This window comes from Protopterus annectens, chromosome 5.part0 (assembly GCF_019279795.1).
Source record: "Protopterus annectens isolate FY-2018-M chromosome 5.part0, PAN1.0, whole genome shotgun sequence".
NCBI classification, from domain to species: domain Eukaryota; kingdom Metazoa; phylum Chordata; order Ceratodontiformes; family Protopteridae; genus Protopterus; species Protopterus annectens.
This window is the reverse complement of record NC_056735.1, coordinates 1,340,301,059-1,340,373,147: the sequence shown is the minus strand read 5'-3', so window position 1 is coordinate 1,340,373,147 and position 72,089 is coordinate 1,340,301,059.

Below are 72,089 nucleotides of genomic sequence, written 5' to 3'. Positions count from 1 at the left end.
TATTCCTAGTATTTCCCAGCAGAAATATTGGGGTCTAACACTAGATCCCTCCCTTCCTTAGCTTTAATGCCCACAGATAAATGATCTCATCCATGGCACTCTCACAGTACAGATTATGTTATTGAATATCACACATCTTATCCCCCCACTGCTAGGACATTTATAGGCAAGACTGTCCTCTTACAAAAGATCCTGTCCACTCTCTACTGTGCCTCCACTCTATTTAAAACTTACAAACTGCAAACTGATGAAAGCAAGACTTGCAGATTTGTCCTACTTTATGACCTTCGACAACACCATTGTGTGTATTACAAGGTCTCATTTTGCTGACAGAACCATTTAAGGCCTTGTTTTACTAAGTACTTGGCTTCTGCTCTCCACCTCAGGAGGTTATTCTTCCTGAGAGAATAAACCTACTTTCTAAGGAACAGCCAGGAAGGTAACCTAATTTTAACCAGAAAACCATTCAAAATGGCAACTTGTGAAAGAGCCTTTTCAAGACTAGGTCCTGTAACTTTAAACACCAGCAAGTACAAGTTATAAGTCTCCAAGGAATACAAACATTTATAACTGCCATAAAAGAACATATTTAGGGTAAGGCTAAGTATGCTTGCTGCCAGGACAATGACTGTTTCTTTCAAACTGTAAATAATCCCTGAATTCAATATTTGATAAAATGTATAAACTGTATCTGTCATTGTATGTAATAGGGTCATAGGTTCATAAATAAAAAATAGGCTAGCTGTTTTCCTTTTTGTGCTAAAATTAACCTATCCCATTTGGTGACATGATTCACCTTGCCCTTCTCATAGTTGATAATCATATGTTAACCCTAGTGAGAATAATCAGGATTATTTGAAGGGACCCATGTATGGGATTAAGCATTTAGGAGCTGTCACTGTCCATTTGTACTACTTGGGGCAGTCCTGGGATAATTTTTTTATTGCCCATCCATAGATCCAAGCTGCACTTGAATATGGACAGAGATGAGCTTTGCTTTATGTGGATAGGGAATCTGTTCCAGAGCAGCAGTATCCTCTCTGAGATATACCTTTCCCTCTAAACCATTCTGCTGATGTTGCAGAAGAGGTTTGTATCACTAAACCAAATATTTATAATGCCATTTGACTTGCTCATGTGAAGTAAACCAATAACTATTGGGTTGTAGGATGCCTTGTATGCCACACACAGGTGACATCTTAGCCATCTGTAAGATACCGAGTATGGTGACAGGGCTTTGAGAAGGTCCATGTAGGACATATTGTTTAGATCCTGTATCTTTTCAGTAAGGCATTTCTGTAGATGTTTCAAATGTTGCATGTTTCTGGATTCATACATGCCAAAGGACTGGCCTAACAACAGCTGAGTAAACAGGGACAATTACATCCCTAAAACAAGACACAGTCCCTTTGTTTACTTTCTTATGACAACAGACATGTAAGGCACTGTAGTCATAAGTTCCAAAATACTGAACCTTTGGGCCAATTCTTAGGGGTGTATTGTCAGTGTGGCAGTTCCCTGGGGATAGATGACTTTTCAAAGGGTACAATAATGCATTTTTTTTTTCATTTAACTTCAGTCCATTATTTTGACACCAGTTATTTATTTGGGACTAGCCTTCCAATAGGATGGCCAAGTCATTTGGAGATTTAATGACTGCTCCTTACTTGCAGTCGTCTGCATACTTAGTCAGCTAGGGCCTTTAGGTATTGGCTTTTACTTCAGAGCAGTAGATGCCAAACAGGACAGATTCCTGCATAGAATCCTGGGGTACTCCACTGGTAACTGGTCTCTTTGTGCTGGTAACTACCCCTATTTTGATTTCCTACACCCTATCTATGAGCCAGTTGGCAATCCAGTGGGTGGTGTAGGAGTTTATTCCCATTTATTTAGCTTTTATACTATGCTTAAATGGGGGGACTGTGTCAAAAGCTTTGGCCAGGTCGAGGTATCATTTTACATTCATCCATTAATTTGGTTACCTTTTCAAAAAAGTCCAGCAGATTGATTTAGCATAATCTACACTTGATGAATCAAAACTGAAACACAACAAGTATTTGGAGGTTCCCTATATCCTTACTGATTAGTTTCATGATATGTCTTTCTGTGGCTTTGCATATGAGGCTGGTCAGACTTATGGATCTGTAATTGCCTGCTTCTGTGGAAGGTCCTCCCCTATTCAGGGAAATGACTGTAGCTTTTCTTAATTCACTTGTTACAAAATCTGTATGGTAGATAAGGTTGAACAATGCTGTAAGGGGATGGCTAAATCATGCTTCATTCTATTTAGCATACACCTAGGTATATTATCAGGAGCCATCAATGCAGTATTTTTAGCTTTAGATAGCACTTTTAAGACTTGGTCTTCTGTGATACAATTTCAGATATATCTTGAGGGACGGGGGTGGCTAAATTTATCAGGTAGTAGGCTCGCTCAATGTAGGTAAAATTGTTCATAATCAGCTCAAGGCATTGTTGCATTGTGCTTTTGAGATTATGACCATGACTTAAAAAGATTTTGTGATTGTCTTTGGCTTGGGTAGCTATTTTTAGCCTCAAACTTGGCTTTGGTGGATTTTATTAAGCTCCTGAATTGTTTGTTTATTTCATTGGTGAGAGCTCTATCATTCTATGAATTATTCTTCTTACGTTTGATCAAAATTACCTTCCTTTTATTGGAAATCTTAATGTGTTGCATGTATCTATTGTAATTATTTTCTTTATTTGCACAATTCGTATGATTTAAAATGCATTTCCTCATCTTGTATATAACACTTGAAATGCCCTGTTATATGCAACTTCCTTCTCTATATAACACTTTACATCGTACATTTTATACACATAGGTTCATAGGTTCATAGGTAGGTGCTAGGCTATCGGCCCTGGGGCCTATACAAGCCCAGCCAAAAAGGTACCCTGGCTTTTGCCACCCAACAAAATTGTTTTCCTGTGCCACTGTCGAGCAGAGCCACAGAGGTGATCCCTGGGGTGAATTGCCTATTTCCCATCCAATAATCAAAATTTTTCTTAGAGTGCTAATGAGGAGCTTTGTTTGATATAGATAGGTAGTATATTCCAGAGTATGGGAAGTCTCTGGGACAGGAATCTATCCCTCCGACATGTTCTGTTTATTGTGGTGACAAGGTTTAGGTCCCTAGAGCGTGTAGCTCAGAAGGATTGGGATTTCTTTAAGTGGAGCATGTCTAACAGCTCTGGGTTTGACATAGCTTTGTATGTTAGGCAAAGATCACCTCTGAGTAGGTGATATGCGACAGAGTAAAGCTGGAGTTTTTTGAGACGGTCTGCGTAGGGCATCTGTTTGAGGTTGGTAATCCTCTTTGTGAGGTATTTCTGCAGTCTTTCCAGTTGTTGTAGATGTCTTGTGAGGTACATACCAAAAGGCCGTTATACTCTATAATGGGTCTAATGAGTGATGAGTAGAGGGGAGCAGTGACCTCTTTTTTTCTCTATGAGAAACCTTTTGTGATGAGGTGTGCCACATAGAAGGATTTCCTGACTACTTTGGCGATGTGATTATCAAAGGAGAGACTACTGTCCACCTGTGTCCCAAGGTCTCTTATCACACTTTCGGTGTTAAGTATACTACCACCTATGTTGTAATTCATGGGTACAGAGTTTTTACCAAAGGGGATGACCATGCACTTTTTGGCATTGAGCTTGAGGCCATGGCTTTGACACCAGGCATCTGTCTTAATGAGGCCCTTTTGTAGGATATCCACATCGTTAGGAGTTTTGATTATGTCTCCTAGTTTGCTGTCATCTGCAAACTTTGTTATCCAAAGACCTTCGGTGTTAGCCTGTACTTCAGAGAAGTAGATACCAAACAGGAGAGGACCCAGGACTGAACCCTGTGGTACTCCACTTGTCACTGGTCTGAAGTCGGATTTGGAGTCTGCTACTTTCACAGTGTGGGTTCTGTCAGTGAGCCAGTTGGCAACCCATCTTGCGACATAGGAATTTATACCTAGTTTAGTGAGTTTATCTATAATTCCAGAGTGGGAGATGGTGTCAAAAGCCTTGGCAAGATCTAGATAGGCTGTGTGAACCACCTTACCCTTGTCTACGTCTTTGGTGACTGCTTCAAAAAAGTCTGTCAGGTTTAGGAGACATGATCTGCCTTTTACAAACCCGAACTGGGTGGGGTCCAGAGTTTGGAGATTACCAATGTCTTTGTTTATAAGTTCCATGATGATACGTTCCATGGCCTTGCAGACCAGGCTCATCAGGCTAATGGGGCGGAAGTTCCTGGGGTCTGTGGTGGCTGCCCTCTTGTGGAGTGGGATAGATAGATAGATAGATAGATAGATAGATAGATAGATAGATAGATAGATAGATAGATAGATAGATAGATAGACAAATATAGATGTATATTATATACAAAGGAATATACACAATAAAATATAAATGCATGTATAAATATATGTTGGGTATACATGTTTCATCCTTTTTAATGTTCTCATCAGAATAAGTGAATTGTTTGACTCTAGTTTAGAAACAAAGAGCTCAAAAACAAGGCTGATGTCCATAAACATTAAGGTGCCTGTAATCTATCCCAACTAACATCCAGGCAAATATGCATTTCCAGAGCTAGTGGGGTTTAGGTTTATTGGCCTGAATGTACCCATAAAGACTTAAAAAGTAAAAAGTCATGGGCATTCAGAAGACATTTAGTTGAAACACAGTGTGTGGTTTAAGGTATCATACAGAGAAAACTCTGGCTTGGCTTGACTTAGGTTTTTCTTGCAGTTTTTACTGAATGATTTGTCTATGTGACTTTTTTAACCTTTGGTTTGTATATATGTATATATGGCTCTACTTTTAAATGTTGAATATCCCGTTGATCGAACTACAGAATATCAAGACCACAAACATGAAAACTCAATTCCCTGAAACTTTACAAGATCGAATCCAATAATATCAAACATCGAAAACCAAACTGTACCTTCCTACTCTCCACTAATTCAAAACTACAACTATAGTTTCATTCCTACACTTTTGAAGGGGGGCTGTGCCCCCCTGCATGCCCAATGTGGGGAGTTTCACCCCCACACTCCACACAAATTAAGGACACCAACTCTGAAGTAACAGTACATTGAAGAAAAGGTTTAACTATAGATACACTCTACCCAGGATTCATGAAGCTTGCGCCAGGTGCACGCATAGAGTAGGTGTTATAACGCCAAATATGTCCGCCGAGCGATTCAGGTACGATCCAATTCCATGTGCACTACCGGCATACGCCAGATCTGCGCAGCCCCTGGCGTAGGTATGCAAATCACCCCATGTGCAGTGTTGCACCATGCAAATGAAGGCATATAGCGATTCATGAAGTGGTGCAGGCGTAGCGTAAGCCCACGGAAATGTAAACCAAAAAACACGGTTTACATTTTCCCAAACAGAACATCGGAGCTATAGAAGAGGGCCAGACCCAGGTATCACAACGTTAACATATGCCAATGGAAAAATACACAGCCAATGGCATAAGAATAGATGCACAACATGTAAATAACAACATTTAATGTCATGTCCACAGTAACACACAGCAGAACCGCAGAGCATGTGTGTGGAAGCTGTAACATAAAGAAATAATATAAAAATGTCATAAAATCGCAACATAATAGAAATCAGGTTTACAGCATAACACACAATGGTAGGCATGGAACACCACAACCAAGGTGCAAGGGTTGCTAAGGGCTTGCGATAGTGTTTGGCGCGGTAACTATGAATTAGTAGTCAATGCCATGCAAATGAGGTAGATAATACTGAATCGCAAATGTCCCGCCGGAGGAAGGTTGTACCATACGGAGCAGCGGTATAACACTGAGGAGTGGCTCAGAGGAGATACATGACATCAGCAGAGGGGTGTGCCACCGTAGCACTAAGCACATTGGATCATTGCAAATCTGGCCTGTCCGTTGCTAAGCAAAGCTGCAGGATAGGGGTGGGGAGGAATCATTTAGCTGAGAGCATACATGGTGGCCAAAAGTGCATGTGTACGAGGATGAAAACGTGCCCGAAACCCAGTAATCGGACGCACGCTCCGCAAACAATAGCAGAAACAGGAAGGTCAGGGGAAGAAAAGAAAGAAATGCGGAAGTAGGGTAATTGGAGTACTAATGAGCAATCAACACCAATCAACCCACGAAGGCCAATCGACGGCAACTGACAAGTCCGCTTGCAGAAACCTGAAAAACAGGATAGGGGAGGCATGTGAATGCAAAGAAAGGAAGGGAGGTATTGGATTGCAAAGATAAGAGACCTGACACAGCAGAGCAAAGCAAACTGACAGCAGACCGGCAGTAGCACACATAACGCAAGATACGCCAGGTCCAGGAAAGTACAAATGAAAGTAGGCTGCAGGATGCACACCAGAAAATGGTAGGTGCAACGCGCAGAAATGTAAAGGGAAGGTCAAGAGGTAATCCACGGCAGGCAAATGTAATTCAACACCAAAGGCACCACAATAGTAGTTCCAGCAGTAAAACACATAACATAACCTGTAGCTACGAACGTACATACACACCCTATGACATCATCGGTGTTCACAGCACAATAGTATAAAGTGTGAAAGCACCCAACACACACCCGTGTATTTCCAAACACCGCACCATAGGTGTAAACACACGGGGAACTTTTAAAATGTACATGTTGGGAGCTGCCATAGCTGTGATTCATCAGCATGTGTTAGAGACTGACGGTGTTGTGGAGGATGATGCCGACAACCACCGCAGGCCTCGGAGGAGAAGGAGAGTGTTCAGACCAAGGGTAACCTACCAGGGGCTACATGACCTGGAGATAGTAGAGCATTACAGGGTGGACAGGGACATCTTATAGCAAATAGTGGAGCTGTGCCGGCCACGCCTGAGAACCAGAAACAACAGAGGGGAACCCATCCCACTGGACACGAAGGTATGTGTAAGCCTGCGAATACTGACCACAGGTACCTTTCAAAGGCCAACTGGAGATATAATGGGTATCTCACAGGCATCAGCATCCAGGGTACTACACCAGTTCCTGGATGCCATGTTACCACATGCCAATGAGCAGATATACTTCCCCAGAACTCAGGAGGAGTTGGCCAGCAATATGCGTCACTTCCACCGTGTGGCACAATACCCAGAGGTACTGAGTGCGATAGACTGCACGCACATACAAATCAAGTCACCACCCGGTGAGCAGGGTATGCGCTACATAAACCGGAAGGGATTCCACTCCATCAGCTGCCAGGTCGTGTGCAATGCCCAGGGCATTATCATGGATGTGTGTGCTGGCAGCCCTGGAAGCTACCATGACTCCCATATCTGGCATGCCTCACAGCTGTATCAGGTATTTGTCAGGGGGGACATCCCACATGGCCATCTAGTGTGGGATGCTGGCTATGCACTGGAGCCATGGATGATGACTCCCATCAGAAATGCACACACACCCATGCAAGAACGCCATAATGAGGCACACGCACAAACCAGAATCATCATAGAGCATGTGTTCGGGATGCTGAAATCACGGTTCCGGTGCTTGGATACATCTGGTGGAGCCTTGCAATACTCTCCAGGCACGTGTGCCCACATTGTCATAGTATGTGCCATGCTACATAATAGGATCCTGCGGAAGCAGCTGCAGCAGGGACAAAATGGTGAAGGCCCTCATATTCCACCGCAATTGCCAAGGCCAGTACAGGCACAGAGGGATTCAGACCATGAACACACTGTGCCAGCCCCAGTAGGCAGACAGAGGCGTGCCCAATATGCCTATGCCTTGGCAAAGAAGGAACGTATAGCACATACTCTGACCATGTAAGCCCCTACGGACTGACACCTCTCCACCTGCACACACAATAAAATGGATGGCACACAAACATGACCACTTGTAAATCGTAATGTATAGGTTGCCCAATGTGTGACTCTTACATAGGCAGCCCTCAAACTTGTAAACACAACAGCCAGAGGAACACGGAATGCCAACACCTGAACAGTACATGAGTCTTACAGCATATGGTGGTGCTGTGTGCCTGTCACGTTCCCCGCCAGATATACATATATATATATCTATATATCTATATATCTATATATCTATATATCTATCTATCTATCTATATATATATATATATATATATATATATATATATATATATATATATATGTACACATATGCATATATATAATACAGCTAGAAAGGGCAATAGAGGGATATATGGTGATATAGATGGATTCAGCGATATCTGCAAATATAATAGATAGTTCAACGACATTCATAACATCTTGGAGGTACAAATAAATAGGATACCACCAACCATGGAATGTGTAACATACCGACATGCGTAACCACGAGGCTGAAAGACCGATAGAACACAGTACCAGAACAGTACATCCGCGAGTAATAGTATGATGATATGAAGGGACAGTTAGTCACAGCTGACGATGTTGCGGTCCACGTAGGTACTGTGTTCAACTGTGTCTGTGAGTGCTGTAGTCTGTGTAAGTGTGCGTTGAGGGTGCCCTGTGCATTTCTGTGTGACTGTAATGTGTGTGTGTGTCCGCAACATGTGTATGTTGGTGCCAAGTCAGAGGCAGATCAGTATGGTAGGTGTGGGTATAGCTAGCCGTAGGCATATGGTTACTACATGTACCACAGTAGGAGGGACATCCCCACCCTGGGCAGGTGTGTCCTGACATAAAACAGTACAAAGGGCAAATGTCCAAGATGGTAGGACATAAATATGTCCCATATATAATGTAACAGTCGTATTTAATAGTTATGCCTGTATGTAAGAAACTTAAATGTTACATGCAATATGATAAGTAGCCAAAGTCACACAACAATAGGTATGTAGTGAGGATAAAAGTATGTGCTACCTGTGTACTGACCGTGGCTACGTGTTGGCCTGTAAACAGCGCTTTGTGTCCCGCAAGTGTCCAACAATGACCATATGATAAGGTGGCAACCCATGGCAAACAGGCTCTTTTAACAACACAACCACAATGACTGCAAATATCTGGGACAGAAATACAAGGGATAGCTGTCACCTACACATATCCCCTGATATATCGCTGCAATTACGGAGGTATACAAGTAGCAAGCTCACCTGCAGATGATATAGAAACCAATTAACAATGGCCCAACGTACAATCCCGTAACATAAGTCTACTAACTGTTAGCACTCTAATTAGGGATGGAGCCCACACACATATATATGGATTATGTAGAAATGCAAGGCCCACAAACCGTATATGTTACGTACAACCACCGACATCCCCCACACTAGAAACTAAAGCAATGCAAACTGTAATAGCAGCACAAACATCCAGTCAGTCAATTACATCTGCAGAACCCTCAACATACCGTGTGAGAGACACAATTAAAGGCCACATACAAAATTGCAGGCATTGTATAATGGAACAAACAGCCATGTTACAGGTTGTGATTGCAATACTCCGTTATCAGACGTTGGGATGACAGGTACACCCACATGTTGAACCAAATACTCTACCTGTCACACACAATCCACGGGGGACATGAATCCAAACTATACTTGTCAACATGCATAGCAGTTGCAGTTACACATAACAAAACACAATACAGACCGTCTCCCCGAAGGTAGGGCAAATAGGCAACGCCCAAGTGGAGAATCCAATTATACCCCACTGTTGCCAGGTAATTGGCGAATGGAGTAGCTACACAGCTGATATGCAAGTAATTAGTCACTCAGGAACACCAATTGGCGGGAAGAATCCACATGTTTCAGGTATCGACGTATATAAGGATGACTTGCCAGACATTCAAACCGTATGCTCATACCGAATAACAGTTGAAACACTGTGAGAGAGTAAGAAACAAAACGCCATAACGACAACAAGGTATGTAGAACGCCCGATATGTAAGGTTATGTATAACATGATCTGTATTAATTAGTTTTACTGTATGTATATCCTGGTTTGCATTAATTAAACGTGTCCGCAATGCATAAAGTGGGGAAAGGTATTTATGTAGTGATGTCTTGCTGAGCATACTAATGCTTGTAGAATCTGTGCGTCCAGCAGTGGGACACAAGGTACACAGCACAGACACCACAAGGGATGCTACATGAGGCTATTAAACAGAACAATGCCATACAACCCACCGTCAGTGGTAGGGTATGTCCAACAAGGACATGCCATAACAGGGGATAGTATATGTTGATATACTGTCACAGCACGCATGTGTATGGGCATATAATGTTAATGACATATGTAAGGTGGTCCAGCTGAGCAAGTATGCTTTGCATTATGGGATACTATGTGAAATATGTGTAATGTATAGTATTATAGGTAGATATGACAGATATTCTACACAGCATAACAGGCATATCGTGCATACCACAGGTATCGTCTATTGGTATGTACAATAACAGGATACATATGGCCTATAGATATGGGACATAGTAATAGCATGATAGCTAATCTAAATGGAAGGGCTACCAAGTAACCATGCACAAAGTACATGTAATAGCTGCACAGGTGCATAGTGGGGTACTATGCAGTCTGGCAAGTCCATGTGTAAGCACAACTACAGTGTTCGCACTAGTGGCACCTCTCCAGGGTAGTGTCCTGTGAAGAGCAGAGACAGGTGTCACCTACACCACTGCACAGTACAGCCACTGCAGTGATCCCAGGCCTACATGTGTCTCCCAACCACCAAGGGAGGTATCACATGAACAGTGCTACTGAGTGTCCCTGCGTAATGTACATAGGACTTATGTTACACAGCATGGTGAGTGTCCGGTTTGGGAATGTAACCCAGAAGCACATCCCACTCATTGTGGCTTGTGTGCACATATCCATGAGCATGTTGCTCACAGTGGCCTCTGCTTATGTTGCATATGAGGAGTATATCCATCAATAATGTTGTGGACATGGGCCCTGTCTGATCAGCAGAGGTCACCCCTGAGTATGTAATATGCAAATGTGTACAGATGTGGTGTCTGTAGTGCAGCCACATATTTAAATTGTCGGAGCTCAGTAAACGTCATGTCATGTTAATGTTGTGGCATGTAAAGCTGTAGCTGCTGTGTAAGGTACACCCTAAATGGGGTGGTATACCCTTGAATGTGTGTAGATGTCTTGAGTTCAGAGGTACAATGGGTGTCTATGTACCAGTTACACACCCAGTACAGATAGGTGTGGCCACGTAGGAGGATATCCATGCCACAGTGGTAATACGGTAACCACAGAAGTGGGTGCAACATGTGTGTACTGCAAACATGTACAATGTGATATGTATGTAGGGGACTACCATCCATGTGATAGTCAGTGGGTGAATGGAGTAATGCAAAGGTGATGTCCATGCACCTTGTGTCATGCAGCTTGATGCCATGATAGTCATATTATGTATCTGTCACAGTGACACCCATATGGTTGGAGTCAATATCAGCTGGAGGAGCAATCATGGTGCTTGGTATGTAGGGGTTCTAAAGCTAGGCAGGGAAAGTCCCCTGTGCCAGCCTGTTCTGCAGGGAAGCATATACTGTACATGAGGGGCCCTATGTCTGAGGACCGTGGTATGCCAAAGTAACTGACATGTAGTAGGTACTATGGTATGCTGGCCTCACTGTGTGTCCTGTCCATGAGCCATATAGCATAACATCCTGAGACACAGGGTATGATGTGCAGGTGGATGTGTATGTTGTCAATACCAGAATGGGGAATGGTGCTGAAAGGCAATGAGAGGACAATGTAGGATGTGTGGACTCCCGTACCATCAGCAACTGCCCTGGTAACTGTATGAAAGGAGTCCATCATGTGTAGGGGTCATGCTCTGGCCTTAACATGCCCAACCTGGGTGGCAGCAGAGAACGGGAGACCAACAATGTCTCTGAGAATGACGTCCTTGATGATGTGCCCCATAGCCATGCAGAACAGTCCAGTCAGGAGTGTAGGACTATAGCCCCACTCGTGCAATGCAGTGCCACCTGTGTGTAGTGTGATAAATGCTGCTGTGTGCCATTCAGGATCTACAATGTCTGAAACAAGGCTATTACTGAATATGGTGGCCTAGTGGGGAGACATGAAATTCAGAGGTTGGTGGACATCACAGCCTGGGACGTTGGAAGGTGACATGGGGCCAGTGTCCCAGGACATATAGAGTGTAGGTCAGTACTGTGTAGGTGTGACCACAGGGACACCACAATGTTCATGTATGGATTGCGGCCCTGTAGTGAGTGAGAGGGTGTACTGTCAGCATTGAATCCATCCTCCAGCATGTTGCCAACAATACCTGGGTCTGCAATGTTCCTGAGTGACTGTTGTATGTGACAGCAGATGTGGGTGTTGCCATCGAATACTGACATACCACCATAATGCCTGGTGGTACACCCTAGAATGTGTGGCAGTCATGTTTACGTAGCTAGTCTTGGAGTATGTGATGAGGGACCCTGTGGCCCCACCACGGCTGACCAGTGATCCACCCCACACATGGGAATGTACACCACTGTGCAACAGCCTACACCTGTTGTTGTACATCATATGTCCGTGGAACATGACCACCAGAGTGGCGTCTGTTATCTGGTGTGTACCATCATGGCTCTGTGTGGAATAGCAGGATCCATGCAGTTGTGTACATGCTAATTAAGTGCACTGGGGTATGTGTCAGCATTTGTATGTGCATTGTCCATCTGCATGGGTGTCATGATGTTAACAACCGCTGTCAGCAGACGTCTGTAGTAGGTGTTGTAGTACACATGTACTGTGTATGCTGTGATGGGTGTGTTGCCGGGATGTGGCTAACAAGGTAGATTAGCATATGTTCGGAATCCACCAATGAGGGGATAACCCCAGGTGTGTAACACCAGTCACATGGTGGTAGTGTTCATGCCACGGGTAATGTAGGTCTTGGAGGTGGTGTGTATGTGTTGATCCAGCAGAGTGGAGGGTATGACTCATGGATGTGTCGTACATGAGTGGCTATCCCAGTGAAGTGTGGGGTAGTGTCAGTCACACATCAGTAGTAGCTAAGGCCCACTGTCCACTATACCACCATAGAAGGTATGTTACCCGTGGGGTATGATGTTGACTCTGTCGCTTGTTACAATGTGTATAGCGGTCCCGGACACAGTCAGTTGCACGTGGAGCACCTCTGATGCATTGTGCTAAGCAACTTGCCAGGATGTGTGCAAAACATAGTGGGATATGGGAACCCCTCAGCTGTGGGTGTGCCATTCCAGGTATGTGCCTGAAAGGTATGGTCCGTCTATAACCTGTCATTGCAGGTGTGCTCTGCAGAGCCTAGAGGCAGGTCCCAGTCACTGCAGAGATGTTGGGGTGGTGCATTTTAAGGTGTGCCTTGCCTGCGTGCGTCACAGGGGAAGATGCAAGCAATGTGTCACATGACCCCATGTCGCGCATGCCAGTTACCACCCTGCCGGTGACAGTTATTGGAAACTGTGCAGGACAGGCAGTATAGAAGCAGGAAGAGCCTTACATGTGAGCTGTACTCCCAGGGCCGACAGGTGCAAGTCATCTGTGCCACAGCATTGTGTTTGACCAGGACAGTCATAGCGGACAGATACCACATGCCTGTGGAATGACAATAGGAGCATAGGCAACTGTTGAAGTGACACAGTCGGTCATTGTACAGTGATATCATGTCCGGACAAATGCAAAATGCTCTCCAGGGCTAGGCCCACACCCTCAGGGCTATAAGACTGGTGAGCTATTGCATGTCCCTGCACACGTAGTCTGTGAAGTGGCATCACAGGGCAGTCACACTAACATGGCGAATGACAGACATATCATACCTGGTGAGGTGTGGCATGGGTGCATAGGTTATGTTGCAGAAGCAGTTACCCGACAGCAAGATGTAAGCGACTAATGCCTTGTGTAGCCTGCTGTGTGGAACTGCAGTGTGACACCCTACAGAGTCAGCTATGACTGGTGTGTTGTGAATGTTATAACACACTATTGGCTGTATGTGGTGGGCACACATGAGTCTGTGGGCTATAAGCTGGTGATGTTGTCTTCCATGATGGGGGCTACCTCTGGTGCCTACAGTGAGTATGGAGACGTAATGCACAGGTTGTCCTCGTAGGTGTGGCCAGTGGTGTAGATCATGTGAGACTATGTGATGGGTGGGGTGTGTTGCGAATGTTACACATCGCCAAATGACTGTCAGGTGCAGTCAGGGTTGGTGACAGCATTACCCTCAGCCATAGCTGTCAGCCTCCTGTCCTCAAAATGAGGAACATTAGCCCTCATACCGTGTGACAAATGGGAAAAACGTGGAACACTTACAACTGGCTTACTGACAGCATCATCTAGGAAGGGCATATGCTAGCTAAAATAGGCTGGTCTTACGTATAAAACAGATATTCCAATGAATTAATGATTCTCATCTATTTAGCCATGGCTAGCAGGTAAACTATGTACAACAATGAATGTGTGACAGACCCTTCCAATGTAGAACCTTGAGGAACATGCACCTTTTAGAACCCCAAATGAGGTATGTTCCCCGTAATGAGGTACACCTGAGAGCTATGGGCCCAGCACGGCTGCAGACGTGCATCCCCCAGAGGCTGTAGTGCCGTATGTTGGGAGGTGAGCATTGAATGTGTACATGAAACAATTGCTCTATTGCCACATGTACGACATATCCCTCATATAGACAGGCAGTAGCACTGGTACGTGACAGTTGGACATGCCTGTATATACAACCATGTCCCACAGGATATGTGTGTTACATGTGTACAACAGCTGTCGTACCTTAAGCAAGCTGGAAAGTGTAGGACAGCCAGTGTACCTGTGGGAAATGGTGTGGAATGGGCGCTAAAGTAATCAGTAGCTCATGACATGCTCACATGTTCTGAACAAGTGCCTAGCATGACCATACAATACAGATAGGGTGTTGGATAATATCAACCCACAAGTGGTGATGACAGTCATTTAGGGTGGCACCGCACTATAACCCTGCTGAGTATGGTGTGCATGTCCATGAACCATTAGCACTGTAGATGTTAGCAGTACAGATGTACAAGATAGCACGGATATTTGATTACAAATACCTTTGCATGTCACAGGAGTGTTCCACCAGTGGCCTGTTGACAGACTCACAACTACAAAAGGTGCAAGAGTGACATGTGCACAGCACATCAGTGCCAGATACAGTAGAACAGGGTTAATGTGTTGTACCACGCCCTCATTGTAGCCCATACCACACAGACAAATGTTAGGCATCTGTGTATATAAGGCTGTGAATGGCCATGACCTATCAGTTTAGCTGTGTCAGTGTTGTGAACAACATACAGAATGGGCTGTGTGTGTGAGGTGTGTGACATATGTGCACAGTCTGATGGATGATACCAGCAGTGTCACCACTAGGTGAATATCCCTGTACCCATAAACTACTATCTAGACTGTGGTCAACATTATGGACACTGTGTAAGGGATGGTGCTGTGCAGTGCACCCCCTGACATAGTGACGTCTCCAGGCCCCTTAGGTAGTCATCTGAGGTACCCATGTCATGTCAGGGTGCCATCCATGAGCACGGAGATCACTGGCCAGGCATATACAACACTGTGGTGACCAATATTGGATCACATACCACCTGTAAGGGGTAATGGCTATGCATGGATGTGCAATACCAGCCTTCACAATCCACACCTCCACTATGCAGCATGCTGTCTACCTTGCAGAAGGACATTTGCTACACCATGATGATGGACATGCTACATGTCCATATCCTGATCTATATGACATATGTCATGGACAGCCACCGTCCTAATACTAGGATCGCCACAAGCTGGACAGATCCCTGTGCCATATATGTGACATACTCCTGCCATACCATGCAACCCTGTCCATCAAAGCTGCAGATGTCACCCCAGTCATACATGGTGTGATGGCCACATGGTAGATGTACTATCAACTGACAGGATCAGTAATGTGGCACTGATGCAGCTTGCGGTGGCACAATGGCTGTCTGTAACAGCATGGAAACTGTGCCCGCACATGCTATGGTTGATGACCATCCCTGCGAATGTCATCTGACTATCCATTGTCCCATGTCTATCACATGTGTAATACAGGCGATCCGTGTCAGGATGTTGAACAGATGTACAGTGCTGTGTAGATGTATATGGCAAAACACATGCATGTACAGGTGTCCATGCGTATGTCTGCATTGTCACTGCTCAAGTCCATTCCTGCTGTGTCTGTGTTGATATGTGACATATACACAGCATCCAGGTCAACAGTAGTACCGTGGACACATCGAGGCATGTGCAGATAGGTAAGAACATAAGTGCAGGCAAATAGACATGCCCACAGCAAGACAGCATTTACATGGAGTATGAACACTGTAATGAGGTGACACACATATATGTTGATGATATCCAATGCATAATGGGTGTGACATGTGTGACACAAACACGTCAGTCGTGTCAGTGTCATGATGCTTTGCAAAGATAACTGTGCAGATGCAGTAGATGTCATAGAAATGTATGTGCAGCAGTATGTCTGTATATCTCTGAAACTGTGACCTGTCACCATCATTATGTTTTACAGATAATGCCCCATACACGCCTCCCAGCATAGACCCACCAGGAGGATGATGTCCTCATCCCACAGCTCCATGACAACTATGACTTGTTGTTCAGCCATGTGCCACAGCATGCCCAGCAGCGGGATGACCTGTGGCAGGATCTACGCAGGAGGGTGAATGATGTGGGTGGCCATAACCGCACCTACCAGCAGGTGCGCAGACACTGCATGGACCTGATACGACATGCAAAACAGCGTGCCACTGCAATCACCAGGGAACAAGGTGGAACAGGTAGTGGGCCACCAACCCAGCCCCCACTCACACACACCAAGGAGCTACTGGCCATTCTGGGGACACCCAGGGAACAGCATCCAGAAACACTAGCTGCCATCGTGGAGGTGGGTGTCTCCCAACCAATGAGCCTGGAGTTACCTGGTAAGTCAGTAATGCACATATGACTGTTATATCCCATGTAGTTGCATGTGTCATTGTACATTATGTAAAGTAACAACATATGCCAGGTATGTGGACACACATGCTGCATACTACAGTATGCTACGTTGTGTATGCACACATGTGCATACTATATGCTATTACACAGGTGAATGTGTGCACATGCACAGTGCAACCTGTGGCTGACATACAGTCATGGATAATGTTCATACTGGTGTGTCACCCCTATACAGATACCTCTGGCATGCCGCACAGACATGGGTCCATTGCAGGTGAGACTGTCATCAGTATCAGGCATGTTGCAGTGTAGACCTATTTGCCATGTGGCCAGTTAACACTTGCACACCTGATGTTTGTTCCAGTCACGATATGCAGGTCGCACCACCATGCATTCACACATGCCACCCATGTGCAATATATACAAACGTAATGATACACAGACTTGAAACCACAGTACTTGTCATTGCGACATGTGTGGTCAGCTGTGCATACAACGGTGGATGTGTTCTACAATGGAGGCATATGTAGGATGCATTGTAACAACATGTGTGGTACGCACACAGTACCACACAGTGAGCTGTGATATGGGCAGCCCACAAGTGTCACCATTGTGTCATATGCCCCTGCATTGGGTGCACACATTGTGATGTGCCACCTGACATGTCCCAAGCATGTAGTGTTCTGTCTGCAATATTGTCACACTATCGCATGACCTAAATCCCGCATACCAAACATACAACCCGTTGTCTGCATAGCCCTGTGGATTGTGACATATCTGACATGTATGGGTGCATGTCATATGGGACCACACAGACATGTGGAGAAGATGCCCATCACACACAATTGGCCAACACATGTGCACACATGACCATGGGGCATGGCCAGGGGACATGTAGCCACACAGTACTTGGGATGTGTATGCACCCTGTTGCACATTGTCCACACATGGTCCAATTATAGCCTTAGTTGACCGATTAAACTGTTGATGTGGTACACTGGACAACCTAAAAGCCTGTGCACAGCTACTGGAGGTGTCACTGAAGTCTACCATATACAATCTGTTGAAAGTACAGTTTTGTACCTACCATAAATGTAGATGTCCGATAGGTATGCATCTGCAGTCCTAACATATGGGTTGTCCTGCCTCAGGCAGCCCTTCGGTTGGCCAGATTCCAAAGTCTGGGTCTGGCCTCGGCTGATGTCGCACGCCATTTTCCTCAGTGTTTCTTGCCCCAGATGCCAGGTGCCCTCTAGGAAGGCTAAATTTGGATAAATGCAGATAATTACAAACAGTAGAGAGCAAAATATATATATACGTATATATGCATACAAACAAATACACCATAATAGATTCCCCCAGCTAGCTAAAAGAGGGGTAAGTACCCTAGGAATACCACAGAGGGGAAAGTAGGGTGGGTAATCCTGACTGCAGATGCATACCTATCGGACATCTACATTTATGGTAGGTACAAAACTGTACTATGTCCTTCAAGGATGCATCTGCAGTCCTAACATATGAGTAGAATACCATAGCCAAACTGGGGGAGGAGGCACTAAGATAATGATGGTGTAGTTAAGATCCATTGCAAAACAGCAGTTGCAAAACCTGCTCGGGATCTGGAGTATAAATGAAGATTATAATGCTTGGCAAATGTATGCACGGAGCTCCAAGTAGCAGCTTCTCAAATGTCTTTGGTAGCCACTCCTCATAGGAAAGCTGTAGTGGTGGCTGTAGCTCTTGTGGAGTGAGGCCTGATATTTTCAGGAGTTGTCTTTCCATGAAAAGAGTAGCAGAATCTAATGCGATTTCCTATCCATTTTGAGATTGTCTGTTTTGAAATTGCTTTTCCTTGCACTCCTGTTGCATATGCTACCAGAAGCTGGTCAGTTTTTCTGCTGGCCTTAGTTCTGTCCAGATAGTAGCGTAATTGTCTGTGCACATCCAAGGTGTGTAGTAGTCTTTCCCCCCTGTTCTGTGGGTTGGGGAAGAATGTAGGTAAATGTATAGCTTGGTTCAATGATACCCTGGAGACCACCTTTGGCATAAAAGTAGGATTAGTTCTCAGAGACACTCTATCCTGATGGAAGATAAGGAAAGGCTGTACTGCCATTAATGCCTGTAACTCAGATACCCTTCTTGCTGAAGTGATTGCTAGCAGGAATGCAGTTTTCCAAGATAAGAACTGTAAGTCTGCTGTTGCTGCTGGTTCAAAAGGGGGAAGTGTTAATTTTTCCAGCACAAAGCTGAGATCCCATGCAGGTAGAGGTGGTTTCCTTGGAGGCTTTACGTTTTTGATTCCTCTCAAGAACTGCCTGAGTAGAGGATGAGAGAAGACAGGAGGATCCATGTTATACTCTGCTGAAATTGCTGATGCATGAATCTTAATGGAGGAGTAGGACAGGCCATTGTGAAACAGTTCTGCTAAGTATTCCAGGATGTGTGCTATGTTTGCCAATGAGACATTTTCTCCCTTTGCTGCACTCCAAATGAGGAATCTTTTCCATTTGGCTGAATATGTTTTCCTTGTGGAGGGTCTGCGAGCCTCCAGGATAATGTCCTTGACCCTCTGAGATAAATCTGGTTGATTTTGTTTTATGCAATATTCCAAGCAGTTAGCTGCAGTGTTTTCAAGTTTGGATTCAGGGTCTTGTAGTTGTTCTGCGTTAGAAGTAAGGGACATAGAGGTAGAGGCCATGAGTGTGCCCGAGACATGCTTCTCAGTAGTGGGTACCAATGTTGTCTTGGCCAGTCTGGAGCTATCAGGATTACCTTTGGCTGTTCCTCTCTGATCTTCAGTAGGACTTTGTACATCAAAGGAAGAGGTGGAAATGCATATGCTGTCAGGTTTTTCCATCTGAAAGAAAGAGAGTCCACCCTCCAGGCAAGTGGGTGGTATACTCTTGAGCAGAATTTCTTCAATTGGTGGTTGTGTGGGGAGGCGAACAGGTCTATCTCTGGCATTCCCCATTTCTTTGTTATGGTTTTGAAGATATCTGGATGCAGCATCCATTCGTGAGCATCCGTGGTAGTTCTACTTAAGGTGTCTGCTAGTGAATTTTCTTTTCCTGGTATAAATCTGGCCTGCAGTTGAATGTTGAGATTCAGGGCCAAATTCCACAGGTCCATTGCCATCCGCATAGAGGGTATGAGTGTGTACCTCCCTGTTTGTTGATGTACCACATGACTGTGGTATTGTCCGTCCTTATCAGCAGGTGACCTTGTTGGAGGAATGGTCTGAATGCCTTGATTGCATGTTTCACTGCCAGCATCTCCTTTAGATTTATGTGTAGATTCAGCTGGTCTTGGGACCATAGGCCTTGTATACACTTGTCTTCCATGTGTGCCCCCCAGCCTAGGTCTGAGGCGTCCGTGGTGATGGTCTGGCTTGGATGTGGTTTGTGGAAAGGCAATCCTCTGTTTATCTGACAGGCCTGAGCCCACCACAGGAATTCTTTTTTCAGGGATGGAATAATTGGAATCTGGGCTTCTAGACTGTGCTTGTATTGAGACCATACATTCCTTAGGTACCATTGTAACTTTCTCATATGCAGCCTGGCATGCGGGATCAATATTATGCAGGATGCCATGTAACCCAGGGCTTGCAGGACTTTCCTTGCAGTAAGCTGAGTTTGTGTTGTTAATGCCATGAAATAGACCGGTAGTTGCTTTTGCTTTTCCTCTGTGAGAAAAGCCATCTGAGTTGTTGTATCCAGTTCTGCACCCAAAAATGTTATCCTTTGGGATGGTACTAGCCTTGACTTTTGAATATTGACTGTGTATCCCAAGGCTTGCAACAGTTGTATGACATTGGCCAAATCCTTTATTAATTTTGTTTTGTTGTCCGCTTGTATTAGGCAGTCATCCAGGTATGGGTAAATTTGAATTCCCTGAAGCCTGCAATGAGCAATTACTGATGCCAGGCATTTCATGAATACTCTGGGTGCAGTAGATAAGCCAAAGGGCAATGCTGAGAATTGATAATGCTCTGATCCTGCAAGAAATCTGAGGTGTCTTCTGCAATCTGGTCATATAGGGACGTGCAGGTATGCCTCCTTGAGATCTAGAGTCACCAGCCAAGACTCCTTGCCCAACATGGGAAGAAGTTGCTGGAGGGTCAACATTTTGAATTTTGGAACAATGAGGTATGTGTTCAGTGCGGACAAGTCGAGAATAGGTCTCCATTGATTTTCTTTTCTTGGTACAAGGAATAGTCTGGAGTAAAATCCTTGGCCTTGTTCCATAGATGGTACCTTTTCTATTGCTCTCATCCTTAGTAAGTTGATGATTTGTTTTAGAGCCTCTGTTTTTTGGCTTGGTGGAAGGTTTGGCATTCCTCTCTTTTTTGGTAGAGTGTGGAAGTGAAACCTGTAGCCCTTGTCTATTGTTTGTAAAGTCCATTTGTCTCCTGTAATGCAATGCCAGTTTTCTGAAAATAAGGCTAGCTTTCCGCCCAAGGGTGCTTCCAGTTGTTCCCTGGTAGGCGGAATCAGAGCCAAATCATTGTGTCTGTCCTGTGGAAGTGGTTGTAGTCGCAGCTGTGGCAGCACTTCTCTGGTTGGCAGGTTGCCACTGACGACCCCTGTAGGCACCCCTAGATTGATCTCTGCCTCTTGGGCGTCTACTTCTGCCTCTCTGTGCTCTGGAGTTGTCTAGAAAGGACCAATTCTTCAAAGGCCAATTTCTGCTAAACCTCAGAGGTTGGACCTGCAAAAATCCTTGACTGTTTGGACAGATTTTGCTTTTTCTTCTACTTTCTTTAGAACCTCCTGTGCAGGGGAGCCAAACAAACTTTGTTTCTCTATAGGAGCATCTAGGAGTTTTGACTTAAAATGTTCTGGTAAGGATTGCTCTTTTAACCAGGCATGCCTTCGAATCACTGCTCCAGTCATAGCTGATCTAAAAGAAGCCTCCAGTGCATCATAGCCACATTTTAAAAAAAATGATTACTGACCTGCTGAGAGTTATGTACCAAATCCTGAAGGGACTTACGGTCTATAGGTTCAGGAGAGGACAGTTTTTTATTTAGCTGGTCTAACAAAAATTCCTGGTACTGTATCATGTGAAATTGACAGTTTAAGGCCCTGGCAGAAAGAGTAACAGATGTATAAACCTTTTTATCCCATCTCTCTAATGCTCTAGATTCCCTTTCAGAGGGAAGAGGGTTTTTGGCAGAGGCAACTGCAACACCTTTAGGGCCCTGAGAAATGGTTTCTGGGTCTGCAACATGAGCCTTATACAAGTGGTAGTGAGTGTCCGGGACCCTGTAATATCTGTCAGGCTTGGCAGGGGCCGGAGGAAGAGAATCAGGGGCAGTACTGGCAACATTATATGCATCATCAACAACTGATAGTACAGGAGGTATGGCTAAAGGCCTATGCTGTGGTAAGTGTAAAAAAGTCCTTAGCCTTTTCCTTGAATCTGAAAAATCCTGGCCCTGCCATTGGAAGTGTTCCCTCATAGAGTGTAGGGTTTCCCCAAAAGAAAATTCTTCAGGAGGAGAAGCAGAAGGAATGGAGTCTTCTGCATCTGAATCCTCATAAGGTGAATATGGGCCTTCCTGATGGTCCGAAATATCTGAGCCATCCGAGGAATAGTCTGTAGAGAGAGGTTCAGGGGGTTCAGTCCTAGGCCTCTTATCTGGAAGAGGTTGAGAGGCCCTGTCTGGGTGAGGTTGGGATCCCCTGATCAAGGAAATAAGATCCTCAGCAAGGCTGAGTATCTGGGAACTAGAGGTAGGCCTGTGAGAGGGAGCTTTTGTAGGTAAGGTCTTAGAAGTTTTGGCTGCTTTAGCCCTGGAAAAGGCCTTGATAGACATAGAAGCAGGGGTTCTAGCAGCCCCATGTGCAGGAGTAGAGATGTCTAAAGGAATAGTGTCTGACAAATCCTGGGTGCCTGTTTCTGCAGCAGTAATTTCTGTAGCCGATTCAGCCATGGCCTGTGTGGCCTCGGTTATCGGAGGCATGCTTTCGGCCGAAGGGAGAACCGAGGACTCGGTTTCATCCGAAACCGAGACACTCGCGGTAGGCCTAACCGTGGTTTCAGCCGAAACCGCGGGCCGCGAGTGTCGGTCCTATTCCTTGCACTTTTTAGCTAATTGTGTAGTCGGAGTCTCCGATGGCATTTTATATGCAAAAGCGGGACCAAACAACTCTTCTGCAAACTCCGACCGACGTCTGAGCGTCCGTCGGTTGAAGGAAGCACAGGCTAAACAAGCTGATACGTCGTGGTCTGGGCCTAAGCAAGGAAGGCAGTAAGAGTGGAAATCCTTATGAGGTATTTGTTTCCCACAAGTTAAACAATTATTTACTTTGTCTGACATTGGCTGAGGCAAGAAAGAGTCCCCAACGGGGTACTTAGCTTTTCGGTAGTAGAAATCTCTGGATCTGACCGACCGGCACTTGCGAACAGCTTCTGCTTCGGGCACCACGCGGCAAGAAAGACTGAGGAAAATGGCGTCGGCTGATGCCTTTATACCCCAGCAGCTATGACGTCGGGTGAAGTGCGACATCAGCCGAGGCCAGACCCAGACTTTGGAATCCGGCCGACCGAAGGGCTGCCTGAGGCAGGACAACCCATATGTTAGGACTGCAGATGCATCCTTGAAGGACATCATCACGACTGTGTTGCAGTTATGGCTATGCAATGTGCACATATTATGCATTCTACAGCAACATACATGCCTCATGTTGCCATGCAATGGCACAGTGTCTGTACTTCACACTGTATAGCAATGTAGATGGCTCACACTACCCTCCCATGCTCATGCACATTTACTAAACATGCATTCTATCTGTAGGGCATACACACAACACTGCAATGTGAAGCCCATTATGATGCTGTACATGTGTCAGGACACCATTGTGTCAAACATGTATGCATTTTAATGCACATGTCAGCAGATTACATGTCAAGGTCACGGCAGCCATGTGTACTGTTATCCTGTTCTGGGCCACATGGTGTATCATGGGGATGCATGCATACTACCATGATTGTGTGAACTGCATGGCTACTGATATGACACCTGCTTGCTGTAGTGTGCACCCCAGGGAGGTATGCTTACTAACACTATTAATGTCTGAGCTGCATGCCCTCTGCTGTATCGCAGGCATGCTGCATACCATCTGACAAATCACATGCATGGTGTGTCTGTGTGTGTGTGTGTCTGTGTGTGTGTGTGTGTGTGTGTGTGTGTGTGTGTGTGTGTGTGTGTGTGTGTGTGTGTGTGTGTGTGTGTGTGTGTGTGTGTGTGTGTGTGTCTGTGTGTGTGTGTCTGTGTGTCTGTGTGTGTGTGTGTCTGTGTGTGTGTGTGTGTGTGTGTGTCTGTGTGTGTCTGTCTGTGTCTATTGTACTTTACAGTATTTCTTTGCATTCACAGGTGATGTAGGTGCGTTACCCTCCTGCGGTCCATCTGATGTTAGTGTCCCCACAGATACTAGTGGTGATGAACATATGCATGAGGTACAGGCAGGGTTGTCAGGGGCTGAATCTGTGGCAATGATTACCATCCCAGCTATGTCCCCCTCTTCCCCGCACACAGTTCTGCTGCCAACACATACCGCATCACCGGTGGCCATAGAGGAAGGACAGTCAGCATCTGTTGGCGTGGAACAGGAACATGTGGTGGCTACAGAAGGTGTGTCTATACACCATGGTGTCAGTGTAATGACTGCAGATGTGCCACACAGGCATGTGGCCGGTGCTGCTCGTAGGAGGACCTCTGGCAGACATGCACCTGCAGGACAGAGCGCAGCAGCTGGTATCACCAGACGCATGTTCCAGACTGTAATGGTGGCACAGGCACGTGCTGAACAGAAGAACAGAGAAGGGCAGAAGTTGCAGAGGGCTGCTATCCATACCCTAAATGACAACATCCAGGCATTGGCAAATGCGCAACAGCAGATTGCTAATGTTCTGGATAGGTGACTAGGTGACATGGTCGGAATCCTTGACCGAGGCATGGCAATCCGCGAGCGGGAGCTGTCTGTGCTGGAACACTGGGCAGGAGTGAAGTGTAGGCCACGTGGACGTAGACCAGCAACACCACCTAGTGTAGGTCGACGTGAGCGTGCCACCTTACATGCCCACTCCCATAGTGCCGGTAGCAGTAGCAGTGCAGCTGGTGCTGCGCTGTCAACACCAGGCCACAGCAGGCCACGTGGACGTGGCCCTGGACTGTCTCAGCGAGGATACGGTTCCAGTGGACATGTGTCGTCGGACAGTACCCACTCTGTACCTCCACCTGGTAGTGCCTGTGCAACCCCAGGCAGGCACAGGTCTCATGGCCGTGGATGGACCCACTGTACATTCTGGGGCTGTCAATTATACCCCGTGTAGGCATCACAAATGGCAGAACTGTGTACACACATACACGCACACAGCAAACACAACTGTAAGGCTCCACAACATCCACATGCATTCTGCACAGACATGTCCAGTCAACTCACCGGCCCTTAAACACAGACATGATGTTATCCATTGGTGCAGCCTATGCCCCTAGGAAACATATCACCCTGTGCATATGATGAAGCCTGTGCCACATCCCTGTCATCCACACCATCGGTGCAGGGTTATGCACAAATATTCCGATGCACAGGGTGAACAGCATAGTGAGAGGTGTATGTAATACCTGTGTATGCATAGTGAGTGATGTTTATGTTGCAGTGGTTGTGTGTGAATACTGAGTTGTGTATGTGACATAGGTTGTGTACTGTCGACATGCACCAGTCATACCATGTAGTGCAGATGCAGCATGCATTGTGATGTGTTCACGGTATGTGTCTCGGTTACATCTGTAGCACCATGTTGGTTGTGATACCCTGGTTCCCTCCTATGGTGTACTTGCATGTGCCTACAGGTAGCAGTGTTTGCAGTCCCCCACGTGTAACTGTGGAGTACACACAGGCAAGTCTGGCAATATCAGCATGCTACATGTGCCCTCATCCTGACTGTTGGACACACCAACATGATACAGATGTCTGCACATATACTGCACCTGACGCATGTGGTCGGTACCACACGTTACACTGGACAGAGACATGACATACATAGCAGGACACATTACAGGTATGGTGACATGGTGCAGGGGTTGTACACAGCGGCCTGGCCAATGATGATGTGAGGTGTCACTTAGTAGCTGCAGGCCACACTGTGCAGCAGTAGGACCCTGTAACAGTACATGAACATGGCCGCATTCATGGGGTGTACACCACTATAATGCACACCCCATAGTGTGCAGCTGGGGACCCTTGCCTGTGTGGTCATCACCCTCACAGTACTATGCACCCACACGATGATTCACAGAGAAGGGACATGCACAGGTAGCCAGTATGGCAGGGACCTATGGCATCAACAGGGTTGTGCAATGCATCACCATTACGGGTTAGTCACCACTTGGGGCCAGTGATAATTTCCCACCGTATATTAGCATACACACTCACACCAAGCACCAGACATACATACAGACACACACACACTGTGGTGACCACACATGTGTATACGGACAGCCGACGTGTGTGATGCACCTCACTGGCGAACCTCATGCTTCCCACACTGACATATGTACAGATCTCTACAATGGTGTACATGGATGTGTAGCAACTGGGACATATTCCCTATGATATGTGGCATCCCTGGTCACACATTCGGACACACATGACAGTGCTGGGAATGATACACCTGCCATATGATGACACGTTTGATGGACATGCAGCGGTATTGATTGCATTATGTGTACCGACGCTATATCTGGCAAATGTGCTGCTATATGCACACAGGAGGTTGTAGGTGTTACAGGTGCCATATGACATATAGTTGTTAACACCTGACCGCTGTGTATGAATTATGTCAGCACCGTCATGTAACAGCGACATAGCGTACAGTTAGCACATGGCATGATAGGATGGTGTGTGACACAACTGTGAGCCACCCCCTGCACACATACATCTAGACAGGTGGTTCACCATGTTATGTACACACATCCCTCCATACGTGCTGTTTGTATGTCACCATATACAGATGTCAGTGATGGGTCTGCATTGCGTCTGCATGTCGTAGGTAGGTGCAACTATGTTACGGACATTGGCCACTGCACATGCATGTTTGCGGCATGCACAGTACAGATGTCACATGTGTCTCCTGTTGCCATGTTTGTATGCATTGCTATTGTTGGACATGTGTGTTGACATACATAACACATGGACTGCGGTATGATATCACGGGTGTCACAGGTGACCAGTACAAGGGTATGTGTCCCGGTCAACACTGCTACCCCCTGTAGTGTGAGCATTCAACAGACATGGGCCCACTTTCAATTTGTGCGTGTGTAGCATTGATTAGGCCAGTGTTATGCACAAGGTACATCAAAGGCCATGTATGTATGTGCTGTGTGTGTGCAGACCATGCACACATCCACACAATCACATGTATGACATGCCCAGATGTATGTTCATTGGTATACAGCAACAGTCAGGTGTCACAGCTGTGTAAGGGCCATGGTATGTCTTGAGCCGACCTGTTCATGTATACTGGTATCATTGCAATGCATAACACCTGTTGGGTCCCTGTTGGTACATGTGTACTCTGAACAGCTGGTGTACACCGCTGTACAGTCCAGTGGTCATGTGTCACATGGTGTTGTGGGACCGTAAGGCTGTGTAGTGCTGCACCAACGACATGGTGCTGACTTGAAAGCTACAGTGTACACTGCAGTGTGTACGTGTGTGACCTCCACCTGTGACAGCTGTGATGGCAGCTGTGTGTGTACACGTCACTGAATGTGTGACCGCCCTGTGCGTGAGGGCAGTTATACCTTACTGTGCCCTTCTGTGTTTACACTCCATCTGCATGCAAGATTGCCCTTTGCAACTGATAAGTGTGTGAGCATGCCCAGTACGCCATTGTGTAGATGGACACACAGTACATTCCACACTGCGCCCTTCTGCGATTAGACTCCGTGTGCATGCAAGATGGCCCTTTGCAACTAAGTGTGTGAGCATGCCCAGTACGCCGTTGTGTAGATGGACACACAGTACATTCCACACTGCGCCCTCCCGTGATTAGACTCCGTGTGCATGCAAGATGGCCCTTTGCAACTGCTGTGTGTGAGCATGCCCAGTACGCCGTTGTGTAGATGGACACACAGTACATTCCACACTGCACCCTTCCATGTTTAGACTCCGTTTGCATGCAAGATGGCCCTTTGCAACTGCTAAGTGTGTGAGCATGCTCAGTACGCCGTTGTGTAGAAGGACACACAGTACATTCCACACTGCGCCCTTCCCTGATTAGACTCCGTGTGCATGCAAGATGGCCCTTTGCAACTGCTAAGTGTGTGAGCATGCCCAGTATGCCATTGTGTAGATGGACACACAGTACATTCCAAACAGACGTGTGATACTAAGCATGTGGGCATGGCCATTGACATCCTGAATAGCCATGGTGGTCATCCAGGCACCAGATGTCCAATTTCAATGTCACGATGGATGCCTTCATTGAACACACTTGTTGCTCTCTCGAAGGGTGTACTGTCTGTGGCACATCCTGTATCTATTTAGTGTTGTTGTGCTCCATAGATATTTAGTTGGCCCGATGACAGCACAGCCGTGTTTGTGTACGTCTACCTTGGGATGGTAATATGCTTTCAGACTGCTCACACTCTAAACATTCCCTATCGGCATCTTTGCCTTTGCGGATGATGTCACCCACCTAGAAGTATGCCTCTGGGAGTGCTGTGTTCAGTAATCTCGGTAGCGTATTCTGTAAATGCGTAATACTGTAGTGTGTTAGAGTAGGTAGGTGTATGTTCAACTCCTGGCCCTTCCAAGTGTGTGTGTGTGTGTGTGTGTGTGTGTGTGTGTGTGTGTGTGTGTGTGTGTGTGTGTGTGTGTTTCCAGCTGCCTGGGGACACAGTACTGCTTTTAGATGTCTCACAACACATACATTCCCTATCAGCGTCTTTGCCTTTGCAGATGATGTCACCCACCTAGAAGTATGCCTCTGGGAGTGCTGTGTTCAGTAATCTCGGTAGCGCATTCTGTAAATGCGTAATGCTGTAGTGTGTTAGAGTAGGTAGGTGTATGTTCAACTCCTGGCCCCTCCAAGTGTGTGTGTGTGTGTGTGTGTGTGTGTGTGTGTGTGTGTGTGTGTGTGTGTGTTTCCAGCTGCCTGGGGACACAGTAATGCTTTTAGATGTCTCACAACACATACATTCCCTATCGGCGTCTTTGCCTTTGCGGATGATGTCACCCACCTAGAAGTATGCCTCTGGGAGTGCTGTGTTCAGTAATCTCGGTAGAGTGTTCTGTAAATGCGTAATGCTGTAGTGTGTTAGAGTAGGTAGGTGTATGTTCAACTCCCGGCCCTTCCAAGTGTGTGTGTGTTCATAGGTTCATAGGTTCATACTAGGGTATCTGCCCTAGGGCATTTATAAGCCTAGCCAGAGTGTGTTTGGCTTTCGCCACCCATTTTAAATTAATTTTGCTATGCCCTTTTTCGAGGTTAGTGTACTGTGCCTCTGTCTAACAGTGACACAGAAGTGATACCCGGGGTAAACCTATGATCTCCCATCCACTCATCAAGACTCCTCTTGAAGAGAATCAATGAGGCACTCTGCCTAACCTGGACTGGGATTTTATTCCATAGTGAAGGGAGCCTCTGGATTATGAATCTGTCCCTCCAGCATGTCCTATTTATTTCAGTGCTGAGGTTCAAGTCTCGAGGATGTAGCTCGATGGGATTTGGATTTTCTGAGGTGCAGCATGTCCCTTAATTCCGGGTTGGACATGGCCTTATACGTCAGGCACAGGTCACCTCTGAGCAGGCGGTATGCCACTGAGTAGAGCTGGAGTTTCTTTAACTGGGCAGCATATGGCATCTGTTTGAGCCCTTTGATCCTCTTGGTGAGGTACTTTTGGGGTCTTTCCAGTTGCTGCAGGTGTTTGGTAAGGTACATCCCAAAGGAGCATTGTACTCGATTATGGGCCTGATGAGGGATGAGTAAAGAGGCACGATGACCTCCCTAATCTAGATGTGAATCCCTTCATGATTAGGTGGGCTATATAAAATGTTTTCTAACCACTTTGGCGTGGTTGTCAAATGAGTGATTGCTATCAACTTGGGTCCCCAGGTCCCTAATTACTTCTTCTGTACTTAATGGATTACCACCTATGTGGTAATTTGTGGGCACTTTGTTTTTGCCAAAGGGGATGACTATACACTTTTTGGTGTTTAGCTTGAGGCCATGACTCTGGCACCAGTTGTCTGTTTCTATGAGGCCCTTTTGGAGGATGCTTGTGTCGGCTGGAGAGTCGATTATGGTGCCCAGTTTGCAGTCATCTGTGAACTTGGTCAGCCACAGTCCTTCCGTGTTGGCCTGTACCTCTGAGAAATATATACCAAACAAGTGTGTGTGTGTGTGTGTGTGTGTGTGTGTGTGTGTGTAGATCTATATATATATATATATATATATATATATATATATATATATATATATATATATCTTTGTAATATGTATGTGGATATTAGCACTATTGAATGTGCTGCATTGTCTGTACATGTTCACCTTGGATGTATCTGAATGTGCTATGGCTCTGTGATAGTGCACATACTGTGTGCTGTAGTGATCCTGGGTTATAGTTGTGTAGTGACCAGTTATTTTGTTGCTGGGTATTACCAGGGACATTGAAAACAATGATAGTACAGCACCTTTAAACGGTCATGTGCACATCTCAGCAGCAGTCAGCAGTGGTAATTACATTGGAGGATGACTATGGCTCATATGCCTATGTATTACATGGCAATACTATGCAAATCAGGTTAACATTACTGACACCCATTTATCCACAGGTTGTGATACAGATCCCATGTATGTATGTGTATACATTACCAGGTGCAGGACTGGACTATGGTTGAATACATGGAGGGGTGTCCATGGCCAGGAATGGCGATTTGTACAGCCTGGCAGGTACAGTCTGTGACTGTCCCAAAACCTCCAGTATATGGCCGACACATGCTGAAACAGTGTACATGCAGAGATACACATAAAACAAACAGCTAGGGATAACACATAACACACACACATTGCATCAACATTGGGCCATGCAAAACCTGTTGTCCCACACACACACACAAATGCATACATGTTGATTGGCTGGTTCACTGACAGGCTCTGGAAATGAAACTACATACCCTGTGCATATGATGACACCTGTGCCACCTCTTGTAATGTGTAACATTGATGCAGGTATGGACTAACATGGTGCTGATGCACAGGGTGGCTTTATAGCACTGTAATAATGTTACAATGCTGTTAACACAAAGTGTGATTTCCTTCTAGGTGTATGTAAGCAGGCATGATAAATTCCAGCTATGATCATCAATGTAGTATAGTGTACAGCACTGTTAATTCTGAAGATGTATTATCCATCCATGTGCCATTTGACTGACGTGTGTAGTATTGGCAGCATGTGTTACACAGTGTGCAGTACGTGTAAGATGTGTGTAGTACAGATTCAAATGTATCTATATGTGAACATGGTGAGGGTGCACTGTCTGCATCTACATGTATAGTGGACACATTGGAATGGTGACATGCCCTGTATTTCACACTGTTAACACATCATACTTTCTATTGGTGGCCAGTATGCATTATACTACACATATTGTTGTACTTGTCCACACATGTGTGATTGCTATGGTTTTACACGGTGCTGTGGGTGATACTGTTACTATCTGTCATAGTTTTGCATTATGGTAGTTGACACAACCTCAACAGTCTGAATTACCAATTGTTATATGATATCTTCACAACAGTCCCACACATGTAGGACACACAGTAGCATGTGGATCCTACATGTACTATACTATACCAGTTCGCACTGGTATTGACTGCCACACATTGCTGGGACCATTACTGTTTGACATGTAGCCATGTTAGTTACAAGCAAAGACAATAGGGATATTCCTGTCCACATTTGGGAATTCATACTGTGGCCCAGAATGCATTCTGCACATGACACAGTTAGTCTACACAAAGGTATCATACAGACAGATACGTGTTATCCAACCCATGCTGTACACCTATAAGGCTAAACAGAGTCAGTTATCCACATTTACTACACATATTTTACCAACAGTAACACATAGGTATTACACCCCAATATGTATAATGGGTAACAATGTGTACATATAGATATGTGCTATGTCATTTGTCATTTGATATTTGCATTTACAATGGTATTGTGAGGTACATCACTGTATCACATATGCACTGAGAGTTCTGCATGCATATCCTCCAAGGTGGTTGTACAACTATGATGAATGTCCATTATTGACATACTTTGCTGTGTTTGAACTGTTCTGCAGTATTACACATACATGAACAGTCACTCACACTATGTATATAAACTGTTGTGTGTGTGTGTGTGTGTGTGTGTGTGTGTGTGTGTGTGTGTGTGTGTGTGTGTGTGAGACACAGATGACCTAGGCCACAGACAGTTCTGATACATGTAGTTGACAAGTGCGGTAATGCTCCACCAGATGTGTCCAGGCACCAGAACTGTGACTTGGCGACACATACACATGCTAGAGTAAGGTTTCTGTATGTGCGTGTGCCTCATTATGGCATTCCTGTTCATGTGTGTGTGCATTTCTGATGTGTGTCATCAGCTACAGTTGAACTGCACATCCAGCATCCCCCACTAGGTGACCATGAGGGTTGTCCCCATTGCCAAATGTTTTGTACAGCTGCGTCAGATGCCACATATCGGACGCATTGCAGCTTCCAGGGCATCCAGCACACACATTCATTATTACGGGCTGGCCATCACACACAAACCGCCACTTCATGGAGGGGAAGCCCTTGTGGATGATGTAGGCCCTGCCACACTCACTGGCTGATGCTTTGATGCATATGTGCGTGCAGTGTATTGCACACAGTACTTAGGGTATTCCACTATTGTGTGGAAACGACACATATTGCTGCCCAATACCTTACGGGAATTGGGGATATATACATCATCACTGACATGTGCTGACATGGCATTCATGACCTGGTGCAGTACCCTGGATGCTGATGTTTGTAAAATCCATGTCATATCACCAGTTGATCTCTGGAAGGTACCTGTTGCTGGTATCCTTAGGGCAACACATACCTTGGTTTCCACTGGGATAGGTTTCCCTCTGTTGGGTCTGTGTGTGAGACATGGCCTGCACAGATCCACAATCTTCTGCAGGAGGTCTCTGTCCACTCTATAGCGCTCTACTCATGTAGCCCCTGGTAGTTTACCCTGTGCCTGCACACTCCTCTCCGTCTACTCACTGTGTGATGCTGAGCGGCATTCACATTGGCACAACCCTCCACATGTTGCATATGTTGACGTATAATAGCAATGGCAGCCCCTAACATTATCTTGTCTCAGTTAAGCTTTTACAGTTTGCACTTCTCTTACTATACTACAGTGTTGCAGTGTGTCTGAGAATAACATGGTGGACTACTGTTTGTAGAGTTGTACGTGCTGTGCTGGCCTACTGTACTGGCTGTGTAATATACTCAGTCTGATTGTTTCCACCTGCTAGCTGTGGTAGTTCTCCTTGGTTAACTTACTGCTATTTGTTTACCTTCCTTTCCACTGTTTGTGTCCACAGTGAGCGGCGTCGCGCATAGGAGCACAGTGAAGTGCATATCCGCTTCCACGTGCGCACACAGGCTTATACATGCGTACAAACACTTACACTGGCTTACACAACATTACACGGGCTTCACAAATCTTACAGTAGATTACTCGTTCTTCAAGTCGCGCACACAGGCTGACACACATGCACACATGCTTACTCGGGCTTACAGGCTTGCACGGGCGCAAACACACTTCACCAGGTTTGCAATGAACTTCAGTGACATCCATGGCGTACACCATCAGTTTACTGACTTTACCTAGGATAAATCATAACACGCCTCTTCCACTGATGAGTCACTGACAGGAGACATGTGACACACTGCTCCAATAAGATTACAGTGTTTTATACATACACACTCATGATGTCACCTATCTTCTACGCTGATAGTCCCCTTCACCTACTCTTACACTGTAGGGGCTTGACCCATATGGCATGACAAATTGTGCTTCACTATCCTCAGCCTCAATTGCATAGGATTGCCTACTAATGCTTTGTTACATCTCTGAGTGTGCGCTTCCACACATAGCAACCATTACTCAGTAGCCATGTTGTCTTCAGCTTGCCATTCCCCTGCATGACGCAATAACTTTTAACTGACATTACAATTTGTATGTATATTTTACATATTTGTCTTGTTTTGTATGCACAGCGCGTACTCGGAGATCGGGGGAGGACAACTAGAGTTTCATTAATTTCCAATGGGAATACATGCCACTGGCATTATATTTGGCCATTGGCATGCTTCTTCAACTAAACCATCCTTTATTTGCAGATGACATTGCTCCGTTTAGCTACTTGCAGAACGTTACTCGGTTAACATCCGTGTACATTTCTGCACATACCTCTACTCTTGCACGGACAGCTTACTGTTTCATGTATCGCATATTTTACATTATTTGCATAGCTTTCACGTACAAATGGGGTAATTTGCATATCCTAACATTGTCCGTGCAACGTTCGTTTGAGGGGCTGTGTTACATGCCCCTACAGGATATTGCTGAATAGCTCGGCGGACATCTTGCCTTGCTCTACTCTTACTCTACTCGTACACCGACCAAAGCTTCCTGAATCCTGGCCTAAGCTTTGATGTGTGCTAATATGTCTATTTGTGGGGTAGGCATGGTTGTAGGTATGTTTTGACCTGCTACGTCTTTCATTTATACAGGGCACCTCCCACTTTCATCATTTGTAGAGGTGACAGCTCTATAGGGACTATATGTACAGCTGTGACATTTGACACGTCCACACATACCTGCGGTCAATACTAAACTGACTACTTCAGCACTTTTCATACCTTCAGATTTTTCTTGTAGTGGTATAGTCGATGATACTGTTTCCTATAACATGTATCTGTTTCTGATACAAGATATGTCATTTTATTACACCACTGCACACAATATATGGAGAAATCACAGGCCAGATGCCATTACATTCCTTTTGTAGGACACACACGCCCAGAGTGTTGTGTTCCTCACAAACGCCAACAGGTGCTGATCAAAACATATTCTGCTATCATCTACCTTATGTGTTCGCCGGTATTTGCGCTTTCCGTCAGTGGCAGAACTCACATGCGTGTGTGGGAGACTGAACACTGTCTCAGAGACACTGCATAGCACTCTGAGGGACACATTTATGTTGTTTCTTTTAACCTTCCACATTGACTATCACAGGGCATTAGTATTCATCCAGATTTGTCGAGGTACATGCTTTTGACTTATACATGTTTTGTCATTTGTCATCACGTCTTTCTTCACACCTGTCCACCTAATCGCACTAGTTCTGTACATTTATTTAGGTCAGGGTTACCTTCATACCTCTCAACTGTACAAATTTTGGGTAAATGTCCCTAACTTAGATGTCTGATTTTGTTCCTTTTTTAATAATATTGCGCAATGCCTTTCTGGTAATTTAGTGGGAAGTCATTAGGGACTGTGGGGTTAGACAATAATGACAGACATTTGTTATTTACAATTAATAACCCTCGAAACATTCATACTATTGACTGATCCATTATTCTATCCACATTCTGACTTTGTAAGAGGAATATTTGAGATATTCCCTATTTGTACTTATTTTAAAATGCCTTTGTCCAGATGTCTTATTCTGATTGAGAGGTATGGTTACCATCTTATTATGCGCATGTACGTCCATGATAATCGCTTACATGACACTAATATAACTCCCTACATCTTCCCCCAATAGTTTACACGATATCCGGTAGATGGGTTCTTCATTTTAGGAAGTTAGAGGCGTCTGCTATACCCACATAGGTATATTAATCACTCCCATGGGGCGGACCTCATAAATCTGTGCCAACCAACACTTAGGCACCTAGGCCCATTATTGCATACCCATGATTCCCAGACCTGACACCCCTCCACAGTAGTCATAACACATATTTAATGTGAGCGATAATAAATTATGATGACACTTCTAAGCACTATCCACTCTCCGCATGTCGGTACATATGTCTTACATTCTGTCAACCCATGTGTTATTACACTTGCACAAGCTACTGTTGCATGTACAGCTATATTGTAGTTGCGGATGGCACTTCTTTGCGGCAATCATTACAGGGCTGTGCATTTACAGATTCACTATTTTTGGAGTCCTGCAAAGGACACCTATATCCATGTTTAAAGAGTAGAACTTACAGATCTGGCACACTGATACTTTCTGGGCAGTAGTTTTGAGAGCAGCAGTGTATTTACCTTAATTGCATGTCTGTTATGTGTATCCATACTAGCTATGGTGTAACCTATTTATGTACATGTGTTATATCTACGAGGACATTTGTTTATATGTTTGTTAGGTATATATCAATTGATGTTGTATGTGTTTGAGTGTATGTATGTATATATATACGTATATAAGCCCCCCACCTAAAATGCTTGTCGATCAAATGAACTGTCGACCAAATAAACTTTCGATCAAATGAACTATCGACCAAGTCATATGGACCCATAGATATATATATATATATATATAGATATATATATATATATATATATATATATATATATATATATATATATATATATATATATATATATATATATATATATATGTACATTCTTTATTTCATATATTTATTTAGTTTAAGTCTGTGGATATATATATCTATACACAAATGTATATATCCATATATAGACATTACGTGTAGAAACCAGCATTCATTTGCTATGCTGTGAGCGGATTACACACGCACAGGCGCACATGCATATCCTTATTGTGGGTTACATATGTTTACTAAGTCCTTGTGCTTATGTGGGCTTTATTACTTGTGACAGTACCAGTAAAATATCTCTAATCCGATTAACGGACATATGCGAAACACACGTTCACCTTTACATATTTAAATGTCTGTACAGCACAGACGCATTTATTACACTTTAACATTATATGTGCTGTAGTCGTAGTTGAACCGGGACTGCATTCACGTTGGCCGGATGCTGTAATCACTATACGTTTGGTGTTCTGACTCATTTATATGCATACCCATAGTACATAGCTACATTAACATATGCCTCACCGCTTTACTTACGTCACAGGCATCCATTCTCCTGCTGGGAAAAATGCGGTACTACATGTTACACATTCCCTATTCCCTACTGCTCTGGACCCAAGCTGCATATTTAATCACTGCAGGGATATTCAGAACCCAAAGGTTTATAGTCCTGACACATACAGGTCTTTAATTGTCAGGGTGTTCATGTGGTGATCTGGGTTTAGGCTTGTCTGCCTGGTGAACGGAACTGCCCTGACCATGTTCAAATGTCAGACAAAGCACATGGACAGGGTTTGTCCATTTTAAACATTTTATCTGTGTTTACAGACACAGGTGTTTGGGCACCTGTCAGCAGCTTATGATGTTGGCAATACATAATATGGGTGGGGGTGGTTACAATACATAATCCACGGAGAGTGGTGTTCCCATTCACATTTGACTATTTCCTGTATTCATTCTTACGAGGGTTATTATTTTGCACATGACTTAACTATGAATTAACTACAGGTATGCAGTAGTACAGTCAACATATGTGACGCTTTGTTACAGTATAAATGTACGGACCTCTGTAATACTGGGGACTACCCCACATCCTTCACAACATTTCATACTATTATTCAGTGAACTTTCGAAGTTTGTGAGAGCAGTAATTACATCTGTCCCTATTTGTCCACCTATCCTTTTAGGCTTTGTCCAGGTTTTGTTGCTGTAATAGGTTGGGAGATGGTGTCGGTATGTGATTGAGTTGAATATATACTGTCGATAATTCAGTGGGGAGTAGGGTTACCACTTGTTCCTCTTTGCGAGGGGAGGTCCCACTTTGGACAGTTGTGTCCTGCGACGACACCTAAGACATGGCAACTGTCCTGTGATTTTAAGACAATAATGTATTTCTTATTTTCTTTACTAGTTGCATGATACAGGTATTTTGTATCTGGTACACATAACTATTATTTGGGATAGCATAAGCTATTCAAATGCTATGGAATAAGCTTTTATCTTGGCATACACGTGTAATTCTGTCCTTTGCACTGGCTGGGGGTATGTTTTATCCTGCAGATTCTCACATTTCTACAAGGGATGTCCCACCTTGGCCATCTGAACAGGTGGCAACCCTAGTGGGGTGACCTGCATGGCGGACAGCTGTTCCATCCTGCGTAGTATGTTTTGCATGTCTGTGTGGAAACTGAACAGTACCGTGACTACACATACATGTTTTGTCCAGATGTGTACAGTAATGGACACCGTGGTGTGTAAACAACTCTGAGGTTTCAACAGGTTACTTATCCCACGCGGGATGTACACACATTTTGCCGTAACATTAATGCGCGGGCATTTGGATTTACGTACCTGTGATGAGATGTTTACAAACGTGGGATACATATTTGCAATCCTGACACTGCCTAGGACGATACTTCCTACTACATATGGGGAATACTCGCTATGTGTAGGTGTACGGATGTGCAAGGCTGGTAGCTGGATTTGGTGTACATTCGGACATGGGTGCGGGTTATGTGCATGCATGGGCTCTGCTTTTGGATATCCCGGTTCCGCATGTGGCATCCTATGTGTATGTGACGGTTACGTTCATGTGTATAGTACATTTTAATATACATATGTTTGTGTGTGTTTGGTATACAATTTGGACTGTCAGGTTTCTTTACGGTTGTTATATAGCCACAACTGCCCAGCTGTGTACTATCACTACCACTGTGGGACTGATGGTGACCATGCCCATGGGGCTAGACGTGTGTATTGGCGGCGCGCTGACATGATGCGCTTCACTTCCACTGGGTATAACTTCTGACAGTGCTGTACATTACGGACACATGATTTTAAATATCATTTATTCCATGGACGGACACTCATATTGTGTTGCGTGCATTTCTGTTTGATTCTCCATTTTGTGTGGCCGGGAACTGTCTTGCATGCTTTGCATACATTTCATTATCCACGGACACTGATAGGTGCGATTACTATTGCAGGCAGGCTATGATATTCAGCAGTTTAGGTTGCTCATCACCTGCCGACATTGACACGCCTCCGGGTGCAGCTTAGTAACACCCCATGCACTCGCGCACGTGTCCTATGCACGTGGATGTGGTAGCGGCACACCTTCATTAATATGCATATGGCGCTACTACACCATTTATATGCCGCACAGTGAGCGCAGGCCTTACACCGACCTTGCGCCGAGCTTCATGAATCTGCATCTACAAGTACGTATGCACTTAAAACATCTTTTCATGTTAATAGTCTGTTCTAAATCCAAAATATACCTGTCAGTTATTGCCACTTATTTTTCTGTTTTAAAGTTTAAACTTCCAAACATGTCTCCAGCAAAACCAACAGTTTCAATGTTACTTCTGCTGTATTTTATTTAACCACATACCATGTAACTTTTACAAAACATTTAGGAATAGGAAGTTACTGTTTGTTTTCCATCTTCAATATTATGGGAGTCGATCTTGTAAAGTTTCAGGAAATTCAGTTTTCATGTTTGTGGTCTCAATATTCTGTAATTCGATCAATGGGACATTTAACATTTAAAAGTAGATCCATATATATATATATATATATATATATATATATATATATATATATGGATCTACCTGACTACATCGACAGTTCATAACACCGACAACGACTCAGACGATCGACAAGTCAGAAGACCGACGGAGGAAAACACCGATGCTGAGAACACTGAGATGGGGAAAGGATGTGTAAGTATGCGGTAGTGACGGCCGTTAGGGTGTGAGTAAGGTAAGTGTGCGATGTTGACGGTCTGTAGGGATAGGGGTGGGATATGTGAGTTAGGATTAGGGTTAGGGCGCGGGTTAGGTAAGGGTGCGAGTAAGGTAAGTGTGTGATGTTGACGGTCTGTAGGGATAGGGGTGGGATAAGTGAGTTAGGGTTAGGGCGCGGGTTAGGTAAGGGTGCAGTAGTGATATTTTTTGGGTTAGGGGCGGGTTAAGTGAGTTAGGGTTAGGGCGCGGGTTAGGTGAGTGTGCGATAGTGACAGACCTTAGGGTTAGGGTTTCGATTAGGGTTGTAGATAGTTGTGTATGTAAGGGATAGTGTTGGTTTGTAAGAATTTTGGTGTGCTTGCGTTGTGTGTGCGGGTTTTGGACAGGGGATTTGTTTTGTTTGTTGTTATGATGTGTCGAGTGTATGAGATGTCGTGTTTGTGAACTGTCGATTATGTGGTGTCGGTGAAGTCGTTGTCGGTGTTGTGAACTGTCGATGTAGTCAGGTAGATCCATATATATATATATATATATATATATATATATATATATATATATATATATATAAATAACTATATCTATCCATCTATCTATCTATCTATCTATCTATCTATCTATCTATCTATCTATCTATCTATCTATCTATCCATCTGTCTATCTATTTATCTATCTGTCTGTGTCTGTCTATCTATCTATCTATCTATCTCTCTCTCTATATATATATATATATATATATATATATAGATATATATAGATATATATATATATATATATGTTTATCAGCAAAATTCTGAGTGAAGATTCAGCAATTACAGGATGTTGAATTATGGCTGGCTGAATCCCATGTTACCAAACCTTCATGTATGTGAGTTCCATTTCAGTGAATGCACTGTGTATTAGCACATATGTGGTCAATCTTATAACTAGAGATCATGGTACATGTGGATTGGGAAATTTACCCTTTTCCTCACTGTAGTGCGATCTTAGAGTTGGAATATATAATTTGCAGGGGTTGTGGGGGGCACCCAAGTGTAATTCAGTGGTGTGCAGTGCGTTCATACCGCTGACAACTAGAACTTATGTTACTGTTTAGAAACGTATAGGGGAAACAGTATGTCAATTAATGCCGAATTTGAATAATCGGCATGATGTTCAACATACTGATCTAGTCAGTGTTCAGTGTTGTGGGTTGATGCAATGAACATTTTTTTTTTGTCCGCCACTATTTTGGTAGTAAACCAATACACACACACACACACACACACACACACACACACACACACACACACACACACGTGTGTGTGTGTGTGTGTGTGTATATCTACTGATTTAGTTATAGTTATATCTACAGTATATATATATATATATATATATATATATATATATATATATATATATATATATATATACGGGTCTACTACGGTTGATTGAAAACTCACTTGATTGAAAATGAAATTACTAGGACCACTTCACTGAAAGCTCATCACTGAAAACTCATTTCTTTGAAACTCATTTTGCTGAAAGCAATAAATGGCCTTTTCCCCACTGTAGTGCGACCCTGGAGTTAGTATTTAAAGTAAGGGGGGTGTGGGGTCATAGCCCCCCATATATTATAAACATTTTAAACTATACACAGTGATACTTACAAGTGCAATAAATAATTGTTCCCAAAAGAGAATATACAACCAAGACATGTGGAGGGCACCTCCTCCTTCCTGGTCCTGGACAGCAATTTTTTCTTTTGCTATATCATTTATTTATTGCAGATGTCCACCAGACAGGTTTACTCTTTCTTGCTGAGGATGATTTTGTCCTGTCAGGTATTCCTGATTCCATGCATCTATATAAATGCTCACATAGTACTTATATTTTGCAGGTTTTCTTTATGCTACTTCTTTCCTTTCTGTATATGGCTTAGGTTATCTGAGCTGCATCATTATTACTGACACAAGTAAAAGATCTGCATTCATATCTCAGAAAGTACATAATTGTAGCATTACAGCGAGGCTGGTTTAATGTACTAGTTAAAGGGTTTGTAGGGTTTAGAATGCCACAGTTTAACAGAGCAGTCCAGTGGATCATCAAAACACTAATAAAACTCAATTCCACCTCGGTCTTGAACTACCAATGCACACAAAGTCACTCCAATGACATGATAAAAATAGAATTAGAACTTATGTGGATGAAAGCGCTTACCATTTGGATTGTTTCTTCAGATTTACTCTTGTTGCTATTTTGCTGCTATTTTACTGCTGGTGTACTGAGTTTTGGATGCACAGTATTTATCGTATATTTTTTGTCTCAAGAAGAATAAATTCTATTTTTATCATGTTATTGGAGTGACTTTGTGGGCATTGGTAGTTCAGGACCAAGGTGGAATTGAGTTTTATTAATGCCACAGCTTAGAGTTTGAACCCCACATATGCTACTTGTATGATGGTGTGCTATACATGTGTAGTTTTACATGTCATTCTTTGAATAATGTTTATATAATGTCATGTGTTTTACCATTGCTGGTACACAGCATCCATGTTAGTATGCTGAGTGACAGTGTCAAGTCCTTCCAGCATGTTACCACGAAGTAACATAAGAATGCATGCACTGTGCATGTGTATCTGACTTTATCCTACAAATCAGCACTGCATAGGTGTACCACACACACACACACACACATATATATATATATATATATATATATATATATATATATATATATATATATATATATATACATAGTTACTTCTCAACAAACATACACTGCTTGTGTGCTCTAGATGAGATCATTATGCACAAAGAAGGACAACTTCTCGTCCTTTGTGAATGAGATAATAATTGATGCCTTATAGGTTCTTGGCAGAAATCTGCTGAGAAGGACAGGTGATATAGTCTGGAAGAATCTGGTGTAGAATGATATGGTCAGTAATGTGGGTGACTTGAACAAGACTCTTAAGAGTATGTATTTGGTGATGCAGCAACATTTTCATTTACCATACCCTACCTTCTCACCTCTTATGAACAACTTACCCTACTGGAATCACACACCTTCACTCAAATTACTAGCTCACCAACCCTTAACACATTCCAAGCCTGTTCTAACATCATTTCTTCTCCCAGCTACCTTCTTGCAAAATTTCATAGAAAGGTCCACATTACCTACAGTAATCATGTACACAAAAAATCCCCACACATTTTCACTAAACCCTCACTCCTAATAAAAAGACTACTTCTCTCCCTACAAGCAGGTGATATTCATCCCAACCCTGGCCCAAATAATACTACCACTTTTAACCCCACCAGTCTTCCACCCTCCAGTTCAAATCTACTCTCCAACCCCCCTAACTCTCTCCCTATAGCTCACCTTAACATCCGTAGTATTAATAATAAAATTACCCAGCTCCATGCTCTTTTAGACATACACTCATTCGACATCCTTTGCCTGTCTGAAACTTGGCTTAAACAAGCAACCCAAGACAGTGAGATCATTCCCCCTGGCTATAACATCCACAGACTGGACCGTAAAGCTAAAAAGGGTGGTGGGATAGCAATTATTTACAAAACAGGAATACAAATTACTGTCTTACATGACAAACCTCCCTCTGTAAGTAATGCTGAAATCCTTATCTCCAAACTTCAGCTTAATACCCATAAATCCATCTACATAATCTGCTTATACCTTCCCCCTGGAAATAACATCAGTACCCTAGAAGAGATCCTCAGCTGGTTCTCCATTCATTTCCCACAAGAAACCATAGTCCTGGGCGATGTCAACATCAACTGGATAACTTGCACCTCAGTAGACCCTCCCATCCTCTTAAATATCCATGGTTTTATACAAACCATTCAAGGTCCCACTAGAACCAACAAACCTAATAACAAAGAAAGCATATTAGACTGGATTCTGATTAATCGTCACCACCTAACTTATACAGTAGGAACACTACCTGATGACTTAAGTGACCATACACTTACTTACTTAATCAGACATAAAACTGATACCCCTAACCCAACTAAATTCATAATGGTCAGAACTAATAAAAACTTTAACCCTGAAACCTTCAAAGGTGAACTTACATCCTGTAACTGGTCCCCTCTCAAACACCTTCCACTGGATGATGCTCTCTCATACTTCAACTCAAAGTTCCTATCTATTCTAGACTCACACGCTCCCTCAAGATCTGTCAGAATTAGCTCAAAACCTGCACCTTGGCTATCAAAGGACACAAGGCATAAAATTATTCTGAAAAATAAACTCTGGACTAAATACCATAGAACTAAAGATCCTATTGACCAACTAAACTTTAGGCAAATAAGAAATATTGCAAAAACAGCCATACATCTAGATAAAAGAAACCATTACTGCCATCTACAACTAGCTAACCAACATAATCCACAAAAGTTCTGGGCAGGAATAAATAGACTCTTAAAGCCTGGCCACTCTGACACCCCATGCCCTTCAGGCACTTCCCTAAACAACCCAAAACAAACTGCTGATGCCTTCAACACCTTCTTTACTGAAATTGTTCAGTCTCTATCTAATCAACTTTCCCCAGATATCCCCTCCCTGTCCACCTCCTCTAATGCTTCTATTCCCTTATTTCAACTGCAACCTGTACCAACATCACTAATATGCTCTCTGCTCTACAAACTGAAATCCTCCTCTCCATCAGCTGACCAGCTACCAGCTCAATATCTAAAAATTGCAGCTAAAACATTAGCCTATCCCATCCATCCTAATTAACAGAACCTTCACTGAAGGCTACATTCCATCAATCTGGAAAATATCACATATTATTCCCCTGCACAAAGGTGGTAACTCAACTGAACTCTCAAACTACCGACCCATAGCCTTACTCTCCCCCTAGCTAAAATCATGGAAAAATGCGTCCAAAACCAACTTCTAAATCACCTCTTAAATTACAATCTACTAGCTGACTGTCAGTATGGCTTTAGACCATTCCACAGCCCCACAACTGCCCTCCTTTCCTTCACTGACTGCATCAACAAAAACCGGAATAATAGCATCCTTACCTCTGCTCTCTTTATTGATCTATCCAAAGCCTTCAATATGGTCAATCACGAAATACTAATAAACTTACTTAAATCTTTTGCACTAGACACAAGTGCAATTAAGTGGTTCCACTCCTATCTTCATAACAGACAGCAGGCAGTTCTTTGGCACAATAACTTATCCAACCACCTACCCATTTCCCTTGGGGTTCCACAAGGCTCAATTCTTGACCCTCTTCTGTTTTCAGTTTTCATAAATGATCTTCATACTACTATTCCTCTTGCAACCTATATACAATATGCAGATGATTCTACTCTGATTTGTTTTGCCTCTTCCCCATCCGAACTTCACTCTATCACCCAACAGACATTCCAAACTGTAGAAATGTGGTTCCTAAAGCAATGCTTAATCTTAAACCCCAAGAAAACCAAATTATTACTTTTCTCCCCCACCCGTAAATCCTCCCCACTCAACTTCTCTGTCTTATCAAGTAATGGCACCTATATTTCCCCCGACCCATCTACTAAGCTCCTAGGAGTGGAGATTGACAACAATCTAACCTTTGACTCTCACCTTAACAAAACTATAAAACTAGTTAACAGAAAACTAGGCTCATTGTACAGAATTAAACCATTCCTTACTCCACTTGCCAGAGCATCCATCGCCCACTCACACCTAATTTCCACCCTCCTTTATGCCTCATCTATCTACACTAATCTGTCCAAAGCTAACCTCAACAAAATGGCTGTTGCCTACAACAGTATTGTTAGATTTGTCTCTGGGTCTACTTTTAGAACTCACCACTGCATAAACTTAATCCAGTTAGGATTGCTTGAGCTACAGAACCTAATCTTATTTCACCAACTCTCCATAGCCCATAAAATCCTGTATAAACCCTTTAATACCCACATACTCACTACTCTTATTACTCCTTACTGCAATCATAAAAGCCTACACTCTTCTAATAAACTTCTTATTTCCACTTGTAAATCCTATAACATGGCGGGAAACTCTTTACACAGTAGGAAAAATCTGGAACTCCCTTCCTGACAATCTCACTGCACTCTCCTCTCCTCCCTGCTTTAAATCCCAAGTCAAATCTCACCTCAAAACCCACTGGCTCTGACCATGTACTAACCCTGACTAGTTTTCTATATCCTCACAAGTACTTCCTTTTTTCTGATTACAGAACTTCAACTTACACTTCCCTATTTCTTCTATCATGCTCAATTTGTACACCTATTAAATTTATAGTTTTGTTGTTAATTTCTAATATTTCTTCTGCAAATATATGCAAATGAATCTTTTTACAGCTAATTGTTTTTTTCTCTGTTATTAATGTATGCTTTTGGAGCTTTTCTCCCCGGGCCTCTGCTGAAAATGGACATGTATCCATTCAGACCAGCCCAGTCAACAAATGTAAAATAAAATAAATAAAAATAAATACTCTGTTCTACATAGGGCTACAATTTTGCAGCTGACAGACGAAATTATTTCAGGCATCCCACCACCATCTATGTCACAGTTGGTGTATTGCAGATGATGGCATTTAGGCTGGACTACTTAGACCCCCATGGTATGTCATTTATTAAGATACCTAACATTTCATACCATTAAGGTTGTATATATCACATATTAATGTCCTCTCCAGTCATTCACTCCAGAAGGAGTTGACATGTTTCCAGTGATGAGAATGTGCCAGGAGGTGTTCCCTATCTATCATATCAGTATATCTTTAAATTTACTGTGCTGTCTTCCTGCTCAAATGACTTATATTACAGGACTGTCACATGAAGGCAGACCACAGGCATGATGACCAGGTATATATAGGATTACATTGATGTGGAATAGAGTGTTGTATTTTATGTAAAGTATTTTTCCATTCATCTTATTATGGAAAAATGTGTAATGAATTTTTTTTTTTATGTTTGACTTCCTTCTTCCACCAGGACTCATCCATTGATCCTGAAATTGGACGTGATGTAGTACACAAATCAGCACAGTCAATGAATAATAGGACACTGCACTTGAGTTTACGTTGTCCAGACCTAATAGCATCAGTTGTGTAGCACAAGATATTTCCTCTGAAATGGAGGACAGTGAACCCAGAGTATCTGCAGATGGTGGACCATCAACTACTGGTTAAGAAGAAGACATTGGACAGATATCCCAAGTGATTCTGACAGGGGTGTAAGACATCCCCATTATGGATAGCAGACAGATGTAGGTCAGTACATGGCCATTTGATGGTGATGTGTAGCCATGTGTCAGAAGATGTTCGCTTGCTATTATAGGCACATGATTGGTCACAACACAATTGTTTAACAGGCCTACGTGCACTTGCCTGTGTGACCGACCATGTGGTGCACCACATCCATGTGTTGCACAAGAGTCAGGAGTGCATGCATGATGAGATCATGGCAACAAAGGCTGGACAGCATGACAGTGGGGCATCAGTTGCACACTCTATAGAACAGATTGTCTCTACTTTGCTCAAACAATGCCATATATGCCCTGCCATGTCTTATCAGAGTGTGTGTGTGTGTGTGTGTGTGTGTGTGTGTGTGTGTGTGTGTGTGTGTGTGTGTGTGTGTGTTCAATCAACTGTCATTTAGGTGCTTCAATGACAGTCAATTGTACACTGATTTTAGAGGCCATATATGCCCTGCCATGTCTTATCAGAGTGTGTGTGTGTGTGTGTGTGTGTGTGTGTGTGTGTGTGTGTGTGTGTGTGTGTGTGTGTGTGTGTGTGTGTGTGTGTGTGTGTGCGTGTGTGTGTGTGTGTGTGTGTGTGTGTGTGTGTGTGTGTGTGTTCCATCAACTGTCATTTAAGTGGTTCAATGACAGTCAGGTGTACACTGATTTTAGAGGCCATGGAATTTCTGACTGGGATGCTGTTTGTATCCTCGCTCACTGCTGTACCCTGCATGGCACATCTTGCATGATACTTGCATATTTCAAATGTTGCCTTGGCACAGTATGCAACCTGCATTATGCCATGAGTTCAGCCACGCATGCTGGTGTTGCATTATGTGAGTTATGTCTTTCTATCACACTTAATTTCTACATTCTTACCCACTTGTGATCTGCTGCTGCCTCCCTAGCCACACCCCAAATAGCTAGCCTCCTACCTCTGGATGTACCACATACACACACTACAGTCAGTGTATGCAGTGAATATATCTTGGCATTATGTGTTACATTATGTGTTATAATGGGATTGACCACATGCCGGACATACACACACAAGTACATCCACAATAGTTGCTGTACATGTACTACATTCCTGAAACATTAACAATCATGTGCTTGCCCTTTGGGCATGCTCATCATTTTTCTCATTTGTACCACACTGTATACACATGCTGCATCAAGATACATTGAGATACTTTTAATATTTATTTATTTACATTTGTTGACCGGGAATGTCCGACTGGACGCAGGTCCATTTTCAGTGGAGGCTCGGGGAGAAAAGCTCCACAAATTAAAATATTACAGACATTAGTTACATATTAAGAATCCTAGCAATTAAAATATTACAAACATAGTTACAGATGAAGAACATAGTACATTCAGTAGATAACTAGCATCTGTATATCTATCTATCTATCTATATATATATATATATATATATATATATATATATATATATATATATACGATGTTACCATGTACAAGTCACACATAGATGACTGTGACTGCCCCATGTGGTGTTGGTATGCTGTCACAGATAGGTAGATATCATATGTTGATCTTTGTATAAGTGTACAACTGGTGTGTCATGACTAAAAGTTCTGTACCAGTCATTGATATGTTGCCTGAGTCAGCATATACCACCACAGTCTTCATCGCCTATACTAGATGTTGTTTCCACTGATATCCTTCTGATCATCTTGTGAAACATATAAAAGCTCCTCTCCAAACATCTTGGGGTTGTTGTGTTAGGTCACCCCCACCTAGAGCTGACAATTCACTGTATTTGGATGTAATCATATTATAACAACACAGAAAACATGGTGACCATTTGTACAACCATTTCCAGTGTGTCCTGCAGTGCACCTCTGGATGTGGCCAGACAGCTGAATTATGACTTCAGTACACCAAACAATCACTCATTGCTGTTCCATGTCACAGTGTGTGCTCTGTTGAATGCATCCTCAGCAATCATGGATGGGGCTGTGAATGATGTCATAAGTCAGCACTCCATTAGATAAACACAGTCATCACCTATTGGTAAAAATGGACAGAAAATTCACATGGTTGCATCGCACAAAACTAGGTATAAACTAGGTATAAATCCCTACGTCACAAGATGGGTTGCCAATTGGCTCACTGACAGAACCCACACTGTAAAAGTTGCAGACTCCAAATCTGACCTCAAAGCAGTGACAAGTGAAGTACCACAGGGTTCCATCCTCAGACCTCTCCTGTTTGGTATCTACTTCTCTGAAGTACAGGCTAACACAGAAGGCCTCTGGCTAACGAAGTTCGCAGATGACTGCAAACTAAGAGCCATAGTCAAGTCTCCAAATGATGTGGACATCCTACATACGGGCCTCGCTGAGACCGATACCTGGTGTCAGAGCCATGGCTTCAAGCTCAATGCCAAAAAGTGCAGTGCCATCCCCTTTGGTAAAAACTCTGTACCCATGAACTACCACATAGGCAGCAATCTAATTAACATTGAATGCATGATAAGAGCCTTGGGACCCAGGTGGACAGTAGTCTCTCCTTTGATAGTCACATCACCACAGTAGTCAGGAAGTCCTTCTACATGGCACACCTCATCATGAAAGGGTTCTCATCCAGGAAAAAAGAGGTCATTGTTCCCCTCTACTCGACACTCATTAGACCCATTATAGAGTACAACACCCCTTTTGGAATGTACCTCACAAGACATCTGCAGCAGCTGGAAAGGCCACAGAAGTACCTCACAAAGAGGATTACTGGCCTCAAACAAATGCCCTACACTGACTGCCTCAAAAAACTCCAATTTTACTCCGTAGCATATCACCTACTTCAAGGTGATCTCTGCCTAACATATAAAGCTATGTCAAACCCAGAGCTGTTGGACATGCTACACCTAAAGAAATCCCAATCCCTCTGAGCTACATGCTCTAGGGACCTAAACCTTATCACCATAATAAACAGGACATGCTGAAGGGATAGATTCCTGTCCCAGAGACTTCCCATACTCTGGAACAGGCTACCCGTCTATGTCAAGCAAAGTTCTTCATTAGCACTCTTCAAGAAAAATCTTGATGAGTGGATGTGAAATATGAAATACACCCCGGGGATCACTTCTGTGTCTCTGCTCAACGGTGGCACAGGAAAATAACTTTCTTGGGTGGCGTAAGCCAGGGAAACTTGTTGGCTAGGCTTACGTAGACCCTTGGGCTGATAGCCTAGTACTATGAACACAAAAGTATGGCAGCATAAACCACATTTGTGAAAGACACATATACTTATTAATTGGAGGCCTCTGAGGGATCTCCCTCTCTTGAAACAATGCCCTTTGGGCACTCTGTCTCCATCAGGATATTGAAGAAGCCATCTGCTGAGCATGTTATCTAGCAATGGTCATCCCTTTCTGTTGAAGTACAGTTCTGCACCCACTCCAGGTGTGGTTTTGATAGGTACATGGATGCAATCAATTGCCCCAAGGATGCTAGTAAAATTGGATATGCCATAGAACCATTTCATGGTAGTCTCCTGCTCATGTAGTGTTATGGGAAGAAGATGAACTCATTAGCCTTGCTGCACATAGCTGACTAGAACTGTCAGAGTATATGACTTGCAGGTGTCTGAGACACTCCTAAATTATCACCATGTGCTGCTGGAGTGTTTCAGAGGCCAGTAAACCAAGGATCAGATACACCTTTGTTTCAGCTAGGACATGGTTACCCCACAGGCTCCATGGAGACACAGGGGGTGAATACATCACACACACAGCCTGTACCAGCACTCTTGCTAATATGTAAATGTCTGTTCTTGCTTGAACAGAGAGCTAGCGTAACTGTAGCTTGGTTTGCTGCCATGCTGGTTGTTTGCAGATGTTAGGACACATTTGCAGATTATTCTCCAGTATTGCATAATTAATAAAGATTTCGATATTATATAATATTTCAATATTTTTTCAAGCAAATGTGGCCTCCATCAAATGCTTGCTGTAGTATAATGGTGTGTTATGCCAATGCTACTGTGTCACTTTTTATTTTCATTAAGTACATATGCCATATTGTTCCAACCAACAACCCCAAGAAACCATAATACTTGGTGACTTTAACATTGACTGGATAACCTGTTCAAACCAGCACCCAACTAACCATATTAATCTCTATGGGTTCTCTCAATTAATAACAACTCCTACTAGAATCCATAAACAAAATAGAAAAGAAACAACTCTTGACTGGATCCTTATTAATAACCATCCTTGCAGTTATACCCCAGGAACCCTTCCAGATAATATCAGTGATCATATGCTTACATATGTGATAAGACAAAAAGTGAATATTCCACACACTCATAAACTAAGAACATCCCGCTCAAAAAAGTTCTTCAACCCAGATAACTTCCTTACTGAATTGCAAGCATGCGACTGGTCACCACTAACTCATCTTGAACTTAATAAAGCAGTGACCTACTTTAATACAACCTTTCTTCAAAACCTTGATCATCATGCCCCTTTTCACTCTACTAGAATAAGATCCAAACCTGCTCCATGGCTATCTAAGCAAACAAAAGAAAAAATGATCCTCAGAAATAAAATCTGGGCCAAATGGAGAGGTAGTAAATGTGCATCTGACCACCTCCTCTTCAAACAATTAAGAAATGCCACCAAGAAAGATACTGTTAGAGACAAAAAGGAATATTATCTTCACCTTCAACAAAGCAGTCAAAAAAACCCTCAAAAATTCTGGTCAAGTGTTAATAAACTTCTTAAACCTGGACATTCACCTACTCCTACCCCTTCAGGCTTTCATCTCAACAATGCTACACAGATCCTGAAGCCTTTAATAAGTATTTTACAGAAGCCATTCAATCGCTAGCTAACTCATTACCCACATCTACTGCTTCCTTACCAAATACCTCTCTACCCTCATCCAAGACCTTTCAGATTCAACCCGTTGCTACATCTCTTATTTATAAGCTTCTTAAAAAACTCAAACCTTGCACCCCATCTGCTGACCAACTCCCATCAGAATACCTACAAATAGCTGCAAAAGCTATCAATTATCCAGTATCCATACTGATTAATAGGACTATCACTGAGGGAACAATCCCCACCTTATGGAAAATATCTCATATAATTCCCCTACACAAAGGAGGCTCATCAACTGAACTCTCAAATTTTCACCCTATTGCCCTACTTTCCCCATTAGCCAAGATTATGGAAAGATGTGTTCATAAACAAATTCTTAACTACCTTCTTCAAAACAAACTTCTAGCCGACTGTCAACATGGATTCAGACCATTCCACAGCACTACAACTGCCCTCCTTTCCTTCTCTGACTCCATAAATAATAATAGAAACAAAAATCATTTCTCCTCAGCACTATTCATAGATCTTTCAAAAGCCTTTGATATGGTTAACCACAATATACTTCTTGACAAACTAAACCTTTATTCTCTCAGCCCACACTCACTACAGTGGTTTAAGAGCTATCTCCATAACAGGCAACAAGCAGTCCTATGGGAGAACAACCTATCTTCCTTACTCCCAGTAAATATTGGTGTTCCACAAGGATCAATCCTTGGCTCCCTTCTTTTCATTATTTATCAATGACCTACATCTCAATATACCACAAGCCACCTGCATTCAATATGCTGATGACTCAACATTAATCTGCACTGCTAAAGATATTCCCTCCCTCCAGTCCCTCACCCAAACAGTCTTCTTAACTGTCGAAAATTGGTTTATGCAACACTGCCTCCTCCTTAACCCCAAAAAAACTAAGCTTCTTCTCTTCACTCCCACTCATAAATCTCCCACACCTCTCTTTACTATCTCCTCAAATAATGCAACCAGTATTAACCCTGATAAGACCACTCGATTACTAGGTGTAACTATTGATAACAGTCTCAGTTATGATGAACACATCAACACCACTATTAAAGCTGTAAACAAAAAAATTGGGACTCTCTACAGAATTAAACCCTTTCTTACCCCAGTAGCTAGAAAAACCATTGCTCAGACACACCTGATCTCCACCCTCTTCTATGCCTCACCTATCTATGCTAACTTATCCAAAAATAACATTACCAAACTCTCTATCTGCTACAATAGCATAGCCAGATTCATTACTGCTACTCCCCTAAGAACACACCATTGTCTTAACCTCAAACAGCTAGATTGGTTAGAGCTAACTAACCACTTACTCTATCAACAACTACTCATCATTCAAAAGACCCTCTACTACCCTGATGCCACCCCTAGCCTTACAAAACTGATTGTACCATATAAAAACCTAGCCACACTCTGTTCTGCTAACAAACTCCTAGTATCTCTAACTAAATCATATAATAAAGCTGGAGATTCATTATTTTCAAATTCCATAGGTAAAAACTGGAATCAACTCCCTCAAGAAATAACTAATCAAAACTCTACCTCTCTTTTCAAAAAACACATCAGAGAACATCTTAAAGCACAGTGGTTGTGTCCTTGTGCTAATCCCGACTGAAACCATGTCCTCATTTACCTAATTTTCCTCCCCTTTCCCCTTACTGAGCTCCTCACAAACACTTTCAATAGTTTGAGATTTATATCTGAGAAGTAGACTTTACCAGCAACCTTTTTTAACTTCATCTTGTGTTATTGTTTCTGTTTTATAAGTCTAATACAGTAGTATATATTAGTAGTAGTGTTATAGTTTCTGTTTATTAAGTCTAATACAGTAGTATATATTATAAGTATATCTCCTATTTTTAGTATTTCTTTTGTGTTGAAATTGAATTTTCTTTTTTTACCTTGTATTGTTTACTCATATTAATGCTTTATTGTGCCAAATCATTGTTTATTGCCTGTACTGGAGCTTTTCTCCCCGGGCCTCTACTGAAAACGGATACATGTCCAGCTAGACTAGCCCGGTCAACAAATGTAAAATAAATAAAAATAAAAAAAAATATTTTGAAACTGGGCACGGCTGCACAGTCAGCAGTTATCCTAAACCTATACTCATTAACACATGCCCCTAACTTTCAGGTAGTCTTGGAAATGCATCCACCCTTAGTTCACCTAAGTTCACTTTCACTGCACTATGCTGAGCACAATTTTCTTTTAGAATCTGGGGAAAAATCTACCAGAATGAATGTATTAGGTTCAGTAGTTATAGGTTCTACTTTGTTTAAGCAGATGCCATGTGCTGTGGGAGACAATGAATGGGTCCTATAATTAGCAGTGATGTAAGTGGACTTGTTTATAGATGCCAGGATATATAGGAGTTCTTGGTTGTTATACTGCTGGATTAGCCTTGAGGTGATGAGACTATGAATAGGCGCATGCCATCACCAGAAATTTAACCATCCTCACCAACTGATCTGAATGAGCTATAGGCATTAAAAAGATGGGAGTGTTGCCACTGCACTTTCGCAAAGGTTATGTAATTATATAAATGTGTATGCTTTCACGAGTCAAGAAAGTCCATCAACATTTCCTTATTTAACCTTCGAATACTGGGCAGATGGGCCTGATTGGGATTTGTTAGGATGGTAGATGTCAAAGACTGCCTAGGAAAAGCCCCTAATGGTGCAGAGAAACTCTTAGTCAATATGTAAAGGCCCCATAGGGAAGATGAAATCCATCCCTGGCAAAGAGGCAGAACTATCTACTATTTTTGTGTATGCTGACATACATTAGATTCCCCTAAAATCATGCCAGTTATTAAGCCAGTTGCTGAAGTCAGCTATTTTTGTTTGTATTTTGGCATCATTCATAATGATGCAAAGATACTTCTCAAGACTATTTTTTCCAAACATCAGAAGCATACATTGAGAGCTCAAACATATCTCTATTAATATGTTCCAAAGTAGAACATCTAAAATCATTAACTCCCATGTGAGCGAAAAGCAGGTTATTTGCATACTTAGAGTGAGAAGACCTGAGTTCACTAGTAACATCATGAATTCTGGCACCTAACAGACAACTTACTATCACTTTGTCATTGCTCATTCTAGTGACTGATGTGTCAGTATGTCTGACTTTAGAATCATTTATGACTAGAATGTTATTATCTGTGGCTGATTACTTAGGTAGCCATGAGGGGATGAGAATACAGTTTAGGCAATCCTTGCTTGCAGTGACAGCTCAAAGTAGTTCCATGAATGCTGCATTAGTTGGGTTGTTGTTGCATAGTAGGTGAGCTGTGACTGTGTTACTGAGGTTTAAGTGTATCGGTGCATTGTTTAGGAGGCCGAGGATACTTAGAAAGGGGTTTAGTTACAACATCAGCAGATTTGGTCGTAGTGGTAATATTGTGCTGTGGTGTTGCTGGAAATATGATGGGTTCTGACAATCAAGTGATAGAAGAGGTTTGTCTCCAGTCTAACTGGATATCTACACCTGTCACAAGTAGACTGGCTGTGAAATAGCAACAATGGATTGTGTGTGAACAGGAGGCGATTGTTAAACTACCTCTGTACTTAATGCTAGTAGATTGCAAGCAGATGAATTACAGGTAGACTTATTCAGTATGAACAGTTACTATATCAACTGTGGCAACTGATCTGATAGAGGAGGAGTTCAATAGATGGTTCACAGTGCTGTGAACTGAGATACCATAACAACAGTGGTATAGGGCCAGAAAACAAGGTAACATTAGCTGTATGGTCAAACAGCATATGCATCTTACCTAGCAGCTATTTTTTGCACTTATTCTATGCATTGCTACTATTCATACTGACAGTGAAAGGTATAAATGGTATAAAACTCTTTAAAACTGTATGCCGCTCTTTATAGCGTAGTTATGACTGCATGGTTAAGATACAGAGCAGTAATAATAACACTGAAAAGTGGGATCAGAAAACTAGGTTCACTCATAAAAGATGTGAACCCTTAAACTTAGCCAAAGGTTATAAGCATACACCTTCTCTATCATGGGGGCTGTATCTCCACACTCCTGCTCTTGCATTTGCTTAATCATTATTTACTCCACAATAAGAGGAATTGATTTTGGTAATACTGCAGTCTCAACATCTCAGTATTAGCCTGTAGCTCTAACGGATCAATCACTCTTTGATGATCACATTGAAAGAGCCAATCACTAGTGCATTACACTTCTGCACAGTACCCTGTGGTTATATTTAGTGTGTGTGCATATGTCCTAGTCTACAAATGCTTCATGCATATTATTAGTTTCATTATCTGCCGTGGTGTTTAGTACAAGTCAATAGAGCTTAACTTAAAACTTCTAACAAAATATCTTCAAGTCTGTTGCATCATAGTTGAATGTAACTGGAGGTTTTCTTCCTGGATTCCTTTAAAATTGGCATTTCCCAGTAGATTTAACTCATTTAAATATAACCATCTCACAAATAATAACTCACAGGCTCTCATCCCTCCCAACCACAGACAGCACATCTGCCTCATCTGCTCCTCATACAATTACATGCACTTAAATTTCATTATTAGTGTCCTTAGTTATATTCTACTTTTTATACCTCTGACTGACTTCAAATATCATTGATACTGTTCCAGTTCCTTTCTCATTATTACATAATTAGAATTCACTAACAAGACAAATCTCCACTTACGTTTCTTCATTAACTCCACCTCTACCTCCCTTTACTTCATGCTATATACCACACTTCACTTTTCCCTCTTCTCTATAACCACCAGCATTTCAAATGTTTCTCCAAGCATCATAGCAAACTATCTAACAAAATATCACTGTATAGTTTCACCTATATACACTTCTCCTACTGCAGTTTACTCAGCACACTATGAAATCAGGAGTAACTGTACCAGTATATCTCCCTACCTTTTTAATTTCTCACCTTGTCCTTATTTTAAGCACAAAATACTTCAATACTGACATCTGCTCAAAAATAAAAACTCATACAGGTCCCCGTTAAATCAATACACTGTCTCTCAAAAATCCCACAGTGTGGTGATGTCCACCCAAACCTAGACTCAAAAACTCACCAATAAATCCAAATAACAAAGAACCACCCCTACAAAATTGTGAAGTAATTAACTATTCTTAATCTACCACCTCAGACTATAACTCTTTCCAACTGTGCTACCCTGTCATTAAACAACCATCTAACCATCTAGCCATATTAGTAAAACTAGCACATCAAATCCCTCACCCATTAATTCTCCCACTACTCCTCCAAAAAAATTGAATATCGTCATTATCAACCTCCACAGCATTTGTAACAACATTACAGAGTTACGTGCTTGGATATCACAGTATAACACTGATATTTTTGCCATCACATAAACCTGGCTTAAGCCTAACATTAAAGATTCTGAACTACTCTCTCCAGCATACAGTATTATCAGAGCTAAAAGGCCCCACAAGACAGCAGAAGGGGTATCCTTAATTTATCCAAGCTTATGTAATTGTTCTCCCTATTTGCACAACATCCCAAAATTTCTGAACTGCTGAAATACCTGTATCACTGCTAAAGCTTAACAATAACAAACAGCTATGTTTTATAACAGTCTATATCTCACCTGGAAATGATATAACAACTTTAGAAGAAATCATCTCCTGGACAACTCTATATATACCTTGTGAAAAAAAGCATACCAGGAGATGTAAATATTGACTGGCAAAACCTTACATCAGTCTTTTTCTCAGCTAGAATAAATCTAAATAATCTGCCACACCAAAACATGACATCAATAAAGGTCTCTGACCCTAGAACATTTACAACCTCTGGAACCTATCCAAACTCACTTAGTGACCACCTTACAGCTTATACCCATAGAAATACTACCCATCAACCTAACACTCAATAACTTAACCTGAGACCTTTCTAAATTTAATACAGACTTCATCAGTACTTTGAAAACCTTTAATTGGTCTGTCATAAAAACTCTTCCACTTGATGACACAGTCAATACTTTTAATTTCTTATTCTTAAATACTTTAAACAGCTATACCCCCACTCTGCAAAAAAAAAAAAAAAAAAAAAATGAAAATTAACCACATGCCATGGCTCACTGCCAAGACAAAAGCTACAATGTCTAAAAGAGACAAAGCTTGGAAGAATGTCTTAAACTTAATTTTATTTATTTATTTTTATTTATTTTCATTTTACATTTGTTGACCGGGAGAGTTCAACTGGATTACAAGTCCATTTTCAGTGGAGGCCCGGGGAGAAAAACTCCAACAGAACAATTTTTTACAAAACATAGTTTTAAGGATAGACTTTTGACATGCAATTTCCATAGAAGAGACTTTAACATACATATTAACTAACAAATAGGATATATTCATTCTCTACAATATAATACTAAATTTTAGAAGATATTCCTAAGTTTAGGATTCCTGTGATAGATTTACTATCAGAGTAAAAGCAGAGAGACGTAGAATAAGTCTCCAAGAGAGCAGCTGATGCTCGCTATATTTAAAACTCCCTTTAACCAGCAACTTTACAGAGAATTGCACAATCTGAGTAAAAAACAAGTTAACCTAGATAAAAATATATTATTGCCATCTACAACTTCAACACTAAAATGAGCACCAAAAATTTGGGCCATCAATACATAACCTGCTACATCAAGGCTCAAACAAGGAACCCAAACCTTATCATAGTACCTCTTCACTAGATATTGCAACCTCCTTCAATACCTACTTCATAGAAAATATTTAGTCCCTAAGATCTCTTCACCCTCATTCAGTGCTTCTACCAACCCCTTAATAACATCCAGTCCTAGTAATTCTGAAAACAACAGTTTACACCAAAACCAGCATTCTCTGTCCACCATAACAATACCACTTATTTTACTCCCCGCCCACCCAGTATCCCCATCTGAACCTAATTTACCCTCTATATCCATTGGTAGCAACTTCAGCTAGGACCTGTCTCCACATCCATGATAAAAAAAAAAAAAAACTTCTACTTAAACTCATACCTTGCAACAATGAAGCTGACAACCGCCCATCTGAATACTTAAAGATAACTGTCAATGCCATAGCATACCCAGTCTCTATCCTTATCAATATATCAATATCTGAATACTATATGCTCTTATTATAGAAACAAAATCCTATATTATCCCTCTTCATAAAGGTGGAAACTCGGCTGATCTCTCTAACTTTCAGCCTATTGCAATATTAACTCCTGTTTCAAAAATTCTTGAAACATGTATTCATAAACAACTCTTCCTCTGTCTTCTACAAGAACATCTCTTAACATCCATGCAACATGTCTTCTGCCCCACACATAGTACAACTTCTGCCCTCCTATCATTCACTGACACCATGAACAAATACAGGGACTTGGGCAAACTTGTTTCCTCCTTGTTTCTTGACTTGTCAAGAGCTTTCATTACAGTCTCTCACCTTAAACTCCTGAATAAACTGTCTCCACTTGTACTATCCCCTTCTTAATTATTGTTGTTTAATAGATGTTTAACTGACTGACCCCAGTCTGTGAAATGGCAGAATACTCTCTCTGCATAGCTGCAAGTCTCCAGTGGTATACCCCAGGACTCTATTCTTGGCTCCCTCCTCTTTAATATCTTTATCAATCACCTGTATACCTCCATAGGCCCAGCCTATCTTATACAATATGCTGATAACTATACACTTATATGTTCACTAATAACTTGCCTCACTTCCTCCATATCATGCAAGGAGCTGTTTCCTCAGTTGAGAAACAGCTCCATAATAACCAGCTACTACTCAGCCCTAAAAACAAAGTTATTGCTATTTTATTTTTTGACGATAAAGCAAATTTCAAAATTGCTTCACTAAACAAAACTGAAATTGAAGTAGTCTCCTATACAAAACATATTGGGGTGTTATAGATGATAACCTTAAATTTGACTTGTATGTTCAAAATAACATAACAAAAACTCACCAAAAATTAGGAATGCTGTACTGGCATAAAAACGTCCTTGGCAACACCACCAAAACCACTCTTGCCACTACCTTCTTCCATCGCTCTTATACAGTGCACCCATCCTAAGCAATCTAAATGCTACAGTTAAAAATAAGCTGGAGGCATGCTGTAATAAGGCTGCAAAATTTGCCACCAACAGACAGTACTGCAGACACCACTGTATTGCCCTTAAGGCTTTGCATTGGCTCGCACTGCCTCACCACTTAGATTACATACAGCTTATCTCCACTCACAACATTATTCACAAAGCCAATGACTGCCCTGTTTTTATTCCTATTCTCCATTTCTATCACCCTAATAGACGACTCTGACGTATTGAACAACATCTTCTCAGCATATATAAACCCACAAATCCTCTGGCCAAACTCTCGACTCATACTATGGTGCTAAAAAGGGAATTCTATCCCTCCACAAATTAGAGTTACCTTTATCCTCCACAACTTCAAATAACAACTGAAAGGCTACCTAAATAAAACCTGTCTCTGCTCTTGCACTACCCGAGGTTGAACTAGTCCCTCCCTCCTTCCACCACCAGCATACTTTGACTATGTTCAGATGGAAGAAATTATTAAAATCTGTTTCTTACACAAAGATCAAATATATATTCTACCTAGGCTATATTATCAGTTACCGCTGCTCCAAAGAGTGTACTCATTGTGGTTAATGTCATCACTATAAACTGCAGCTTATGATTGTTTTATCTATTGACAACGTTCTTTTTTAATTTGTTATAGCTGTCCAAATATTTGCAGGATATATATATATATATATATATATATATATATATATATATATATATATATATAGGTTCATACTGTATGAGCCAAAGCTGAATTTGTACTTAGCTAACATGTCACTGTATTAGGCTTTGTAATAACTTCATTTAACTGTAACTATATTATGCCAATGTGAAGCTTTTTTCCTCAAGTCTCCACTGAAAATGCGATATTATCCCAGTCAGATTTTCCAGGTAAACAAATGTAAAATAAAAAATAAAATGAAAATTTAAGAAAATTAATTAATCAAGCATCCTCCAAACCAATACTAATTGATTTACTGCACATCAGCAAGTGCATCAGAACTACTCGGTCTAGGTATCTAAACCTCTTCTACAACATCAACAGAATGGTTTGGAGTGACAAGTATGTCTCACAGAGGATATCACTGCTCTGGGATAGACTCCCATCAACATTAAACAAAGTTCATCCCTGTCCATATTCAAGCACAACTTGGATGTAAGGATAAGAAACAGAAAACCTTCCACAGGACTGCCCCCTGAGCTACTAATGGACAGAGGCAGCTCCTGAATTATTTATTCCATGCATGGGTCCCGTCAAGTTATCTGTGGTATGATCCCATTTATTTTCATTAGGGGTAATATATAATTATTAACCACGGGATGGGTAAGGCCAATCTCTAACCAAATGGAAAAGGTTAATACCAGCACAAAAAGAGAAAATGGCTAGGCTTAAAATGACACTCAAAAGCAACTTGTCTAGTACTTACCTATGAAGCTATAAAATAAATGAATGAATGATGCACACTGAATGGATACTTATGGACATACATGCAGAAAGAGATATTTTAGCTAGCATATTGAGAAATACTCAATGCAGTATCAGAGAAGAAGCCATTGAGTAGATAATGCAATAGAATATTACTGTACAGCATCAGAAAGTAACTGTTCAGGCTATTTAAACATTTATGATGTTTACCAGGGTAATGTTTTCACTTCAGATAACAGTAAGCCTGCTTGTTAGGTACTGAATATCAAGCAGACTTGTGACATGTGGAATTTGTTTTAAAATGGAACAGAGGTATTATATGAGGCAAACTGTGATGCATTTACCATTTTAATAACTAACATGATGTGTTACCTATGAGCTCACCTGTGAGATCAGGTAGTGTACTGATGATATGTAGTACTGAATTCAAACACAAACGCATGCACTCCCAAGCCAGATGTGGCTTCTGCTCTCAGATGGATACTTAGATTGGACAGTGGGATCTCGCTTGAGAGTCTCTGAGCTATGTTTCAGTCACTAGTTGCTAGAATATTTTTATGAGCAGCCCTTCTCTGTGGAAATCTTTTTCTTACTGTGTTTGGGATTTAAACCCAGTGGAAACCCTTAAGCCTTAATTAACAATTTTATTTGAAGCTGCATTTGCTTATTGCTGAATGTTGCTTTAATGTTTGTTTATGTCATTTATTTATGGCATGCCCTCATTTATTTTTCAAGATCACTATAACGTAGTATGGTACTTGAGAGAGTACAACAAGAATAAATTCCAACTACACTTTGCTTTATCATGATTAAGCCTTGTCAGAGGTCCCCATACAATTCATCATGTTCAGATTGCCTCTGAGTTAACACCTGTACACATAGCTCCAGAAGGAAAGGCATTTTCATCCACATACAGCTAATCCATGAGGAACTCCTACAAGGCAAGTTATTGCACCTAGAGAATTATCCGCACTGTAACAAAAAGAATGTCAAGCATGGTAAAAGAGATGTGTATACTCTGTAAGTCAAGTGGTTAAACATTCACTTTGTCAAACAATGGTAGACATTTTATTAGATGGATAGGGCACTCTTTATCTCAAGAAGATGAATTAAAATTTTATAAACTGAAAAAAATGGTACCATTTCTAATATTTAACATGATAACAAATCTGCGTTAATATGGCTCTGTTTTAATTTGTTTAATTTGAGCATATTGATAGGTAGTGCCAATGATTTTTTTTTCTTGTGTTATGAAACTTCTAATGTATAGGATGTGGTAATAACCTAAAAAGACTCACAGCTTCCTGGAGTTACTGCTTGGAGCAATTCAAAACCACAGACGTACCATTCATTAATACTGTAAATCATAGATACTAGACAAGATGAAGCAGATAATATAATACAACAAAAATGTCTATGAATAATACTTCTTTCTTATCTGATATACTAGTTACTTTCAGACTACTTCAGGAAACATGCAATGTTCCAGCTGATGTGCAACTGAGGCCATTAAGTTAACTGAGACAAACCAAGTCTATTAAGTTAGCTGACACAGACAGAATCGTTCACTGATGGCTATTTCCAGCAGGTGAACATTATTTACACGGTCAAAGCATTCACTGAAAAAAGTCAAAACCCTGGCATTTGCAGCTTCCCAGTCTAAACCATCACCTAGTAGAAAAAGTCTAGTTGGGATTTATTTTTGTTTACTCTCTCAAATACCATAGTACATTATTATGATCTTGAAAATAAATGATGGCATGCTATTGTTAAAATATACATATTAACTGAAAAAGATGGGCAAAGAACAAAAAAGATTAAAAATGTTAATGATGACTCAAATCTAGATTATTTATCTGTAATGAAGGGTGACCATCATCAAGTGCAGCTAGCCATTCTACTAGCCTATAACTCTAATGATACTATACAGAAAGAGATTTCTTGAATTCCAAATAATCCCATTCAGTCTTTCCTTTGTCCCATTTATACCCCCACCCCTCACTTTTCATGAATTGTTTAGAGTGCTTTTTCTGTGTGAGATCTTCCTATGATTCTTGAAGTCTAACTGATTTAAAGCTCACATAAGACTTTCAAAAAATAATGTCAGGCTTTAAACTCTCCACCTATGGACCTTGCATTGATCATTCATGCACTGGCATATTCCTGCCTAAACTACTGTAATGTCAGCCTTGTGCTGGTGGATTATGATCTACTGTAGCTAAATCATCTGCAGAATTTTGTAGCCAGGCTTGTGGCAGAGGCTTCTCAATGCAATCTTATTCTCAAGATCTGCTCTGATAACCAGTTGCTACCAGGTCTCTGTTTAAGGGCTTCTATTTAGCATTTCATTACTTACAAAATGTATGTCTTATCTGCTGAAGGAGTTCCTGGTCCTATACCACCCAGCTTGCCATCTAAAATGATAAGGAGGGGATCTGCTGGTTGATTGTAGGATTAATCCCTTGACATTGGATAGGATATCATTTGCCAGCCTAGCTCTAGTCTTGTTAAAATCAAATTCCTTCCTTGATAATCTCATGAGGTTCCATGACCTCCTTTAGAAGGTCCCTAAAATTCTTGCTTTTTTCTGTATAATTTTTGCCTCCTGTTTTTTAGTGGAGTATTTAGATCCTTATAGGCATTTTGTTCATAATTCTTACCTTGATTTTATTTTCTTTTTAAATCTCATGTGATGGTTTGGTGTTTTATGTGTTCATGTCCGTTACCTTGTTACATGTGTTTTTTAGCACATAACTATATACATACATGCGCACACAGACATCATTTTATACTACACATCATAAAGTCAGTCAACACTTGTAAAATAACAATGTGAAATATTTTGAAACGACGCATTCAGTTTAGGATTGCATGAACTTCTTTTTCCTTAACTCAATGACTTTGGTACTCTCTCAGCCTTTGAACTTTTACCTTTCCAGCTTGGCCAAGTAATGCTGACTGACATTTACCATATTATGTTACAGTAGCAGTGCCTTTTGAAGTCTGTACACAATTTAGTAGATTAGTACAGTCTTACAACATACAATTTGCCATGTTATACAATCCCACAGAACACATTGTGATATGTACTGTACAGTTATTGTCTGAAGGACTTGCTTTACCCAATTACACTTCTCACTAGTAAGATAATAGTATATATGGATTCATCCAGGATGACGTGCTGTCTACAAGGTGGGATAAGCTGGAGTCTGTGAACTCAGGACACAGCTGTCACTTCACAGCCTTATGCATACTGAGGAAAAGAATAACAATTGCATTTTGATTACAGATCATTTGAACAAATTCCACGGTAGAAAATAAAAAAAGGCAACTCTAACAAAGACATATGAAACAATGTATGAGCCATGTTTCTGGTAAATAAGTATCTACACAACTAGCATTTATGACCATGACAAAAGAGATATATAGAATTATGCATGTGGTTGTTTTCTTAAAAGGATTTTCTCATATATACATTGCAGTGTTCCATGCCATATACAATCTAAGGATGAAACTGATGCACAGGATAATGCCAATTTATTATGAAAGTCATATTCTTATGAATGAAAGAGCTAAATAAATCCTTGTCCTTGCTCCTGCAATGTTTTGGATGCCCTTTGTTAGTTATTGGTAATCATTTTGGTACACTTTCCATGTCCACTGAGCACTTTCTGGAGTTAGCATCTGGTCATGCATACTATTAGTCTGCTACTTTAACTTTATTGTTATATATAGGCCTTTCCCTGGCCAATATACTAGCTGTCCCAGTAAAACAAGCAACTCAAGCCTTGGTTTACTTGTTAAATTCAAACTCAATTAAATATAATGATGACAGTTTTGAAAACCCTCTGTTATTATAGCTGTTCGAAGCAAGAAATATCAGTGCCATGATGTGGATTCAAGCCTTGGTCAACGAAACTTCCAATGCCAAATTAATCTAGGTAACTTGAAAAACTGAGAGTAAGCTAACAGTTGTCCTTTTCTTGACAGTGTTAAGGAGTTAGGTAAGGGACCCAAGCAAGTATAGCAGCTGCATCTAGCAGATAAGAGTTTTAGCTGCCTGAGTGACTGATACTTCACAAAAGTGTGGCTTTGCACTAACATGAGGTAGTGAACATGTACAGAACAACTTTAGAAGATGTTGAACTTCCTCACTGAACCCAGAAAAGTAATATAAATCAAAGAGAGACCTAACATGATCATCAAACTCCCTTCCACAAACTTTGGATCTGCCTGCTAAAATCTGATGCTCAACTGGTGTCACGCAGTTATAGGATCTACTAACAGGCACATTTCAGCCAGAGGGCAGAGGTCAACCCAGTCAGAGTTAGAGCTTTAAGTACAGATTCAGCCTTGCAATTGCAACTGAACTGAGGTACAATGCATGCCAGCAGGAAAAGAGTAACAATCCCTAAGATCACATAAAAAATGATTTCTAACAAAAGTAATTACTGCAAATATATATATATATATGTATGTAGGTAGTCTCTTACACCGAATGGACACAAGACAGACATCCAAAGTGTCGACATTAAAATGTTGACAAATGCAGTATCAGCACATATCGCATATGCTTTGAGGATTACCCTGGAGCAGGCTAAACCAAATAAAATTGTTTTTGCCCCCCTGCACTCCCACACCCCTTGTTCGTTTTTTTATATATATATATATATATATATATATATATATATATATATATATATATATATATATATATGAAGTCTGAAATTGCAAAATCCCTGGGGTAAGGGAATATTCCCCTACTTAGACATTATCAAGCTTATGAACATGTTGACTATGTTCCTGTCGACCACATGGTGTTGACCAAACACACTTTAATCTTGTAACTGGTTGACCAAAGGTAAGCTACGTGAACACTGGCTCAAGCTGATTACTACTGTTGTATGACACAAAGGCACAAATGAGAAAGAGGGGTTGTGGATGCATGTAAGCATGTATATACATATATATATATATATATATATATATATATATATATATATATATATATATATATATATATGAATGTATAACTGGCTAAGCTCTTGCACTTCACCAGGCTAGACCCTCCACTATGTTAGATCCTACACCACCTTAACTATCTCACACCTCAATAGGAACAGATAGGTCTATATTCTATTACTGTAGAAATACATACAATATAATAACATATATTGTTATGGTTTAGACCACAATAACCTTTAAGAAGTTGTTGGTTTACACATGACTCCCTCCAGCAATGACTGAGGTCATTATATATATATATATATATATATATATCTTTAGACTAATGAAGCTATTACCGTAAGATTTCTCTGTTTTTACTTATTGTGACTGCTGTGTATGAATATACTGCTATTAATTATGACTCACTGCATTTTGTATCTAAATATACTGCGTAGTTTTAGTTACATGTTATTCATATGTGTGGAGCTCTTCTCCCTGGACCTCCACTGAAAATGGACCTGAGTCCAGTGGACTATCCCGGTTAACAAATGTAAAATAAAATAAAATAAAAAAAAAAAAATATATATATATATATATATATATATATATATATATATATATATATATGTATAGAAAGAGAGAGAGAAAGAGAGACATAGATATAGATGGGTCTACCATCCCATTTCACTGACTTTCATTTCACTGAGATCAAATCACCTAAATTTCACAAGACTGACAACTCACCTTTAATCCCATTTCACTGAGATCAACCCCAGGATTCATGAAGCTTGCACCAGGCGCACACATAGCGTAGGCGTTATAATGCCAAATATGGCCGCTGAGCGATTCAGGTGCAATCCAATTCCACGTGCATTACCGGCGTACGCCACATCTGCGCAGCCCCTGGCGTAGGTATGCAAATCACCCCATGTGCAGTGTTGCACCATGCAAATGAAGGCATATAGTGATTCATGAAGTAGTGCAGGCGTAGCGTAAGCCCACGGAAATGTAAACCAAAAAACACGGTTTACATTTTCCCAAACATAACATTGGAGCTATGGAAGAGGGCCAGACCCAGGTATCACAACGTGAACATATGCCAATGGCGAAATACACAGCCAATGGCATAAGAAAAGATGCATAACGCATAAATAACAACATTTAATGTCATGTCCACAGTAACGCACAGCAGAACCACAGGGCATGTGTGCGGAAGCTGTAACATAAAGAAATAATATAAAAATGTGATAAAATCGCAACGTAATAGAAATCAGGTTTACAGCATAATACACAATGGTAGGCATGGAACACCACAACCAAGGTGCAAGGGTTGCTAAGGGCTTGCGATAGTGTTCGGCGTGGTAACTATGAATTAGTAGTCAATGCCATGCAAATGAGGCAGATAATACTGAAACGCAAATGTCCCACCGGATGAAGGTTGTACCATACGGTGCAGCGGTATAACACCGAGGAGTGGCTCAGAGGAGATACATGACATCAGCAGAGGGGTGTGCCACCATAGCACTAAGCACATTGGAGCATTGCAAATCTGGCCTGTCCGTTGCTAAGCAAAGCTGCAGAACAGGGGTGGGGAGGAATCGTTTAGCTGAGAGCACACATGGTGGCCAAAAGCGCATGTGTACGAGGATGAAAACGTGCCCGAAATCCAGTAATCAGATGCACGCGCCGCAAACAATAGCAGAAACAGGAAGGCAGGGGAAGAAAAGAAGGAAATGCGGAAGTAGGGTAATTGGAGTACTAATGAGCAATCAACACCAATCAACCCATGAAGGCCAATCGACAGCAGCTGACAAGTCCGCTTGCAGAAACCTGCAAAACAAGATAGGGGAGGCATGTGAATGCAAAGAAAGGAGGGGAGGTATTGGATTGCAAAGATAGGAGACCTGACACAGCAGAGCAAAGCAAACCGACAGCAGACCGGCAGTAGCGCACATAACGCAAGATACGCCAGGTCCAGGAAAGCACAAATGAAAGTAGGCTGCAGGATGCACGCCAGAAAATGGTAGGTGCAATGCGCAGAAATGTAAAGGGAAGGTCAACAGGTAATCCACGGCAGGCAAATGTAATTCAACACCAAAGGCACCACAATAGTAGTTCCGTCAGTAAAACACATAATGTAACCTGTAGCTACGAATGTACATACACACCCTATGACAACATTGGTGTTCACAGCACAATAGTATAAAGTGCGTAAGCAACCAACACACACCTGTGTATTCCCAAACACCGCACCATAGGTGTAAACACACGGGGAACTTTCTGCGATGAACTGTCTGCAAACAGCTACAGTTAACTTTGAACCTAACACCACTCTTACGTATTCAACTCCGGTACCACCTTTAACATTCCTATAAGAAAAGTGCAGTCCGGGTCTGAACTGTCTGCAAACAGCTACAGTTAACTTTGAACGTAACACCACTCTTACGTATTCAACTCCGGTACCACCTTTAACATTCCTATAAGAAAAGTGCAGTCCGGGTCTGAACTGTCTGCAAACAGCTACAGTTAACTTTGAACCTAACACCACTCTTACGTATTCAACTCCGGTACCACCTTTAACATTCCTATAAGAAAAGTGCAGTCCGGGTCTGAACTGTCTGCAAACAGCTACAGCTAACTTTGAACCTGACAGCACTCTTATGTATTCAACTCCGGTACCACCTTTAACATTCCTATAAGAAAAGTACAGTCCGGGTCTGAACTGTCTGCAAACAGCTACAGTTAACTTTGAACCTAACACCACTCTTACGTATTCAACTCCGGTACCACCTTTAACATTCCTATAAGAAAAGTGCAGTCCGGGTCTGAACTGTCTGCAAACAGCTACAGTTAACTTTGAACCTAACAGCACTCTTACGTATTTAACTCTGGTAATACCTTTAACATTCCTATAAGAAAAGTGCAGTCCGGGTCTGAACTGTCTGCAAACAGCTACAGTTAACTTTGAACCTAACACCACTCTTACGTATTCAACTCTGGTACCACCTTTAACATTCCTATAAGAAAAGTGCAGTCCGGGTCTGAACTGTCTGCAAACAGCTACAGTTAACTTTGAACCTGACAGCACTCTTACGTATTCAACTCCGGTACCACCTTTAACATTCCTATAAGAAAAGTGCAGTCCGGGTCTGAACTGTCTGCAAACAGCTACAGTTAACTTTGAACCTAACACCACTCTTACGTATTCAACTCCGGTACCACCTTTAACATTCCTATAAGAAAAGTGCAGTCCAGGTCTGAACTGTCTGCAAACAGCTACAGTTAACTTTGAACCTAACAGCACTCTTACGTATTTAACTCTGGTACTACCTTTAACATTCCTATAAGAAAAGTGCAGTCCGGGTCTGAACTGTCTGCAAACAGCTACAGTTAACTTTGAACCTAACACCACTCTTATGTATTCAACTCTGGTACCACCTTTAACATTCCTATAAGAAAAGTGCAGTCTGGGTCTGAACTGTCTGCAAACAGCTACAGTTAACTTTGAACCTAACACCACTCTTACGTATTCAACTCCGGTACCACCTTTAACATTCCTATAAGAAAAGTGCAGTCCGGGTCTAAACTGTCTGCAAACAGCTACAGTTAACTTTGAGTATGTGTCTAACTGTTTGAGCCAATCTTTATTTTCCCCTGGAGAGCACTGTGCTTTGGCTGTAAGCAGCCCCCCCCCACCACCACCACCACACACACACACACACCTTCCACTTTCTCTTATTCCCTTCTGTTAGCAAATAGTATCAATAACTGATCAATACTGTGTGTTTGTTTATTTAAACTATACCACAGTAGCCTACTGATACAAGGTTATCCTGGTTTTCCACCTGAGAAATTAAGACAAGACTTACAGTTTCAGAGCAGTCCTTGGTCAATTGTGATTGTTCTTAACACATACTTGTCTTGCTTTGGCTCATTAGCAGCAGTACAAAGAACTGCCTGCTCACACCCTTGTTCTCCCCTCCCCTTCCCTGTTTATTACCTTAAGACAATCCCAGAGTTAATAAATATTACCTGTGGCAGGCAACATTTGTAAAACTACAATCCACTCTGCTACAGGCTCCATGAAGGCTCAGTGTCTCTCCAGTAAGTGTTTTACAACTGTAAATGCCTATTTATGTTGAATTGTATTAGACATTTTACAACTGTATATGTTTATGTTGAATTTCAAGCCTGTACTCCAATCTGCTTACTTACACTATCAGACTATTTACCCCACTCATAGGACCAAAAACTGGGACTGGTTAGCCCGCTCCACTTAGCCCTCGCTTCACTCGGGCTCGCTTCCCCTCCCTGCCCCTTATCCCACCCGCCCCACTGTGTCTACATTTATAGCCACTAGCCCACCCCCCTACTTCTTCTCCAACCTACACAACTTCCTCTCCAATCCCCCCCCAACCACTTTACTGTTTAACCACTACTATTCCTCTGAAGCACATTGACCCCACCCATTGATGACATATAACATGTCTATAAATAATTATAAACTCCTTCCTCTTATCTTACCACTCTTAATTCTGCCATACTTTCTTACTAGCTATGAAAATCTCACATTCATAGGTTTCTCTTATCCAAAATGCCAAACCAAGACTCCCCTACCTCCACTGATCATGGAACTTGCCCACTACTACACTACCCCAAAATTATAAATTCCAACCACTTGCTTCTAAAAAACCCACTCCAATCAACACCAAAATCCAAATATGAACTAAAACTACTATTCAAAGTTATTAGACTACTAGCGTATCTAAGAAAAAACATAACCAAAGATGGGGACATCCATCATAATCCAGGCCCAATCTTAACTCAAAATCCTACCAGCCCACCACTCTCCCACCGACTGGTCAACTCCCTCCTAATATGCCACTTAAACATTAGAAGCCTAAACAATAAGATACATAGCCTGCATGCTGTACTAGCCACATACCTCCCCAACATAATGTGTCTATCTGAAACATGGCTCCGGCCATCAACCAACGACAATGAGATCCTGCCTCCTGGTTACAATATACTTAGGGCAGATAGAGTAAGGAAAAGAGGAGGTGGAATAGCCGTCTTATATAATAGCACACTTAACATCATAACTAACCCTATTCAACCACCCCAGGTCTCTAACGCTGAAATACTAGCTCTAAAAATTCTACTAAATAATCATAAGGGCATTAATCTAATTGTCACCTATATTCCCCCTGGGAACAATGTAGAAACACTAGAGGTCATTCTACATTGGATAACCAACAACTACCCTCAAGAAACCATTGTCCAGGGCGATGTTAATATTGACTGGAACCAATGCACAGCACAGTCCAACCCCATCCCTGTTAACCTACATGGATTCTCTCAGATAATATCATCTACCACACGTACAGGTAACAATAACCAAAAAGAGAGTATACTAGACTGGATACTCACCAACAGTCATCCCCAGAACTATATGTCTGGAACTCTCCCTAATGATCTTAGTGATCACCTGCTCACATACATCATGAAAGACAAAATTAATTGTACAAGCTTACCTATTTATAGGTCTATCAGATCCAAGAAAAACTTTGACCCAACTAAATTTCAACTTGAACTCAAATCATGTAACTGGACAAAACTAAAGTTCTTTCCCCTTGATGAGGCAGT